The sequence below is a fragment of the Gordionus sp. m RMFG-2023 genome, chromosome 4 (genome assembly GCF_954871325.1).
Source record: "Gordionus sp. m RMFG-2023 chromosome 4, tfGorSpeb1-WG-v2, whole genome shotgun sequence".
Classification (NCBI taxonomy): domain Eukaryota; kingdom Metazoa; phylum Nematomorpha; class Gordioida; order Chordodea; family Parachordodidae; genus Gordionus; species Gordionus sp. m RMFG-2023.
In genome coordinates, this window is record NC_088778.1 from 20,921,844 (window position 1) to 20,993,932 (window position 72,089).

Sequence of the window (72,089 nt, forward strand, 5' to 3'; positions counted from 1 at the left end):
TTGACAAAATAATTCTAAACATATTTATAACTTTATTTGCCTCAAATTGCATTACATATAATACAATCAAAAATTTTTAATTAAATATATCATATATTATAATCATCCAAGGAATTTTAATAAATTATGACTTTTGTTTTCGTCTAGAGGAATAAAAGCTTGGAACTTTGTGTTCCAGAAATTCTCTTTGCTTTCAAAAATCTGCTTTCAAGAAGACTTTCTATGTTCATATATTCATTATTGCTCACAAATATATTATTTACCCCATAGATATTATTACTTGCATAGTTAAATAAATCTATTGTTGTCAATATGTGATGTTCATATGGACGTTGCAAGCTTGCTCGAGCTGCTAACCGTTTAGTAACCGCCCCCAAAATGTAGCATGGACTTTTACCTTGTGCGGTTTCAAAAAATGTCACTCAGCCTTTATCCCAAAATCATTTTCATGATTGTAGAGATTAATGAAATCTTTTATTTTTATATTGGTTACTGCTCCATCAGAAAAATAATAAATTTTAGCCACTCTATTAAATCTTTCCTTCAAATTTTTTTTCCGAGGATATTTTTTCCTATATTGTTAATTTTATAAAAATAATTTAATATTTTATAGGATTTAAAAAATAGGGAATTTTTTTCCGAGTATTTTCTATGGGAATTTTTTTCCGGGGAATTATTTTCCAAGGTAATTTTTTTCCGGGGATTTTTATTCCGGAGAATTATTTACCTGGGAATATTTTTCCTGAGTATTTTTTTTCCGGGGAGTAATCTTCCGGGGAATTTTTTTTAATGGGGATTTATTTTCCGGGGAATTATTTTCCTAGATTCCTATAACTTAACTATATTATAAGCCATTTAAATATACTATAATGATCAATTATTAAAAGTGTATAAAATTTTTTATTGATATCATATATAATAACATTAATCTATTTACTAGGGGTGTACCGATACCACTTTTTGGAGGCCGATCCGATCCGATATTTCAGATATTAAATTGATAGCAGCCGATAACCGATCCGATATCATATCTAATTTTGTATTCTGCAAAGATACCGGTTTTAATTTTTAATATACTTTTTATTAGTACAACATCTATAATTTTACTATACCATAACATATGTCATTTAAATATATTATAATGGTCAGTTATAGTTTATATTCAATTCAATTGCTATTATTTATATAATAAGTAATAACATTAATCTATTTACATATATAGTAATAAAAAAATATATTATGAAATATGAAATTAATATTTAAAATTAATATATCGAAGATTTCTTTTTATATCAGAGATATGTCGGCGGTGATGGGGACTGTTTATATCACTAGCATCACTAAAAACAGATACTGAAGAGATTAATGAACACTTTTTTAAACAGAATGCGAAAAAAATAACTATATTACAGAATGTTTATTAACTAATTATTTCTATTAAAAAAATTAAACATAAAAATGTATTTCGATTTTATTTATAAAAATAAATGGTTTTTTAGATATAATTTTTTTTAAATTTTGTTAAAAGCGCCATTTTATATCGGATCAGAAAATTTTATAATATTTGCCGATAACCGATATTTTAAAATGAGCGAAATATCGGCCCGATCCGATATAAAATATCGGTACATCCCTACTATTTACATAAGTAACAAATATTATGAAATTTAGAAAAAAAAATTTAAATAATTAAGTCGCCATTTTATAGAATTGGATTGGAAAATTTTATAATATTGGCCAATAACCTTTATTTTAAAAAAGACGTAATATCGGCTCAATCAATTCAATAAAAAATATCAGTATATCCCTAAATTTAAGCAATAACTTTGTTCGCAATATTGAGATTTATTATTAGAATAAATGGAAATATTTTTTTAAGTTAGCAACTGTTTAAAATCAGATAAATATTTAAAAAAAATTCATACTCAATATAATATTAGGCCCATGGGTTAAGAGTGGGCAGCCTCTCTGGTCCACTTTAGAGATAAACCTGAAAAATAATGTTTTTGGCCCAAGCCTGCCCATAGCTTGGTAGCAAAAAATAAACATTTATAGTCCAACATTTTATAAATACAATTAGGAAATAATTCAAACTTAAAATATTTATCCTAACCTTCATTATAATATTATGTATTTAGTGTTGTTAAACACGTGAGATTAAGCTGATTTTTACAAAGGCTAATTCAATATTTTATCCAGAAAAGTATTATGCAAGCTGAAGATCTTGGTCATAGTTCACAAAGGTTTGGACATCTATTAGCAAAATCTCTAGGTTTAGGCAATATTCTTCTGGTTAAAATATTGAGTTAGCCATTTTTACAAATGAGCTCAAATCAAGCCATTTAATAGTATATGCATTACATTTAAATGATCAATTAACTTGATAGTTTATAGTTAATCTTTACTTTCATATTACAAATTTATGAATATGAAAATAAAATATTTCTCAGCCCTAATTCTTTTATAAGCTTCTCTTATTGGGAAAAATGGGCTTTTATTATTCACATAATATACCCCTGCATATTAAATAAATATAACAATTTAAGTATAATTCTGTCATTAACAAATTCTTCATATTCACCGAAAGTTAAAAAATAATTGTACAATTAATTTAATCACATTATAAAAAAATATTTTTCTTAAATTAACATAATTTAAACATGAACATAAATAAATTACTTGAATCATATTTTCCTCTCTTTAATAAAATAGTTAATATCAATATTTGAAATAGCAATATTAAATTTATATGAGAAGACATAAGTGTCAATCCCAAGATTAATGGCAATAATTGAACTAGAATGAAAAATATATTAAATGATGAACTGTTTGAGAATATCCTAAAAGTCAGATTCATTATTAAACTGCTTAATGGATATATCAGTAGAAATTTAATATTTTCAAAAAAATTGGCCCCTGAATGTCCCTCATAGAACATTTCTTTAACAATTCTATCATTCATAAGATAAAAAAATGAAAATAACACATAAAAAGATAATACTAAACATATCATAAAATAACGGATGATATATTTGATTGATATCTAAAGATATGTTAAATCATTGCACATTGACTTTCTAACATTACCAAATTCGAATAATTTCTTAAAAATTAAACATTTTAGATTTTTTAAAATTATAATAGCATATTAATTTTTATATATAATAATAATAAATTTATTTTTATAATACTGTAATTTTAAATATTTTATATTATATAAATGATTTTTTTATACAAATAAAATTGAATCAAATATTTAAAAAAATTTTACAGGTATGAATTAAAAAATTACAGTAAAACTCTAATTGTGACTATCTCTACATTAGTTGCTATAATAAGCGTTTATCTAATTATAACAAGAGATGTTATTTTCCAAATATATTAAAGACACCTTATTTGAACCCTTAAATTTTTATTACTTATAATTTTATAACAACAAATATTCTTCCTTAAATAACGTTTTTTACCCTGTAATCAGTGCCGGGTCTCACTAATCTGGCGTTTAAATTTTCAAAAAATTTAATATCAATTTTAAATTTAATATTTTTAAATTGTATATTCAGTAGAAACTATGGATAAATAAGGTTTTAGTTATAGTAAGAGACAACAATTTTAGCTCATCGACGACTTATAAATAATTTTTGATCAGTTTTAATTTAGAAAACTCATCTTCTTTCATTTGGGCCATCAATGTTTGGGCATTAGTATTGTTAAAAAGCCCGATTCGGGCCGATTTATAAAACAGCCAATTAAGATTTTAGCGGTGGCGTCACTAGATAGGGGCGTGCAGGAGCTTGAGCCCCCTAAAAAATTTGAATAGCCCCCTGAAGCAAAATTTTTTTTAATGGCTCCTTAATATCCCCTTGAACTAAAAATAAATTGTTTTGATTGCCCCCTGAACGATTTCTTTTATAATTCTGTTAAATAATATTTCGATTAAATTTATCATTTAAAAATTAATAAGACATCTAAATCTTTATTAAACGAATATAATTTTAATTATTAGATTTGATTAATACATATAAATTATTTCACTATGTCAGCTTGCAATCAAATTCTGTGTTAAAAAATAGAATATCAATATCACTCACTAAATATTAATTTAGCATTATCTGTTGAAGCTTAATTGACTTTTATTATTTAAATTATATAAACCTCCTTAAATTAATACAATCATATATTAATTTAAAATTAACAAATTTAATATTGTAATTAGCCAAGTTCAAAATCACTAATCATTCATTTTTAAATTTAATTACTATGCCTCTTACTAGAAATATTGTTGGGTCCAAATAAGTATGGATCTTTATAAAAAAGTAGACATATAGTTTATAATACCCTATTATATATAATTGGTTATAGAATATTAGGTAAAATGCCACTTTTACAGACGTATTTGACAGTTATATAATATATTATAGTTAATAATTTAATAAATTTTACTAATAAATGCTTTTGATAATAAATATAATTAACAATCTGCATTTAATTCTTTAATGCCATCTATTGATTTAAAATATTATTAAAAATTAAACATCTTATTATTCATCCCACAATCAATGTAATAAATTAGATATCTTTTCTTCTCTTTTTTTATGTGTTTTTAGGAAAGCTATTTTTTTCTTATTTGAAAACTTCGAATTAAATTTTTAATACGAGTATATTTTTGATAATTACAAACTAATATTTAAGATATAATATACTAACTTGAGGTGGTGCGACAATAATATGTAAAATCTTAATTGCTTGATCATATTACTCTGGTTAAAATGTTTCATTTCTAAGGCATCCTTTCCATGTAAATAACTTAAGGTTTCAATATATTTATTTTTCTAAAGATTTTTAGCGTTTTTTATCAATTTATTTAATATAATAAATTCTGATATGAGTTAACATCGTGAGTGTCATGGCTATGACTGCAAATTAACCAGCATCTATTATTTGTGTGGCAATGTAAGTTAAGATTATTACTACAGATGCTGAGAGCATATGATTGCATATTTTAGCTAAACAATAATGGTAAACTGTGTTATATCTATATTATAATTTTCCGATGTCCTCACTACGTCATCGTGACGTCATGTCATCGCTACCTCATGTCATCGGTACGTACTTATTTTTATTTTTTTATTGATTTTATTTTATTTTTTTTATAGAAAATATTTTTATAGAACATTCTTTTATTTATCAAGTATAATATTTTTCAATATTATATTGGGATTTTTTAATGTTAAATGTTAGTCTTACGTTATTATTTTTATAAAGTAATATATTTTACCTGTAGAATAATTGGTAAATTAGAGATTTCCTCTTCATTAATTATAAATTTAATATCTCTGGGTTTGGTTTCAAAATTATTGGGGAAGGTGGGAGAAATTCTTTTTAAATATTAAGATCTTGGATGCTTTTTTCTTGAACCTTTATTGGGATTTTTTAATGTTAAATGTTAGTCTTGGATGCTTGGATATTTTTTCCATGTTAAATGTTAGTCTTATGTTATTCTTTTTATAAAGTAATATATTTTACCTGTTGACTAATTGGTAAATCAGATTTTCCTCTTCATTATTTATAAAATTAATATCTCTGGGCTTGATTTCAAAATTATTAGGGAAGGTGGGCTTGAGAAAATCTTTTTAAATATTAAGATCTTGGATGCTTGGATATTTTATATTATTAAATGTTCGTCTTGGATGCTTGGATATTTTTTCCAGATATTGTAGGCTTGAACCTATATTAGGATTTTTTAATGTTAAATGTTAGTCTTTATGTTATAAATTTAATATCTCTGGGCTTGATTTTAAAATTATTAGGGAAGGTGGGCTTGAGAAAATCTTTTTAAATATTAATATCTTGGATGCTTGGATATTTTATCCAGATATTGTAGGCTTGAACCTATATTGGGATTTTTTAATGTTAAAGGTTAGTCTTGGATGCTTGGATATTTTTTCCAGATATTGTAGGCTTGAACCTATATTGGGATTTTTTAATGTTAAATGTTAGTCTTATTTAATATCTCTGGGCTTGGTTTCAAAATTATTAGGGAAGGTGGGTTAGAGAAATTCTTTTTAAATATTAAGATCTTGGATGCTTTTTTCTTGAACCTATATTGGGATTTTTAATGTTAAATGTTAGTCTTGGATGCTTGGATATTTTTTCCATGTTAAATGTTAGTCTTATGCAGAGTTGTTAAAAGATCGAATCAAAAGATCGACGATCCTGGATTCGATCGCAAATTTGTCAATTTTACGAGATTTATGATTCTGACTTAAATTGAGGATCGAGATCGAAATCATTTTGTTTAAAATTCGATCCCGATCTTTTTAAAAATTAATTTTTTACTTAAAAAGCAATAAATAAAATAAAAATTTTGAAAATTAAATTAAAATATTATATTTAAAAAATATCTATCTTCAGATTTTATCAACTTCCATTATCAATCCATTCCACCATTTATTTTATAGATATATTTATTCATTTCCTAAATTTTACGAGATTTAGAGCTCTTACAAGTTATTTATATATAAATTTATAATAATATATTAATATTTATTTTAATAAGTAAATGTAAATGTCCATTATAGATTTAGAAGATTCTATTGCTTCTACTATTGATGTAACAGCAGATATAAGTGAGAATGAGAATCTTTTACCATTTTTGAAATTACGTAAGTATTTTACTTTATGTGAAATGGATGAAAGCAACTCTTATAATATGATCAGCACCAAATGCCGTCTCTGTAAGAAGATAATATCATCTTCCAAAATATCATCCTTTCTTTTAAATTTTTTTTATTTGATAAACTTAATGTCAACATGTTTAAATTTTTATTACATTCCTGAGTTGAGCAGGTACTTCAGAAATAGAATCTAGATACAGATTCTTTATAAAAAAAATGAATTATTAGATACAGTATAATTAATAAAATATTTGATGAAGAGTTAATCTTGGTTTTGTTATTTATATATAATAATTAGGCATTTATTTTTTAATATTACTATTATATTAGTTTAATTTTCAAAAGAAGAGTATTTATAATAAATGGAAGGTATTTTGACTTTCTTTAATATAATTAAAACATCCAGTTCAATGTTATTTGTATTGATAGCAATGTTTCACCAAAAGAAAATCAAATATCTATTCTATATTTCTTTATTATATGTTAAATCTAATCAATTAGTATTATAGTTTCAGTTTGAGCTTTATTATATAATCCTCTTGACAACATTTTTAGGGCTTTTTTTAATAATATATTTTGAATTGAAAGTATTTTTTATATCATTTGACTCAATCCATAAATTCTTAAATGCCAAAAAGCCTCATTATATTCATAATAGGAAAATACTTTATCAAAATCTTTGGCCCATATCATCATGGGCAACTTTTAATAATGATAGACAATATTGTAAACTTAAATTTTTAAGATAACCTACCCCCTTTTAACCACTAATAAAACATACTTTAATATGTTTAACAAAATTTGTTGAACCCTTAATCCATAGTTCTTAAATGCCAAAAAAGCTAATTATATTCATATATAGGAAAATATTTTATCAAAATCTTTAGCCCATATCATCTTGGGCACCTTTTAATAATGATAGACAAAGACAATATTGTAAATTTAAAATAATCTATATGAACCTTTTTCAACCATATATAAATTAAACAATATACTTTAATATGTTTAACAAAATTTGTGTTAAATCCTTTATCATTTTTTTGTTTATATAGGTTTTACATTCAGCCTGTACATTGTTTTTTTTAACTTTAAATTTCCATATAAAATTTTAAAAATGAAATTTGATTCAGGCGAAGTTATTTTCATCCAACTTTGATACATACTATTTTTTTCTTTTATAAAGAAAAAGCACAGTGAATTTAAAAATGAGATTACCAAACACCTCAACGAATTCTCTACACAAAAAAATATATCACTGCAAAACCAAAGTGGTTCTGGTTGCAAATCCAGACAATCTAAATTAAATTTTAACAATCTAAACATTCCAGCTGTATCGCAAAAAACAGCAGACAAGGTTATCATGGATTCTATAATTGACACCTTCCAACCACTGTCTGTGGTTGATGATCCTTCATTTGAAAAAATGATTAAAACTTTTTCTCCTGCGACAAAAATTATTTGTCGCTAAACACTGGGCAACAGGATATCTACTTCCTTTTCTTATATGACGACAAACCTTATAAGAGATTTGTCTGAAGTTTCTTATGTACGCACCACTGCTGATTGTTGGAGTGGTCATCCAAAGTATATTATATTTATATGAATTTTATAATGTTTATTTTATTAGGGCTTTTATTGGACTTACTGCACATTGGCTGGATCCGTTAACCCTCAAGAGAAGGTCAGCCGCTTTGGCACTGAGGAGGATAATTGGGAGGCAAACATATGATGTTTTGGCCAATGAAATCATGGGTATCCACAAGTTCTATAAAATTCATAATAAGGTGGTGAAGATGGTGACTCACAATGGAACCAACTTTGTCACGGCATTTAAGTAATATTTATATTTAGCAAAAAATATTTAAATAAATTTATTTTTTCTAGAGTTTTTGGAGAAAATGAAGAAGATAGTAGTGAGGATATGGAATTGATAAATTTGGATGACATATTATCCGTTGATGACCCAATTATTCCTACTATCAGCCTACCAAGACATCAACGTTGTTGTTGCTATAATCTTGACCTTATTGCAACAATAGATGCGGAGATGGCAGATAGTGATCTCAATTTTAAACGAATATCTAGATCCACTTTTGCAAAATGTTTTGCTTTAGTTAATAAACAAAATATGTCGTCAAAAATTGCGGATAAATTGGGAAGATATTTAATAGCTCCCAACAAGACAAGATGGAATTCTCATTACCAATCCATGAAATTAATAGATAAGATGCTTTCTGAAAAGTTTTCAGAAGTAGAACAAGTATGTGATCAAATTGAATTTGCAATGTTTAGGCAAGAGGAATGTTTTTTTGTTAAAGAGTATGCAACAGTAATACAATGATATTCTCTAAATAAATTATGGAACCTTTGGCGATCTCGTTAAAAATCTTGGAACGGGAGGATAATATGTAGCAGGGATATCTAACTCCCGTTCTATCGATATTGATAGATAAATTAACGAAATTTAGCTGCCTGCGGTATTGTCAGCCACTTGTAGATAGTGTTCTTAGAGGTATTGATAAAAGGTAAAATTTTTTTATGCAATTATTTTATATTATCATATATCTGCAAAATATATTAAAAAATTGCAAAGATCTGGCAAATTTAGTAAAATATTTTTAACAGGCCAGTTCTACTAAACCTCTGATATCTAGTAAAATATTAATGCGCCTTTGAAAACATTAAAAATTTATTAGATTATTTGAATTTTAAGCTACTATTTTGAATAATATTCTTTGTAAATAAATTACAATGTTAATTTCTTTGTATATTAAGTATTTAGTTTACATTAATCAATATTTATGATATGACCCAAATATAAATAAATACCATACAGATGATGTGCCAGACTTGACTGTAGAATTTAAAAGGGTTAAGTTTTGCAGATACTTGATTTGATTTATATGAATAAAATGAACACTTATTTAATAATAAATTAATTATCCTTTCATAATATAGATTTCCTTCCCTGTATGAAGACAGTAACATATTGGCAGCCATGATTCACCCTAAATTTAAACTTAATTGGCCTTATATTAATCTGCCACAAAATATGATGGTAAAAGAAATATTAGTTGCCCATTTGGAAAATATGCAGGAACAACCATATGCGGATACCTCAAATGAATGTATGGATGACATTGATGCTTTTTTGGGGAAAAATACTGTACAAAATGCTTGTTCCGTTAAAAAAATTTTTATTCAAATGATGATTCCATGAATATTTTTAATACTTATATTAATTTAAAAAAAATATTTATTGAATATAATACACCTTTGCCATCAAGCGCTCCTGTGAAGCGCTTGTTTAGTAAAGCTAAACATGTTCTAAATGAAAGACGCGGATGTTTAAATGATGATAATTTAGAAAAAAAATTATTATTAAAAGCTAATTTTAATTATAAATAAATATATTATAATTGTTATATTTATTATTCAATTACAATAAATTTCTACCATATTTAATTTATTTTTATATTAGTTAATTTTGCTTCGGTTATATTATATTATTATTCAATTACAATAAATTTATAACATATATTAGTTAATTTTGCATCGGTCAGAAATTTCCTTCAGAAATTTAAATAGAAAAAAGATGGTGATCGCGACGGTGATCTTTTTTTTTTTAAAAAGGTCGATCCTGGATTTCGATCCTCTGTTTTTGAAAAGTGATCGGGATTCGATCGTTTTAAAAAGATCGGTTAACAAGCCTGGTCTTATGTTATTCTTTTTATAAAGTAATATATTTTACCTGTTGACTAATTGGTAAATCAGATATTTCCTCTTCATTAATTATAAATTTAATATCTCTGGGCTTGATTTAAAAATTATTAGGGAAGGTGGGCTTGAGAAAATCTTTTTAAATATTAAGATCTTGGATGCTTGGATATTTTATCCAGTTTAACCTATATTGGGATTTTTATTATTAAATGTTCGTCTTGGATGCTTGGATATTTTTTCCAGATATTGTAGGGTAGAACCTATATTGGGATTTTTTAATGTTAAATGTTAGTCTTATGTTATTATTTTTATAAAGTAATATATTTTACCCGTAGACTAATTGGTAAATCAGATATTTCCTCTTCATTATTTATAAATTTAATATCTCTGGGCTTGGTTTCAAAATTATTAGGGATTGAGGTGGGCTTGAGCAAATCTTTTTAAATATTAAGATCTTGGATGCTTGGATGTTTTTTCCAGGTATTGTAGGCTTGAACCTATATTGAGATTTTTTATTATTAAATGTTAGTCTTATGTTAATATTTTTATAAAGATATATATTTTAACTCCAAGAATAGTTTTCAGTAACATACAAAATGTATACTGATTATGCTATGACAACATATGTATCCTTACTAAAAATATCATACATTCATTATTTTAACAACAGTCTTAAATATGGGAAATATCTAAATATAAAAAATACTAAAATTCTCTTTTCCTTTCTTTCCCTTTTAATTTCTTTTATTACTTTCCCCTTTCTCATCATTTCCCTTTCCTATCTTCATTTTTTAATTTTCTTTATCTTTACTTTTACATTCCTTTCCCTTTTAATTTCCCTATTTTCTTTCCCTTTAATTTTCTCTTATTTCCCTACCTAGGCTACACACTTTAGGCTATAGCTGCGCTTATCAAAAAATAATGTCATTCAATTCTTAATTCAAATCATATTCAAGCAAAAAAAATATACTGGGTCATATGACATGAAGCCCAATAAAATCTACCAAATGCAAAATAAAGTTATTCATCTATATATACCCAAATATTATGAGCTTGGACCTTGCTTGAAATTTTTTAATGTTAAATGTTAATCTTATGTAACCAGTATTATATTTACAAAGAATTTTGGTATTGAGTACAAGCTCATTTAAATATATTTTGACTCAAATAATAGTTTCCACTCTTAGTCCTAATGGGTTGGACTCAATGACATTGCTTGGACTTGAGATAAATGGGGAGGGGGGGGGTTTAAAAATTAAATAAATTGGATATGATTTTTAAATAAAAGTTAACATCTTTCTTAAAAAAACGAATAAAATTCTCATTCTCCGTCATTTTTGACGGGCTATCTACTAGTATTATTAAAAATGGAAGATAAAATTTTAGAAATTTAATATTTCACAATATTTTTCTCGATTACTAGTCTATATTATCATCTAAGAGGAAGCTCTAACCACCATATAGTATTATGATTTGGATTGGTCGTTTATAATATCTTCTTCAAGAATTGTTGATTTGGTTAGGCCTATAAATTTTTCCCTATTAGTCCATTCTATAAAACATTTTCTATGGTAACAGAGAGTTATATTAGTTTCATTATCTTTTGTCAATGTAAGATTCTAAGAATTATATTATATTGCGTGGTTTTTAAAAACCATTATCAATTGAGGCATATATATGATTTATTTAGCCTTTTTTATCACTGTAATTCATTAGAAGCAAAATTTTTTTATATCAGCAATCGAGAATATTTTATACTGTAATAAATAGATTTTGTATTAAAAATATTATTTTTAGAAATGTCTTGTATTGTTTTAAATATTTATATGCTAGTTTATTTTGTATGCATTATATGATAAATGACAAAATATGAAATTAAGAATAATTGTTCAGAGTTAGCAAATTTAAAAAAAGTAAAATATATAAATATAAACTTTGCCGAAGGCGGGGAAAAGCGGGCCGTAGACCCGTAAATTAGGGGGTATGGGAGCAACTCCCCATAAAGTTTTTTTAGTTGATCCCCTTGAGAAAGTAAAACCTAGCGACGCCCCTGGATTTTAGCCACAGTAATATTAAATAAGCCTGGAGCAATAAATTGACATTTTGGTAAATAACATCTGATAAAATAACTAATGCATTCACAAGATTATCTTAGATGCCATTCTGCCAATGCTATTATCTAAATTACTTCAAATTGTTGATATTTTTAAAATGTGTTTTTTGAGAATAATTTGCTATTTTGAATATTGTTGAAAAAGAAAAATGGCTACAAGTCAATTCGTAGTGTTGTTAAAAGGTTCGTTTGGAACTGATTCTTAAAACTGATAACACAATATTTCATCTAGAATAATATTACGCAAGCCTGAAGATTTTGTTTGTAGAAGGAACAAAAGTTTAGACATCTATCTCGAGGCTCAGGCTATATTTTTCAGACTAAAACATTGAGTTAGTCTTTTTTTTAAATGTGCTCATAATGAGTCTTTTAACAACACTAGTCCATTCGGCGCGCATCAATTCGACTTTATTTATCTCGGACAGTTCGATGTTAATTAAATTAAAATTTTCTTTAATAATTATTTCTCTTATTATCAATGGATTTTATATACATATATACATATATTAATAACAATATAATTTTATATTAATATCCTGAATTTTTGGTGGACCAAACTACATCCAAAAATTTTTTTTCTAAATGTACAGTCAAAACCGTTTAATTGCGAAAGCTTGGGACCAAAATATTTAAAAATTTCGCGATTATCCGATTTTTCGCATCAATTAAAAATCAATAATTTATTTATTAAAAATCAGTTTGTGTTTTTTATGCAAATATTTATCATCTATATAAATTTTAAGCATATAAACCATCAAAATTTGTAATAAATACATTTTTTAGTTAATGTACTAACTATATATTTAAATAAGTTATAAAACGAATAAAAAAATTTTTTAAATTTATCTAATATGTAACATATGTTTTAATTCCCCGCGTAATAATTTTTCTTGCAAACTTACGCTTATAAATGTGAAACACTTCTACAAGCAATTCAAATTCATAAAAATTAATTAGAAAAATATAACAAATTTATATAAATTTATTGTATATATATATCCAATATAATAAAGAAAGGTTTGTAATAAATTTTGAATTTTATCATATTGAAAAAAGCCAGCCTGCCCTAATTTTTTTAAACTCAACAATATCACATTTATTTCAATTCTAATTGTTCTGTCCCAAACTTAAAATGATATTTATTTTAGTAAAAAAAGAAGCAAAACATTTTTTTGCTGGTTTTCTTAATTTGCAATTTTTATTTAAAAAGTTTCAATATAACCAATAATGATATTTACAATTTTTATCATAAAGCAATCCAGAAAAATAAAAATCTTTAAGCTAAGTATTTTACAAATTTATAAACTGACGAGATGGTGCTTATTTTAATTTACATACCTTAATTTTAAATGGTAAGTAATTAAAAAATAAATATTAAAAAGCAGGTTAGGCTTAAAAATTTAAGATTATTAAAAGTGTCATTTTAATTCACATATTTGATTTGAAATCTCTGCATATTCAAAAAGGTATATCCATAAATAGTTGGTTTTTTAGATTAAATTATAAGATCTATTTACTTACCTACTATATTATCTAATCTTTTTAAAATGAACTTATGTCTAATATTATAAATGTAAATGTATAAACAGGCCATGCTGGATTGAAAGTTTATTAATGCTTTGTTAATTTAATATTTTATTTGAACTTATTTTATTATACATACATGCATCACAATTATAAAATAATGTAAGATTTAATAAAAATATTTTGTGATAAGAGTTTGGCTAGACTCTGGTGTAAATAATTCTTTTTCTATTATATTTTCTAGCTTTCTTAGTGAATCTTGGTCCCTTAGATGATGGTGAGCATATTTAAGAAAAGTACAGTAACAATTAAGAGCCTGATCGTTTGTAATTAAATGATTTGATTTCTCTTCGTCATTATCAGAGCTTTCATAACTTCTATAAAAAAATAAGATTAATTAGATCTTTTATTAAACCTTCCAATTCTAATCTTATCTGATTACAAATATCCTGATCATCCAATATTCCATGGCAGCTAGCATCATCATCGTGCAACGTATATTCTACAAATCTGGGATCAAATTCATCTTCTTCGTTGTTAGTAAATGCTATATCAACCTCTGATTCCCAACCAAATGGCATAGACTTGTTAAAAAAATTAGCTTCAATAAAGCATTTATGATCGTGGTACTTGTCACCTCATCCCATGCGAATTATATAAGATAGAGGCTATCATAAAGTGTGAATCTTTTATAAAAAGAGGTGGTATCATTTCCTTCCATTAATGTTATCATCTTTCTCATGATACCCTTTCTATAATGACATTTAAAAGATCTAATTGCACCCATGTCCAAAGGTTGAATTGGGATGTAGTATTGCTGATAAAAAAATTAATTTTATATTTTTAAATGTTAATTTTATTTTATGACAAGATGCATTGTCACAAAACAATAAAATTTTCTTATTTAATGAGGAATCACATTCTTTTAGAATATCTTCAAAAGTTGAGGTTGTCATCCTGCTGCTTTTATTGTAGTAGTATGGTAATTTTTTATTTTTAAAGCACCTAGGGTTTTTAAATTTCCCTACAACATATAACTTTTTATCAGATCCATCCCCATTTATGATAAATAGAACTGAGACCTTTTCCTTGTCTGGCTTGAAGCCCAGTGGTTGAGTTCCACTAAATTCCATTGTACCCTTTGGTAATGCTTAGTAGTATAGTCCTGTCTCATCACAATTGTAAATATTACACCTCTGATAATCTTTAATCAGAGATGGGAGTCTGCTCCATTCATTTGCATCAATAATATCTGCACTCCATTTTTCATTGCAAACATTATGAAAATTTATATTCTGACTTTTCCTAAATCTCTGCAACCAGCTGCTAGTAGGAATGCCTATAATTTATAATCATATTATATATATATATTTTATAATTACCTTCATTGAATGTTTGGCTAAAAGACAGCTTTTTCCAACATCACTGGCCCATTTAGACTGCTTTTACTTCGCATTTGAGGAAACCTAACTAATAAAGCTGCTTCTCTCTTTGGGTAACAACTCATTCGAACTCTTTTAGTTGCAGGCGGCTTATTCTTTAGAAATTGTGAGGATATAGTTAATTTATTAGCTTTCAATCTATAAATTGTCGAAATATGACATTTATAACTTAAAGCTAATTTGCTTTTGAGGTAGTGATTAATTTTTCAATGATTTTCCCCTTTTGCTTGTAGATTAATGCTTGGAATGATGTTTTAATCTAAAAATAATATAAAACATGATTATAATATATAATAAAATTACCATTTTTGTATTAAAAAAAGTTAAAGGTGCAGTTCATGTAAAAAAAAATCACGAATAATTTATTTCGATAAATTTTTTTATTTTTCCACTAATCCGATTAAATTAATAGTGTCATATAAATGGGACCTGAAAAATTTCTCAATTAACCTATATTTTGCAATTAACCGATTCACAATTATAAATGTATAACATTATGCCATAGTAATTTTTATCAAAATCGCGGGGTTTTTTCGTATTTAAAAGTGTTTGCACTTAAGATGCAATTAAACGGTTTTGACTGTACTGTGTCTCTCTCATTTTGGTTGTTATTTTCATTTCGGTAAAAACACCAACATGTTATATTTTTAGTTTAAAATGAGATTTATCATTTTATATAAATTAACAAATATACTGTGACCTGGCCAGGCCACTAATTATATAAAATCCCGTCTTTTTTATTGGGTGTCGGGCAAAACATAACATATTTAAGAACAGAGGATGCAATAGAAAGAGTGAATTGAATTTCTTGATTTTGAAATTTTTAATTTTATGTTTTTGCTAATAAAAAGTCTATTAAATGATTTTAAAAATACTATATATATTTATTTATTTGATCCATTTTATAAATATGAGTAAATAATAAATGTGTAATTCGCTTTTGATTATTTTATAATAGAAAAATTAGCTCAATGTAATTATTTATATTTTAAAATAATTAATATTTCACATCTTTTTAAATTTAATAAAACGTACCCATCTAATCTGGCTGTGCATAGCCAACTCCTGTTATATTTCCATCTAACCCTTTTTCACAAAAGTTATGAATCTTTTAAAATAATGTAAGTTGATATTTAGTAAATTCAAATAAATATTATTTTTACAATCGTTGGGCATACATTTTCCAATATTATTGCATCTATCGTGTTCATGGTAGCCAGCAGAGTTGTTAAAGTATCTATACAAAAATGTGGTATCTGTATCTAGATAGATTTTAAATTCAAATATCTGTTTCTAGTTATTATTTTAGACGTATCTGTATCTGTTTTTAGATACTTTTTAAGACACATTTATTTAACGCTTTTTTATATTATAAATAAAAATACTTGAATGCAAAATTTATTTTATTACATATGAGCATATAATTTAAATATATATATATTAAAAAATATTAAGACTATTATAATAAAAAATTTATGTATAAAAATATATATATTTATTAAATATTATGGGTGAGTTTATCAACAAATCGACAAATTTTGATATCACAATGCAACTCAAGGAATCTGCCATTTTTATTTTTGATGGAATTGATTAATTTTATTTTATTATACTAATTTTAAAAATTTATTTTATATTAATATTAATAGTGATGAAGAGGAAGAAGTAAAATCAATGAAGCATCAACAAGTTCAGACATTGTTTTATGGCCAATTTATAGAGAATATTTTAAAAATATCTCAAAATAAAGAAAACAGATCTCTGATAGTAAAATGTTTGCCATATCTGTTGTGAATGTTAGAATTAATTTGCATAAAGATTTCTTTTGGATTTTGTTGTACTTTATATGTAATTTGCATAAAGAATTCTTGTGGATTTATTGTAATAACGCATAATAAAAAGATTATATTTGAATAGTTATGATTAGTTATAAGAAGATTGAAAAGAGTATAAAAAGGCAAATTTTTACGATACAAAGAATCTTTGATTTTTTTAAAATCATTAATTTTTTTTAATTAATTTAGTTTGATTATATTTTTAACTTATTATTTAATAAAGATTTAGTATCATTTTAGTTCTAACTTTTCTGATTTGACGAATATTATAGAAAAATATATATAATCGAGGATATTAGTCTGATTTAGTATCATTTTAGTTCTAACGAGGATATTAGTCTGATTTAGTATCATTTTATTCTAACCTTTCTTATTTGACAACGATTATAATCTTCCAATTCTTATTCTAATTTTTCTAAATGTTACAATGGTGTTGGAGAGCGGAGGAGACCGGCCCTTTACAACTTTCATTCTAATGCAAATCACGCATTGTGACCGGTGGGACAACAAGGAGATGTGTCAAACTGTATTCTAATACAAAAAAAAAATTCCAGAAGAACGTATAAATAAAGATGAAAAGGAAAAATTATGTTGTTAAGATTATGTTTAGTAGGAATATAAAATCTAAAATTAAAGACAAAGGTAACATTCATAGTAGAAAGATATAATTGTGTTTAGTTATTTAAAGGTGATAATTAGGAATTTTATATTTAGAAGTTACTGTTAAACTAAAAACCATTGGAATTTCAAACTAATAAAGACTATGATATTTTAGATCAAGTGATCACTAGAAATAACTTTGACAAAGAAATAGAAACATAAATTGCGTAAGTTAATATTTAACTAATAGGTTGCTGAGATATAATAATTAAAAAATTCGGTGAATAAGATTAGAATATAACTTTATTGTTAGGAAATAGTTGATTAAATTCTTATTGAAGATTTACGTTTAACTTTTATTTTAAGGGCTGCGAGAGATAAAACAGCCTCAAGGATTAATGTGAATTAGTATATTAGGTTGTAGATTAACCAAAAAATCTTCATAGAGAGAATCGGCTTTTCGTCATTAGAAAATTTATGCCGCAATCGAGCTCAATTTGAGATCGGATTTTTATTTTGAATCATGAATAAGATTTAAGAAGAATCATACAATATTATTCTAATAATACAAAAGGAAAAACATGCTTTAGAAATATACATATCAGTTTTCAACAACGGTTGTGCGAAAAATTATAATGATTAGATTTCATAAGTTCTTCAAAGACGTGGGGTGAAAACCATAGTGATTAGAATTAAGAGGTTGTTAATAAACGTAAGTATGAAAACTTTTATGATTAGATGTCATTGAATTCTCAACAACGTATGTATGAAAAGAGATTTATATATTTCAGCAGTTTTTTTTAAAGACTTGAGTGTCAAAGAGTACATGAGGAAATAAATACACAATGATAATTGTTTTAGGTTTTGATATATATTTTAGAATAGGATTTTTAGATATAAATTTAGTATAGACATGGCTGAAAAGAAAATGAGGATCAATAGCTAAAGGATGAGTACAAGTAAATTTTTCAATGAAAATATGGGTCTAGGCTTCATTAAGGGGAGAGGGGTGATAGAATTTGATATATTTATATAATTTATTATATTTTGCTACGTATTATAAATTTAAGATTTAGTATAATTTACGCCATTTATTAAAGGCAGAATTAGTTTAGAGGAGATAAATGTAGACATTAGGATAAGGTTGGTATAATTATATATTTTATTAGTATATTTGTATTAGGTAGTTTATATTTGAGAATAAATATAAGAAAGTGATAAAATATTTCAGAAGTTATTTAAATAGATTATTTTAGGTAGAAGTAGATTAGATGTGATTACCCGATATCTCAGCAAGGGCAAACTGTCGTAGAAGACCCGGAAGTCTGAAAGATAGATACGATTACAAGAATTATAGGCAACAACCAATCAATTACAAGAGAAAGGGGGAAAACAAGCAAATTGATAGAAAAGAGGGTCAAGACGTTATGCTACAATCGTTAATCGCGGATCAATAATAGCCAATTATTATCGAGACTTGAGTCTAAGATACGGAAATCGACAATCATAGGAACAAGAATTCGTGAAAACCATCGTTTATCGCAGACCAATCGTTTATCGAGATAAAAAGCTAATCGTGGATTACAAGAGAATGATAGAAAACAAGCTACGATGAAACTGGATGGCATCGATAATCGTTCATCAAGCGTGGATCGTGGAAAACAAGCCTTTATCAAGTTCGTCAGTGTCCTACAGAGATAAAAAGCTGATCATTTCCCAGGGTGACAAGCGACAGATAGAATTCAAAAATTTCAAGCGACAAAGCCTTCGTTAGAACTTAGAAGACAGCAAAAATTAAGAAGAATAAGTCGAGATCGAAAGAAGATTGATCATTCGCAGAATGTTGGGTCTAATTTAAGTAGGGAGGTGTTGTGAATGTTAGAATTAATTTGCATAAAGATTTCTTTTGGATTTTGTTGTACTTTATATGTAATTTGCATAAAGAATTCTTGTGGATTTATTGTTATAACGCGTGATAAAAAGATTATATTTGAATAGTTATGATTGGTTATAAGAAGATTGAAAAGAGTATAAAAAGGCAAATTTTTACGATACAAAGAATCTTTGATTTTTTTTAAATCATTAATTTTTTTAATTATATTTTATTTTATGTTCTTTTTTTATGATTTTTACTATTATAATTTTGAATAAAGACTTAAAGTTGATTTTATGATTTCGTGATTCCTAATTATTATTAAATTCCTTTTTATATATATATTAATTTTCTATTTTATATTTAGGTTTTGATGCACAAGGACAAACTTGTCGTTGTGACAATATCTATATTTACAAAAGAATACAAAATTTTCAGTTATCATTACCTCAACTTGCAACATTGTAAAACATTTAAGGATATAGATACTAAATAAATGTTTACAATTGTAATTTAAATTTTAAGAGAAAAAATTAGACACTGTTAATAAAAAAAAACAATTAGTACAAAGAATAGTTAATGAATTATCAAGGTCTTCAACTGATTGCAAACAATTAACCTGTGAAAAAAACAAATAATTTAATATTTGATTTTTTTCAGTAGTTAATAATAATTTCAATTTTGATATTAAACAAATTTTAAATAATTTTTTCGAAAATGAATGTCGAGATTTTATTTTTAAAGAATATCCTGATATAAAATTGTTATTCATAAATATAACATCCCTTCAAGCACCCTGGTAGAAATACTTTTTAGTTTAGCTAAAAATGTCTTTACATATAAACGAGGATGCCTTAATGACCAAAATTTTGAAAATATTTTAATATTGAAATCTAATAATTATTTATAATCATTTAATCATATATTTTTATATATTATATTATTATATTAAAATCTAAAAATCATTATTTTACTTATATTTTGATAAATGTGCTATCTAGTCAGTCAATAAGTTTTAAGCTCATTTCATATATTTTCACAATGGAATCCTAATTTAGGTTTATGCAAAGCTTATATAAGAGTATTAAAAAATGTATCTGTAACTAGATACATTTTTAAAGGGATATCTGTATCAAGATAACTTTTTAGATGATGTATCTGTATCTAGATCCATTTAAAAAGTATCTTATAACAACAACTCTGCTAACCAGTATATATAAATGAGGTTTTGTTCTTATAGTGCTTAACATATTGATCTTTGTACCGAAAGCATCACAACTAATAAAGATAACTTCTAGTATGAGATACCAATTTATTTTTTGACCAACCTACCATAGGATATTATTATAAAGTTATATTGTTATTAAAATATATATTTTAGATCTATTGATAATATAAGAATACACAATTAGAATAAAATTTTAATTTTTTAATCGCCTATCCTCGCTAAATTTTTATTGCGCCGAATTGATCGCGCCTAAATGACGACTCAGAATTTTCCGCACCGAATTAGCGTGATATTGAAGTAATGATTTGAACGATGAATCTATGTTCAACTGAATTATATACAGCATCTATGAAATGAAATTGAATTTATGATCTGAATTTTGCTACAAATTTCCTTCTCCAGGTCAATTTCAACAATAAAATTAGTAGCCTCTTAATTTATTCAATAAATAATATTTATAATCCATTCAAAAATATTAGAAATATTTTATTTATATAATCAGCTATATTGTTATTGCACAATTTTTTAAATATTTTTTTAAAATTTATTACAGCTTCAGCATGATCTCGTAAACATGTTAGAGGGCAATTATATAAATCACGTATTACGTAAGTAATTAATTGGTTGTAATTTGATTAGACTTGTGGCAAAAAAAAATTTCTCTACGTTCTAGCAGAATCTTTATCAATCATAATTATTTTGAGTATGGTTATAGCAAGATATGGAATAAGCTCTCTTGATAATCTATATCCCTCTTATGTTGAATCTATTTTAGCCCTGACCTTGCGTGTTTTTTTATATCATGCTCGTATTACTTCTTTCAATAAGTAAATTTTTTTAAAAAATATCTGAATTTCCATTCAGGGAGCGTTAGCTTTTAACAAAATGGGGTGCTAAGGTGATCATTTATTAAAAAAGTTTCTATAATTCTCTTAACTTGTATTTTTATATAATTTATGGAGGCGTCGCCACCCATACCTCCATTTGGCAGACATTTGACCCGATTTATCCCGGTTTTGGTAGGCTTATGCTATTGTCATAGTCAGGCGCGTACGCAGGAATTTGGTCTGGGGGGGGATAATAAATTTTTTTGAGAAATATTATTGTTTTTTAAAAATATCAAGCATAAATTTATTAGGACTAATAACTATTCCTAATACACAATTTTAAATTAATGTGAATTATAAAAAAATTATATGTAAAGAATCACTTAAATGACCCAAAATAGAAATTTGAATTTTTTGAGCCTTTACACAAAAAGTTTCTTATGAATAATTGTATTTTGTATGTTATATATTTACAATGTAAAATCCAATCTTCGTTGGAATTGAGCTAATTTTTCAATTATCTCATCCTTGCTTGTCGTCAAATGCCTATGAATATTCAAAAAATCCAAACCTTTCAATCTACTTTCACATGTTGTACTTCTTGGTATGTTTTTCAGAGACCTGCAGGCCTCCTGGGCTGGTCAATATTTTAATTTTTATAATTATACCAAGGCCGGGTCCAAAATTTTTTTTAAAAAACACCCGGGCTGGACCTAAATTTTTTTAAAAAACACCCAAGCTGGGCTGTATTTTTTAAAACAGCCTATATTTGAAATCGTTATTATTAGCTATAAAAATCAAAAATAAATATAATTTATTTTTAAAAAATCCAGGCCGGGCCTGAAAATTTTATTTTAAAAAAAGCCGGGCCAAGCCTGTAAATTTTAAAAAAAAGCTGAGCGGTCTAAAAATTTTTTTAAAAATAGAGTAAAAAATCTTTAAAAAAAATCCGGGCCGTGCCCTACAAATGGTACTTCTGCAGGCCTCTGTTATTCTTCTTAAAAAAGAGAGTGTTCTCTCATTAGTTTACTAATGGGAAGAGTTTATAAACCCTTTTAATACATTGGGAATTTAATCTAAAATGTGTTTGAAATAATGCAGAGCATCCATAGCATTTTTTGGGACTATATCAACTATAGTTAATCTTATAAACATAGTTATTCAGCTAGTAATGCATCATAAGATACTTTAACATCTTCATAATAAAAATCTAACAAATATTATTTTTTTCTATCACCATCTGAAAAAGGTTGGGAAGGCTTTTGTGGAAGTAATATTTGCAGATGTAAGTGCTGCATGATATATTAAAAATTCATTTATTTGGTTTATAAATGTATCTGCATCTAAGATAAACTCTTCTACTGATCCTATATTAATATTTTAACGATGAGCTTGCCTTGCTGTCGAGGGAGACAAATATTAAACACGTATAGCTCTGCTTTTGACTCAACAATAAAATATAAAATATGAAATTCTTCATCAACATTAGCCCTAATTTCCTTGAGTTCTGATAAAATGCTCTCCGCTATTCTCATCTTCTTAATCAAATCATTGTCATGTTTTTGAAAAGTAATACTTAAAATAGTTGTATAATTAAATAATACATTCTAATGCGAAATAAAATTTGGAATAAGCATTGAATCCAATAATTTTCTTGCTTCTGAGGAAATATTTCTTTCAGGCCATTGTAATATTTCAGTAATAGCAAATAATTGGCTCTTCTAACTCCTTAATAGCTGTTAGTGCTTGATGGAAGAGGCTCTATCTCGTTGGACAAGGTTGCAATTTCTTTTTCCCTGTTGGACCAGAAGTTTCAGAAATAATTATTATTTGACTAGAAATTTGAAAATGGTAGATAAATATTACGCCACTAAAAATTTGAAAATAATAAGTAAATATTACGCCGGAAAACTTGAAATTAATTGATAAAATAACTTATGAATGTGATAATAAATGTAATATAATATATATTTAATATGAGATACGAATAAATATTAACAAATATAAATTAATATAAACAATAATATTTTTGAAAAATATATCCGGCATCTGCATTTTTTGGCTTTGGGGGGGGGATTTGTCCCCCCCCCCCCGCTGCGTACGCCAATGGTCATAGTTTATATCTTCTACTATGATTAATAAATATAAAATGTATATGCCAATTAAAAATTAAAATGTTAGATAATATTTCTACCAATTTCGTCCATTGAATTTGAATAATTTTTTCAGAATTAAAATAGCAGATTCAAAAATAAACATAGAATTAATTGGAAAATCAAAAATTTTGTATGTAAAATAATGTATTCTATGTTTAGGTTTTGTTTTATTTTTCATAAAATAATACAAAATTTCGATACTGCAAAATTTTGTAAGAAAGCTATTTAAATAAAATATTAATGTATTTGTATAATGCCTGCTAATTATTTTAAAATGGTGGGCTAGTTCTAAAAAATAGGGTGCTTATCCATTTTTCCTACTTGATGCTAATTTTGAAAAATAGGGCAGCTTATCAATCCATACATCTAGCTAATTTTGCCCCTGATTCCATTTCTACCTATAAAATAAAATACCATTAGTCGATATAATCTAGTGTACGTTTTAGAAGAATTCATAATATTAGGCGTTTTATGTCTCTAATATTTTTATCTAAATTACATTTCTAATTAATTTAATTAAATGTAAATATATTCCTGAATAAATTTTGTTCTTATCTCCGCTGCCAACATGTTGGAAAAGCATGATGAGCAGGGATTCCAAATATATCTTTTTATTAATCAAATTTTATATAACATTATATTACATTTTTTACAACTTAAATTTATGATTTATATACCTTCCAAAATAAGGAAATGTCAAAGTTTATAAGTTTTTTAAAAAATATATTAATATTAGGTTAAGTTTTATAAAATAACATACAATATGAATATTAAATAATCTTTTAAGATAAATAAACGAATATATTAAATCATACTTATCGGCAAATAGTATAAAAATGTTTCCTAAATCTAATTAAATACATTATGTTGTATTATTAAATAAATCAATGTTTCGAATATCCAATATTACAATAAAAAATGAGATAGTCAAGTCTTCAAATCATGGAATAGATGATACCATAATGATCTACAACCAGGCACGTAGCAGGGCTAGTTCATTCAATTGATTTTAAAATGTTGTACTTCTGAAATAAGATTTTATACTCTGTAAAGATTCTCTCATTTATGCTTGTATTAATTGGTATTTGACAAAGTATAAAGTAATCTTAATATAGTTGGAAAAAGCTTCAAAATAAATTTTTTGGTATGCAATGCTTCCATGAGTTTCTTGTAGGATATTCATGTTTCATACCAAGGTATATATCCTGAAATTAATTTGTCTATAGATTGCATCCTCTGAATAAATTTGTGATAAATACTTAATTTTTCAATATCATGATTTAATCCTAAAACGGATGTTTAGAATGGAGCCATTTGATAAATAATAAATTGTTGATTGATTTGAAAAATTCCAAAGTAGAATAATAACGGTTATTTTATAGTAATATTCAATTGAGTCATACTGGAACGATTTGTTTAACTAAGTGCAAGTCGAGGCTTGTGAATCTCAAAATTATATAATTTCATTCGCTGCAACAATCACTAAAATCTCATAAAATTCTTGGTCGGTTTTACAGTCCCTTAGCCAGCCAAAATTTATTATGATAATATTGGATAAAAAAAATATAATATAGACTTCAAATAATCAGATTATTAAATAACAATAATTAAAATTGGGGTAGGTGGGCTAGAGATCTGCAAATCCCGACCCTTATCTGGCCCGGATGAGCTTCGTGAAATAATTTCGCTTTGAGCTGGGTCGGGCCTAGACCTACCATATTCTAAAATTGAGTTCGCGGGATCTTCAATGAATAAATTGATAAATAAAATTAAAAATGCGGATAAGCGGGGCAAACACAATTACATCTTTATTTCAACATTTTTCTTATTTATAAAATCAAAATATAAAAAAATTAAATGGAATATTTTTCACAAGAATCTATTTATATAAAATAATTATATCTTTGGAAATAAATTTTGCGAATTCTTCAGAATTCATAAGAGTTTTGCTCTATCTTTAATTCAGCGTCTAATAAATCAAATGTGAAGAACGATTTTTTCGCCAACAATTATTCATTAAACTGAATATTATCTCCGAGGCCGCATTTGGAAGGGAAATCAAAAATACAATTAGAAATTTTAAACTTGATTAGGGGTAAAAAAACTTCATCCATTTTTTTGATGAGATAATCCTGATTTTTAAGCTACCTTTCTAGCTTCAATCTGTTCAATGTCAGAACATTTGTTAAACATAAATTTTACAATTGTCCCGTAAATCCTTGATGGTATTGAGCCTTTATTAAGCCAATCATACTCCATAATTGTTAATAAATCGATTATTACAACTTCATTGAATTCAAGTATTTTTATTATTTTATCTAAGTGACATGACCAAGCCTTAAATGCCTCTGCTAATTGGTCTTCAAAGAATGATTTAAAAATGTTTGGTGGATATTTTAAAGAGAGAATGTATTCTTATAAAGGCTGAAAGTATTTATAAATTCTTCCTACTGCAGAAACGAGTGAAATCCATCTTTAAGGGGCATTTTTATGAGATCTTCTCATTCAATATCATATACTTTTTAAGTTTTATAAATAATGAACATAAAATATACACTTCGTTTTCTCCGCTAGTTGAATAAGAGTTTGCATGATCTAAATGTATAATCTTAACATTTTTAAAGTTGTTAACTTCAAGATTTAGCAGCAAAATAAAGAAATTTGATAAAATATGAATGAAATTTACAGTTGTTAAATTAAATTTCGCGAATAAACTAGAGATTTTATGATATTGATGACTATTTCGCGGGATTCTTTAATTTTCTTAATTTTAAGGTACTTTCGCTGGACATTTAGTCGCGTTATTATTTTGCGGGACAGAAATTCATTTAACGGAACTGCGCAACCTAAAGCAGGACAAATGGTAAGTCTAGTCGGGCCTAATATTTTTTTAAGAAATTCCGGCCGGACTTAAATTTTCAAATATGATATCATTCAATTTTGAGAAATAAATTGATATAATATAAAATCCTTACCAAAGCAAGGCGCTAATATTTTTTTTTACAATTAAAAAAATAGTAAATTTTTTTATATTTAAATAAATTCGGGCCAAGCTGGGAGGATAAACTATTTTTATTTCGGGTTGGGCTTTAAATAAAGAAATTTGTTCAAGATCGGACCTGGCGGGACAAATTTTATGAAAAAAATTAGGCTGAGTTGGTTTGGAAAAATTAGGACCGATGCAAATCACTAAGGTAGGTTACTATCTTCTTTTACACCTCAATAAGCTGCACCATTAAGAGAGAGAATTGTATAGCTAAACAAAATTATTTTTAATTTTTTTAAAATAGTTTAAATATTATATCGCTCATTTTTATAATTATTCTTATATGTCAACTAACTTTCCCTCTTAAGGAAATGAGGTTATCTAAAATAATTTTGACACATATTCAAATAAAAATTTTGAACTTTGACTCGAATATTATTTTTTAATAATAAAATTCTGGCAAAATAATATATCAATAATTTTTTTTCTCAGCGGTCACAAAGCAATGACAAAAATGTAACATAAAATTTTTTCATGAAAACACAAAGAGAAATCAAATGTTTTTAAAAATTTATTTTATAAAATATTTCCTTTTAAAATTCCCGAAATACCTATTATAGATTTGAAAAAGCACTGAACAATATCTGACTTCAGGTATAATTTCCAAAATAGTAGAATTTATTATATTTATAAAGTTTTGTTTAAAATAACTTGAGAACGGCTATACATAAATAATATGGGCATAAAGTCATCATTCCGTTTACATATTATGGGTGTGAGAAAAGCTATATTCGCATTCATATATCTGGACATTTTATCAATTTATAAATTAAGTAAGAATGTATAATATATATGACAAATTTAGCAATGTTTACAGGTATCTCTCAATCTATTGAAACTAATTGGACGTGTAATCGAATTAATAAATTATACTATTACAGCAGTTTACATAACAGATGTCTACCTTTAATGTACAAAGGTTGCAAAGAAAATAAAAAGTTTTTTCATTCCTTGAAAGAGTGCGAACGAAAAAATGTTAAAGGTATATTTTAAAATAATAGAAAAAACATTATTATCTATGTTATTTTGGGAAGAGTCCATTACATTGATTTATTTTTTCAATTATATTTATCCTTGTAACACAGTGGGGGTATTTAACAGAGAATGGGGGCTTGTACCACCCCCGCCACAATTTTTTGAAATTAATCTTTAATATAAAATTTTTAATTTTTTTCCCTTTTTTAAATAGGGAGAGATATGTGGAAAGTTATTTTATTTTAAAACAATTTATATTTTTTCTATAAGCTATGGCAACTTATATTTGGCCACGTCCTTAAGAATAATTTTTTGATACGATACGGAATACTTTTCTCTTTCCCTTTATATACTTTACATTAAATAATCAACTATTCATGATATAAGATATTTGCTCCTTACCGCAAATTAAAGGCACGTGTACTGGAAATCTTCAAAGATATTTTTTTGATAGAAAATCAAAATCCTGTAAACCATTTGCCTATGGTGGATGTGGTGGAAACCAGAATAAATTTGTTTCAAAAATGGAATGCATTCGCTCGTGTGTCCGAAGTAAATTATTTGACTTTATGTAATTTTAATATTTTTAATTAAATATTTATATTAGAAAATTTGAGTTTTACTCGAAAAATGTATAATTATTATAAGAGGGCTATTTTTCTAATTCCTTTCACTAGAAAAAAATCATGCAGTTTTTTCTAATTTTTTCTTAGCAATCAAAAGATTTAGAGAGGATTATAGAAGTATACTTTTAAATTAAACACTATAACACCGATATACAAGTAGAATATCGTTTTAGCCAACTTTTTTGGATTTAATTTTTTTGTTCACTCTTATGAATATTCAATATATCGGAGCTTTAAACAATATAAATGGTGTGGGACCTTGAAATTTTCCACATCATTAGAAAAATATTGTGTATTAATGGTTGTTAGCTAAAGAGAAATAGAAACCTATATATTATTAATCAAAACTAAAACTTAAAAACTTGTTTCGAGCTAATAATTATTCTGCGGTACAATAACTATCATCGAATGTAATTATTTTGGCAAAACAAATAATTTGATATTTTAATTACGAGAATTTTTTTTAAAATTATTAAATATAATAAATATTCTTTAATCCTAATTATTGCCTTTTTAAATCTAGTGTCCTTCAAAAATGAAGGTAACATAATAATTCATAAAATTATGGAAACTTTAAGGCAGGGATGTGAACCCTTCGACAAAATAAGGGTCCGGGTTCGGGTACATGAATAAAAATTGAAAGGACCCGGGTCCAGGGTTCGGGTTCAGGGAACAAAATAATGACTCGAAATAAGATTTTTTTTATTTATTTATTATTATACTTCAATATATACATATACATAATTTACAAATGAAATATTTTAAAATGAAATAATTTATATTTTAAATGTTTTACTCTCGCACAATCATAATATCCTCAAATATCATCCTTGAGATTTCCACGTAAAGTTGACAATATATAATTCAAAGATGAAAATTCACGTTCTACCCATGCCTAAAATAGATGGTTATCTTTATAAAATTATTGTACTTGTGTCGCCGGTACAGTCATGAAGATTCTAGTTAAGATATATATAATGCTGGATATATTGAAGAATTTTCTTCCCAAAATTTTAAAATATTTATATTCCTATTTATTCTCTTAACTTCTGAGAACTTTACTATTAAAGATGCAATAGGCATTTTTTGATCCTCATTTCTATCTGATGATAATTTGACTTTTTTTTCTCTATCTTAAAGTAAAATTTCAAGATCATCAATGTTTCTATCATTATTATTATCACTACAACCAATAGGTATTGTCGTAGCCTCCAATATATTGTAAATAATGGATTTGCTTATGCCATAAATCCTTAAGATGGTGTTTAGCGTTTTTGCTTAATACTCAATTAAACTTGATATCGAGGGTCTAAATATATAGAAGCATACAACACTATTTTGCAAATATTGTTGCTCTCAAATTTTCATGTTTTCTAATATTTCATATAAAAAGGACTGTAAATTTTTCTAAATCTAATCGGCATCTAATCCATAGCCTTAAAATCAAATAAACATAATTGTTCTGATTGTAGTCTTAATATTGTCATTTTTAAAGGAAATGTCATGTTTTTGAAAAGTAAAACTTAAAATAGTTGTATAATTATATAATACATTCTAATGAGAAATAAAATTTGGAATAAACATTGAATCCAATAATTTTCTTGCTTCTGAGGAAATATTTCTTTCAGGCCATTGTGATATTTTAGTAATATCAAATAATTGGCTCTTCTAACTCCTTAAAAGCTGTCACTGCTTGATGGCAGAGACTCTATCTCGTTGGACAAGGTTGCTATTTCTTTTTCCCTGTAGGACAAGAAGTTTCAGAAATAATAATTATTTGATAGAAATTTGAAAATGGTAGATAAATATTACGCCACTAAAAATTTGAAAATAATAAGTAAATATTACGCCGGAAAACTTGAAATCGAAATTAATTGATAAAATAACTTAGTAGATAAATGTGATAATAAATGTAATTAAATATATATTTAATATGAGATACGAATAAATATTAACAAATATAAATTAATATAAACAATAATATTTTTGAAAAATATATCCGGCATCTGTATTTTTTGGCTTGGGGGGGGGGGGGGGGGGGGGGGATTTGCCTCTCTGCCCCCCCCCCGCTGCGTACGCCAATGGTAGAGAGTACAAACTAAATGATAAAGTTTATTTACTTTTAAAATAATAAAATACATGTCCTTTCCTGCAGTGTTGTTAAACGCTACTTTTAAAAGTAGCGCGCTATCGCTACCGCTATCGTTTTCAAATGAGTAGCGCGCTATTAGCTACTTTTTACGCTACTTTGATTTTTTTTTTAAATATTTTTTTTTACGTAACTTTATTTCCATAAATAAAATATTGATATAAAAACATGACAATAATTTGTTACATATATATATATATTTTATTTATTATTGCACTTTAATAATAATAACATTTCGGTACTGTCATCCCCAAGTCTAGAGCGACGATCAGAAAGTATAAGCTTTACCATACTAAATAATCGTTCAGCACTAGCACTTGAGGGCAACGCAGTATTAAATTTAATAAACAAAATTTATATGAAAAAAATCATCAAAAATATTTAAATTAGTATTTTTAGATTTAAAAAAAGCATCTATAGGTTCAATATTATTATTATTATTTATTTCAAAAAAATCGTCTTTGGAAGGCTGCGGTTTCGATCTTGCTATAGTATCGTGGTTAGGCATGCCATTTTTTAACGTTACCATCAGCCTATCAAGTTGCCATTTAGATTCAGTCAAATAATGTATGGCCAATTTAACTTGAAACTAGGATGAACGATAGCAGCTATTACATTATCATCATCATACAGATCTGGAAATCTAATTTATATAAAGTGACTGTATTTATTATAAAAAAAAGAAGAATACCATTTTAATTTTTAAAATTTAAATTTATCTGAGATTTAGATTCATTTATAAATAAAATATTAAAATAGCAATAAATTATGGTAAATAAAAATTTTAAAAATATAATTATTATACACAAGGTAATTAATAATATATTAATTTTGAATTTTATATTAATTAATAATACTATATATTAATATTATAGATTGTGTTTTAAATTAAGCCAATTTAAATTATGGCTAATCAAGCAATAAATCATTCATTTTATATAATTGAATAATAGTAAATAAAAATAAAGTTTTGACCTTTTCTCAATGCCTTTTAGCACAGACTCTACCAGTGGTTGACAAAATTTTAGATTATTGATTCTTTTGATTGGTAATTAATATACTCAGTGTGGGCACATAATATCCCATGCTCATATTATCTTGCCCTTCTAAGATTTTAAGTGAAGCAGCAACATATTGCATAACCTAAAAAATTAAAATGGTTAAATATAATATAATTTATCATTATCCGTTATCATCTTACAAACCTTGTTTTGAATTTTGTAAGACCTATGGATTTCTGCAATAATATTGGCTAGAATGTCATAAGTCTGACAGCCAATTATTCTCTTTAGAGCTAACGCTACAGATTTTTGTTTTAGATTTTTAGGATCAATCTAATGTGCAGTTACTCCTAAATAAGCTCTAAAAATATGACATATTATAAATAAGAAAATAAACATTTTTACCTTCTATTGTGAGTCCAGCAATCTGCCGTTGTACAGACGTAGGAGACATCTGATAGATTTAATATCAAATATTCTTTCATTTCCTTAAAGCTCTCCAAAATTCTTGCCATCAATGTCTGCCGGCAAAATATCTTGGTCAGTGGAGAAAAAGTGTTTATCATCTTTATAAAAGAATCATTATCCACCAAGGATAATGGTTGAACTGTATTTATTATAAAGTTCATAATGACTTTGTCAGCCAATTTTTGGGATACACCAGGTGTTGATGAATCCAAATTGGTTAATTTTGTTTGTATTAAATTTGATTTGGAAGTGGGTTTATCTTCTTCCATTACCCCAAAACTTTTGAGATATTTTTCAATCTCTTTATAATTTGAAGTGTGCACAGTCTAAAATTATAAAATACTTGGAATAAAAATTATGTAGGAGATAAGTACATAAAAATGATTGAAATAACTATTTTAAAATGTTTTAAATAATTTAGATAAAATTTATGAATATATAAAAAAAAATGATTGGTTTTTGATTTTAATTTATTTTAAAAATTAAAGATTAGCCTAAACATTGATATTAAATTTGTTTAATATATTACCTTTAAATGTTCGTATGATTTGAAGAGATAATTTTGCGGCACATCTTGCACCGAAACCGATATCCAGTATTAATTTTTTCTTCAAGGTTAAAGTATTTCTTGAATTTTGGGAAAGGATCATCTATATTTTGCTCATTTTCCAAAGAAATTACAATATCTTCAACAATCTCACACATAACAAGATTTATAATGCTTAATATAAAATGTAAAATGAAATATAAAATAAGATAAAAGCAAGGACATACCAATAACGGAATTTCAAAAATATATAATTTTGAATACGCGAAATATAAATTAAATACAGATTGCTATTTAACAACTGTTTATATCTAATATATAACAATAATGTATGATGGGATCTCTCAAATCCCATTTAGGAGAGGCCAACTTTTGGTATGGGACTATTCCTGTATTGACCCCTTGGCCCCATCCAACCACGCCATCAACATCCTTGACCAGAAGGAACAACTTAAAATTTCTAAATACACAGAAATAATAAACGATCATTGCTTCATCCCAATCATATCAACCACTCTTGGCACCTTCGGCAAACTCGCCTTAGCATTTTTCAAAAAATTAGGATCACAAATCAGCAAACTCTCAGAAGAACCCCGAGAGGGTTTTTTTCTTCGTCAACGATTATCCATAGCGATTCACAAAGCAAATTATATCAGTTTCTATGGTAGCCTTCTAGCCAAAGAGCTATCATAGACAACGCTTACGTCCCTTTTTCATTTTTGTTTCCATTTAATTTTTATACTTTTGTTATTATATTAAATAATAATATATCAAAATAATTTATAAAAATATAATTAATTAAAACAATTAAAATTTTACAATATTTTTAAATATAAATTTAAATTTCAAAATTAAATTAAATAAAAGGATTATAATTTTAGATTTTATAAAAAATATTTTTTAATAATATTTAGATGTATTTATTATGTAAAATTGAAAGTAGCGAAGTAGCGCGCTACTTCGCTACTTCCTAAATTAGTAGCGCGCTATAGCTACCGGTACTGAAAAAAGTAGCGCGCTATAGCTACCGCTACTGAAAAAAGTAGCGCGCTATAGCTACCACTACTGAAAAAAGTAGCGCGCTATTTTAACAACACTGCTTTCCTGCCTTAATAATATTTCTAATAAAATAACAACTTCTCAAAAAATAAACCGCAGCTTTCAAACCACATCCCGAATTTAGAAGTTTGATCTCTAAATCCAATCTATCCCCTCTTCTCTAGGCGTTTTTCAAGATACACCTTCTTGTAATAAAATATTATACATATGTTAAATATCATAACTTAAACATGATTAAAAGAGTACAATATTGCATAAATAATTTTTATTTTGGTTAAAACAAATGCAAATCGTATTCATTAAATATTTATCAATCTAAAATATTAATTTTTAATATAACTTTAAATTATGTTTTAATTAAATTTTTTTTCTCAAAAATTTCTATAATTTCTTAAAATCTCTAAATTGAATTTAATATACTTATAAATAAATATACTTTAAAGCCAGTATTATAATAATGTCAAAAAAAATTAATTTTATATTTAGACTTCTATTTTATGTCTGGACCAACTATTACATATAGGTATTACAACGTACCCAGAGTATGGTATGGTTGGGTTAAAAAAGGTTTTTTAGATATAATTTTCCAAAAAAGTAGTTTTTATAAAATATATATTTTCTATTTCAAATAGCCTATACTTTTAGGATTTAGAAGATGTTTATTTATTCAGATTAGTCGAATATTATTAAATTTATTCAGGTTTGAACGAAAAGTTTCCCAACCATTCATACCCCCCCCCCCCCCCTAATAACTGTTTAAAATTTTAATTTAATGATATACATCATTTAAATATATTGTAAAATAAAAGTCGTATAATTATGTGCCCTAATTTCACACAATAAATAAATAATCATCAGGAAAAAATAATAAGAATCTTTTAATAAATGTTTATTTTCATGTAAGGGGAATGTTATCTTCCAAAACTAAAGGGCCCTTGCAAAGCTTTCTTTCCCCGATATCATTACGACCCAGAACAAGAACGATGCCGATTTTTTACTTATGGAGGTTGTAAAGGAAATGGGAACAATTTTGAAAGTATGGGAGATTGTGAAAGAGCCTGTATCCCAAATGAAACAGTTACGGCTACCACATTGACAATTTTTTCTTTGCCTTCTAATTATACAACCATTTTATCGAAAAGTAAATCAATTTATTTAAAGAATTAAATAATTTCTACTGATAATAGCACAATTCTTTATAAATTATCATTTTTTCTTGTTTACATTAGTGAATATATGCAATTTACCTTATGATATTGGACAATGTACAGGTAACATCACCAAATACTATTATACAGACCAAGAGGATATATGTAAACCCTTTATATTTACTGGATGTGGTGGTAACAAAAATAATTTTGACGATGAAGAAAATTGTAATCATCTTTGTAAAAAAAAGTAAGTGTTGTTTAGGTCATTTCTAAGTAGAACGTTCTTTCATAGCTGTTTTTGAGACATGTTTACAACAATTTTTTATTTACTTATTTCTTAAACAAAATGATTTGTTGAATCCATTTTTTTGTAACATAATATATAAAAAAAGAGTTGACGGTGTTTCGGTTTCAGGCCATTTAATCCTTTATAAAAAACAAAATTTGTTTGGAAATAATAAAAAAAATTGCTAAAATCATTCCTCAGAAACAGGTTTGAAGAAACGTTCTATCTGGAAATGGCTTTAGCATATTGAAATATTAACTCAATTGATAAAAAAAATTATTTGGAAAAAATTGAATCGAACATATCATAGCTTTTATAAATTATACAGTGTACAATTTTTCTGTGTTTATCGTTTTGATTTTGCGTCCTAGAAATCTTTAAGTTAACCAATTATTTTTTGTCCTTTGAAAGGCAATATAAATGAGTTAAACATTATATTAATAGGATAATCATATCCATGGTATATTTAATTTCTTTTAAAAAAGATTTAATACCGCAAAACAGTTTTCATCGTTAATTTTTTAAAGTTTTTAAAAAATATTTTCCATTACTAGTCTTTATGCAAATAAATTAAACACCATCTATTATAAATAACAAATTCCAACAAAAAAATAATAAATCTAAAATTGACATGCATCTTCTCAGTAAGAGTATGATAAAGAGAAGAATGAAACAGCGAAAAATTGTGAATCTCGCTTATATCTCTTAGAAAATTGGGGATAAAGATGAAATTTCGTCCATTTTTTAAATTTTTTATTTAAATAGAGCTGTTTATTTCCCTAGCATCTATTAATATCAATTTCAAATTTTCTAGGTGATGTAAATGATTCTAATAATTTTTTACTCGTTCTTCGCAAAAGTGTACCATATTTCCAGACCAATTGTGTAAGATTGACGATTCCTTTAAATTTTTGTACACATAATAATTAACTGTAGATACTATTTTGTGGTCTGCACGATTAAATGATATTATTTGTCTTACAATACCGTTTAAAGAATTTAAATTCTTAAAAAATTTAATTATGAAAAAATAGAATTGAATTTTTTGAAACAAAAAGATATATAATAGCCAACCTGCAGACCCAGTGGCGTCTAGAGCTAATTTTTATGTATTTACACTTTAAATATTTTGATTAATAAATATTCAATCTAGACTATTAATATCATTAGCTCAGAGTGGTGACTTTTACACTACCCCTCCCCAAGCCACTGACAATTTTATCCTCCTGAAAAATATACCTACCTAAAAAATTTTACCCTAACCTCGAGTTCTTATCCCCTACCTATTCGCAAGTTAATTTTACCCCCAACTAAATGAATTACACAGTACCACTGAAAGTGAAATCCCAAATGATTATTACTTCTATAAGAATAGTGTTGTAAACGGCTCATTTTGAGCCGATTTTTAAAAACAGCTAATTCAATATTTTATTAGGAAAAATATTATGCAAGCCTTAAGATTTCGCTCATAAGTGGCATAACGGTTTGAACATCTATTAAAGAAAATTTGGAAGAGGCAATATTATTTTGGGTAAAGTATTGGGCTAACCATTTTTAAAAATCGGCTCAAATCGAGCCGTTTAATGACACTATATAAGATAGATAGTATATGCATAATATACACTTTAAGAAAATTTTAAATTATATTTATAATTGCAAATAAAATTTCAAAAATAAAGTAATAGAATGGTATTTGTATCATGCAAATAAGACTATGTAGAAGATTAGCTAAATATCAAAGAAAAAATTTTCTTTCTAAATATTCAATTAAAAACGTATTGCAAAAAAAGTTGAATACTACATATTACAAAAACTATATTGTAACATATAATTGAGTAACCAAGTAGATTAATTGCAAATGTAGTAATATCCATATTTTAATGTGATCTTTTAATATCTTATCTCACTGGATTTTACCCATTCCAACCATTTTATGAATAAAGTTATATATCCTCTTTTGCTCAGGGTCTAAGTATAAGCAATCAAAATTGACTATTTACCATAAATATAATTTTCATGGTTCCTCCTCTGAAATCTAGTTAGCATTATATTCCCACTTTAATGATAAATTTATCTTGCATTTTTTAAAGTTATTTTGACCATAAATATTATGGTCATAAATCACAAATAACTCATATAATGTAAATAATATATAATTTATTAGCGTGGTATCTCTAAATTAGGTGGGTTCAGGTGTTATTCAACTTTTAGAATCATTTTCCTGACCAGAATATATTCGAAATCATAGACAACTCGAAATACAGCAAAGTATGTAGCATTTGAACAGATGTTTCAAATGTATGTTAATTATTTTTTTTTAAACTGCGGACTGGATCGATTTAATTTAAATTTTCCTATTGGCCTGGCCGAGATGACCACATAATTTAAGTTATGCAAGATAAAATTTCTAATGGATAAAAAATATTTAACAAATTAATGAACTTTTTAAAAGCAAGCTTAGTCTATTTTAGCAACAAATATATACCAGGATTTTGTTATATTATTCATAAAAAATATTCTATTTTCTTTATATTTGAAAATTATCTACTAAAAAATGTAAATGTTGGGCGGTAATTCTGGTTCAGAGGGTATAATTTTCATGCTAATTTCAAGTAATAAAATATCATTTTTATTTTTACTTTTATCTTATTTAGTATATAAATATTTAACCGAACATCGGATCTAGGAGTTAATAAATCAAACTGCTATTTGAAATAAAGGGTTGTGTGAAATAAACAGAACCTTATTTAAAGCTTTTGAAATATAAAATTTATAAAGAATTCCTATTCGGAACTTTATTAAATTTAGAAAATAAAATGTAAATCCAGCTTAAAAATTTTAAGATAAATTTTCTAAATTATATGGTATAGTTTGGTTAATTCAAACCCGCCCTCGGTTAAAAATATGACAAGTTTTCAAGCCAAACTGTAGTTGCTTAAAAAGTTGGACTAACAACTATGATTTAGTTTATAATTAATGGCTGTTAACCTTAAAAGTAGTAAATTATTGACGGTAGGTGCAGGCCGGACCATTAAAATATTATCTATAATTTGTTTGCAATGCCCCTAAATTATTTTTCTTCGAATAATAATTTTACAAGTTGCCTGGACCTTAATAATATAATTCTTGAAAGAAAACGACATAACTAATTCATCTTTAAAAATCTAAAACTTTGGTCTGGCCTGTTAATATATTTTGTACTATTTGTTTGGCCCATCTAACGGTCCCTAAATATTACATTATATTAAATAAAATTGATTTTTATGAAATATTTCAAGATTATTAAAAGATTCCGATACATCTACTACAATCATAGATGAAGCTGGGCACATTTCGAATGATTCTATTATATATTCTGATGTAAATATGTTGATTTAGGCTATTATATTCAGATGGAAGATATTTTTTTAATATATAAAAGGGATTAAAAATTTATTTGTACAATAAAATATTATTTACTTATACATTTATATATATGTGTACTGATATTATATTCTTCAGTATTCAACCTATAAATTATCTTCAAAATTATTAATATAAATGAAAGTTATTTTTATTATATCTCAGTTCATCCAACAAAACATTAATTTTTTCATTATATTTCTAGTAGGCCTATTCAAAAACGAATATGAATAATCGATCAAAATATAAAATTTAATTCATTACACCTATATAAATTGGAACTAAAAGAATTTTTTAAAGTATATAAAATCTATCGTCTTCTCGGCGGATGTAAAAGCTATTTAAAGAGGTTGAAGTCAGAAAGGGCATCTGATTGTAAAAAAACCGCTACAAAGCCTCTCATGTTAAACTTAAATATGAGCGGGTTAAAGCCGTAAAGCTCACCCACCTATGATGATAAAAAGAAGGACGAGGAACGGTGGAACCACAATTCGTGAAAAAGAGGCAGCTATATACTAGCTGGCAGTATATAAAGAAACCTGTCTAAGTGGGGGAAGAGTTGCGACGTGGAATCCCATGACGGAGGGAATGGTGCAAGAGCGGCAATTGGCAAGACAAATTAAAAGTATAAATTTTTCTAGCAAAGAAGCAACGATGTGGGTGAACTAATAGAGATGAAAAAGTTGGATAATGATTATCGTGATCTTTGTTAGAAGACTATCTCTGCATATGCTCCCCAAGTTGGCAGAAGTATCGAAGAGAAAGATACATCTTAGGATAGTCTATTGGAAGTAGCATCAAGACTAGTGAAAAGGGAATTACTTGAACGGACATGTGGGAGTTAGTAGTAGGAGCATGAAGGAGCTCACGGGTGATTTAGTTTCAGAATGAAAAATACAGAAGGAGAGAGGATATTATATTTTGGTGATGCTATGGAAATGGTTGTTTATAATAACCTGTTTGAGAAAGAAGCAGAAAAGCTTTGATTTAAAAATCGGGTCGGGTGGTGCTAAAAACGGATTGAATTATTTGTTGGAGGAGATGTGATGATAGGTGTATAGTGAAAAATATAAAAATGATACCGGAGGATAGGATGAATTGAACAGCACCTTTTTGTTGTAAGGGATCGTATTTTTAAAGGCGTGAGGATCACTAAAGTATACTGAGCGTAAGGTTTGGAAATTGAAGGAGTGTTAGATAAAAATTTAATAGAACACTGGCAATAAGAATAGGAAGTTACATAAGTATCAGAGAAAAAATAGACTAATTTATTTAAAAAGGATGACCCAAAAATAAATTATATACCCAATAATTAGATAAAATTAAAAATATTATCACAATACAAATATATCATACATAGGCATTGGGGAGTTGGTATGTTACAAAAAAATCTAATATTTTCACATAATATTTGAATTAGCCATTAAAAAGTGTTAAAAAAACATTTTTAATGAATATGCAATTAAAAATAAAATTTTAAAGAAAGTGAGAAGATAAAAAGGAAAAATATTCCATAATATAAAAATATTTAATTTAGCGCGATATACAAACAAAATGATGGATCTTATGATGATTATTATCTTAAATAATGAAAGAAATTTAATTTTATGGCGCATAGTATTTAATTTCAGTTGTCTTAACTGTTCGAATAGTATAAATAGTAAGACTTAAAACAATTTTTTCGATTTTTGATCATTGTGAGATCTAAAAAAACAAAACAATTATAATTAAAATCTTGATATATGTTTGAAAATTGATTACTTTCACGATATAAATAGCAAAAAAATTTTATCGTTCTATTTCTTTATTTAAGTAAATAAAATAGGAAATTTTAAGCTAACTATAATAGCAAAACTTAGCAACTCATTGATATGCAGATTTTCCTTATTAACTTAAAATTTATAAAGTACCACTTATATAAAGTGGCTATAAATTAAGCGTATTTGTAGCTAAGCCTTTAAAAAGGTTTTACTATATTGTATATTATTGAAAATATTCAAAAAATTTTTTAGTAGAAACTTGTAAATGATGTATCCTGTCAAAATACAAATTTGTAATACCGCAAAAATAACGAAATGAATTGGTGTCAAGCAATTAACAGGTTTAGAATAGTCTCTCTAAATAAAATAAAACAAGTATAATTACCATTTACTAAAATATATATGGCGATAACTAATATGATACTTATCTCTAAATTTAATTTCAATATCTAATTATATCGATTTAAATGATCAGATATGAAGATTTTGCAAGATTAATAAATTCAGAAAAGTAAACTATAATTAAATAAATAAACCGTTTTTTTGACCAAACGGTACAAAGCCTCTTTCATGTGGTTAATTTCTTCCTTGATTTCTTTATCGGAGTATGAAGATGGTGGTGCATTTTTTATGTTTATCATTTGTTTGTTTAAAGCATCGAAAGAAAATCTAATTTTGAAAATAATGTCATAAATTAAGGAAAGATCTCCCAGACCAGTATAAAACATAAAGTGATAAATAGCAATTAAATCGTGTCAATATACCATTTCGATTTACCCCAACCTCTCATATTTTTATTTTTTCCATTAACGTATCAAGAGATCAAATTTTTAAAATTTAAGTTTTCATTTACATAGCCTCAGTTTAAAATTTTGTGAAGGTGTGCACGTCTACTACGGGGAAGGGGGGGGGGTTTAAGAAGCAATATGGTAGAAATAGGGAAGGGGATAGGAGTGTTTAACATTTTTTTTAATTAATTAAAACTATAAATGATAATTATTTAAAAAATATAATAAAATATACAAAAAAGTAAAAAATTTAAAACAAAACAAATATAGAAAACTGTATAAAGAGCACAAATGGTATAAAGAGAGAAAAAAATAAGAGGTATAAAGTACTGCTTGCAATGGTCCGATCTTAGTCGGTCTCATCAGACTTTTGGGTCCCACGGGACGGTCCGGTCCGACAACACGGTCCGGTGGTCCAGTCCGACTGAAGATCGATTAAAGAAGATAAAAGTTTACTATACTATAAATTGCTTTTTAGTTAATGTGCATGTACAAATGGTAAAATAACAAAAAAACGAAATAGAATGATCCAAAGATGGTTCAATCTATAATGACACTTGAATCATGGATAAAAAATCGAATAATTTTTGATTTTTTAGAAGATAATAAAAATATTTATTTATATATAATTTATTTTATAACCAAATATCTATCGCATTATATATACACAAAAAAAAACTAAATAAATATGTAAATAAAATTGATTTAATTATATTCAATAAATTTGTATTTTAATATTCTTTTGAAATATTAGATATTTGTATTGTATAATATAATAAAAATAATTTGATGATATATTTAAAATATTGGTAATTTAACACTTTATTTTTAATAAATTTAATGAAGAATAAAAATTTTGTAGCTTAATAAAAAAATTTTTTAGATGGGACCGGACGTGACTGGACCGATGGTCTCACTTAGCTTAACGATCCGGTCTCATTTCTGAAAAAAGGAACCGGGCCGGACGGGACCGTTGCAAACACTAGTATAAAGAGTCTAGGATTGCTATTTGGAAAGTAGACTATCATTAAATCTAATGAATGGATAATGTCAAAAAGTAATGAAATGTAAAATAGGAAAAAATTATTCTAAAAATAAATTTTTCAATTGACTTAACCTTTTTTTTAAAAAAAATTAACCATTTTGTTAAAAAAAATTAACCATTTTGTTAAATTCAAATAGTATTTCACAAATATAAAAAATTTCTTATATTTTCAACTTTCATACTTATGTTTATGTAAATGATTTTAACTTTAAATCGCTGATTTGTTTCGAATATTCTTGTAAATGTGGTAAATAATTTGCCTGGCCTTCGATTTTATGTCCTGCTGTATTTGACAAGTGCTAAAATTATTTAAATTTTATAAAATAAAAATAATTCATGTTTTTTTTAAAATGATTTAGCTATAAAATGATTTACAACCTTAAAACTCTAGGTTGGTAATTGCCAGCTTAGCTCCAGCTAAAAAACGGTCTAAACATAGTTTTCAGCCGTAACTACCCCGGGTTTTTTTTGAAAATCAGCTTTGAGGAAAGTTTAAATAAATAAACTCGCATCACAATGCTTAGCTAATTTTCTTAGGTAAACGCCTATAGATTGAGCTGAATCATTCGATTTCTAGCCATTACTTAAATATACTTATAACCATATACATTTTAAACAAATATTAACAATTTTATTTATGTATATTTCATTAAATAATAATAAATGATACTGTCAATGGTAAATCAGACTTTAATATACTTTTTACATAATCGAATAAAAGCTATTTACATCAATATTGGAGGTCAACGAATTTAAAAGATGTTCTATTCTATTTTGTCCTTCCAATATGAGTCTCAATTCTTTGCCTTCTAAGGTATCCATCTAAATATAAATTTTTTTAAAGTGAAGGTTAATTATAATACATCGAATATAAATTTCTCTAGTTTTAGTCGACTTGATGGCTTTGTTAAGTATAACGATACAATGATCGATGACTACAAATATGGGTTTCACATATATATATATAAATATTTAATGCATAAGGGTAATTCCATACCAAATCGATAACTTTTCGGCCCGACCTTTTTAATTTCGATAAAATTTTGCATACTGAGAGAATATCATTAGAAAGCATCGAATCCAAAATTTTAGCCTCCTAGTACTCATAGTTCCTGAGATATCAATGGTCAAAAGTGCCAAAAATGACCTTTTTCGGAAAATACGATTTTTTAAAATGGAGATAAGTTAAAATATAATGATTTTAAAAATTTTATGTCATTTTGTAACTCTATTAAAGGCCTTTTATTAAATATTAAGGATTTTTTTGAAATAATATTGTTACGGTTTTTATTTACGTTATAAATTTTAAACACAAAAACTCCAGATGTTTCGCTTTTCAAATTTTTTTGAATTTAATATTTTCTTATTCTCTAATCTTATATCTATTCATAAAAAAAATTTAAACTTGGGACAGGATTGGGATTTAAAAAATTATAAAATAAATATTTTTCAAAAATAGATGGCGTTTATAAAATAACGCGTTTTGTTAAAATTTTAAACTTTTTTCTATTTTTAAACATATAGCAAGATTTTATATCATTAATATCATGAAATGAGATTATTTAGCTGCGGTTATAATCATTTTTTTCTTATAAAAAATTTTAATTTTCGAAAATTTTATAAATTTTGTAGATATAATAGATAAATTAAAATTCATGAAAGATATTACCTATTATCGGTTTTTCATTAAATTTAGTTTTTTTGACGCCATGATAACTTCGTGTTGCGATAAATTGTATGTACGCCCAGTAGCCGTTGATAGGCTAACTATTGTTAAAATATTATTTTTTGGTATGAAAAGGATATCTCGTGCAGCTGGATAAACAAAAGAATTTGCTGGTCCTTTAGGGTAAAGAAAATTAATTTTTACTTCATCTCTAATTACATTCACTTCTTGTACAAATCCTAACCACCAATCGTGTTCATAAGCACATGTTACATATCCTCTAATCTCATCGATTAACAGATCCTCCCTCAATCAAAGGATCCTCACGTGGATATACTATATTCTTCACAATAAATGTCTGCGAATTAGAATATAGTTTAGTGTTGAGTTTAGTTAAACAATTACTCGCCTTAAAATGATTATATAATTCTTTCAAATTATTAAGAACTAACCTTTTTTGAGCGTTCACTCGTTCCCCCTTTTCATTGCTAGATTATGCAATCTTTTTTTCCTGGTAATATCCTACTAACTTCATCACTGCAAAAATTTTTTTAACAATATCAACTGTTTTTTGATTGAGATATTTTTGCAGGCCTTCAATTTGGAGTTGAAAGAATCCCCTTTTCTTCTAAAACGATTTTGGGAGAGTCGTTTTTATTTTATTTGCGCTCCAATTAGGAGGCAGAAGGTCAGCAATTAATATTTTTTTATTTTTAGATAAATTAGGATATTGTAATTTCATATTATTGAGTAATATCATTATTATCTTTTGTACCCGATTCTGGATTGTTAATTATTATATCTGAAATAAGCTTTTTATATTTTCGCTATCCTTTTTTTTGGATAATTATTTTCAGTTAGTATTTTTTTCTTAATATGAGATATTCCAATTTCGTTTAAAGTTATATTGATTATATCTATTGATGTTGATGCTGTGTTGATATTATTTACATATTAGCTATCAGAATAGTTACATTTTCAATATTTTTTTTGTGATAACCGTTTACGACATTTATCACAAATATAGTGTTCCGCCTCAATGTTTGGATATTGTGTCATCCACGTCATGACTTTACGCGGGTTCTTTTTATAATTAACGTGTTTAGATTCTTTAAAAGGATTTAACGCATTTATATTTATATATTATAAATAATTTTAAAAAGAAAAATAATTAATATCAAAATATTTGTAAAATAAAAATTAATTAATATTAGGGCAGGTGGATGAAAACTTGCTTTTATCTTTCAACAATTAATTATTATATTTTCTTGTAGGAGATATCGGAATCTTAACTATCTTTTTAGGAAATTTAATCATTTATTATAAAAACAACTAATTTTTACAAGTAATCAATATAATAATAAGTAAGCCTATCAAACGATCTATATAATATTTTTTCATGATAGTAATGCTGGAAAATCTTATTATTTATGTTTAAAAATGAAAAAAAGTTTAAAAAAATAATAATCTTAACAAAACACGTTATTGTATAAAGAAGCGCCATCTATTTTTGAAAAAAATACTTATTTTTTTATTTTTTAAATAGTAATAACTAAAAAACCCATGGCTGTCTCAAGTTTAAATTTTTTTATGAATAGATGTAAGGTTAGAGAATAAAAAAATATTAAATTCATAAAAATTTGGAAAGCGAAACACCTGGAGTTTTCATGTTTAAAATTTATAACGTAAATAAAAACAGCAACAATATTATTTCAAAAAAATCCTTAATATTTAATAAAAGGCCTTTAATAGAGTTACAAAATGACATATAACTTATATTTTTAAAATCATTATTTTTTTTAACTTATCTCCATTTTAAAAAATCGTATTTTTCGAAAAAGGTCATTTTTGGCACTTTTGACCATTGATATCTCAGGAACTATGAGTACTAGGAGGCTAAAATTTTGGATTCGATGCTTTCTAATGATATTCTATCAGCATACAAAATTTTATCGAAATTAAAAAGGTTGAGCCGAAAAGTTATCGATTTGGTTTGGAATTACCCTAAAGGTTCTTATTGTAATTAATAAAATTTATAGATGTATTTGATTTAGATATTGTTAATGTGCTTTCCGTTTAAAAAATAGTATCACATGATTAATAATACAAAAAAAATATTCAAAGATATAGTATTTTTAAATTTTGCAGTGTATTAATTATTATAGTGTAGAACATATTTGATCTTAAATAAATCAAATTTGTGGAAAGATATAGCACTTAATTTCTAATGGGGAAATATTTTAAATCAACAATAAAGATATGGTACCCAGTCTTCTTCAGACTCCCAAGGTTGTCTCTCCCTATCGGGATGTTCTTTGATGTATTCTTCCTTCTGCTTGTTCAACTTTTCGTAAAATTCTTTGAACTCGTCATCTATTTTATCGGGTGGGGCTGTAGAAATCTGAGAGTGCTCATGCTCGGACTTTATTAAAAATTTAGGAAAATTCTATTATATATAATTTATAGGCAATTCATTATGGTAATTGTAAATAGCCATATGTATCTAGAGGTGGCCACTAACGCAAAGAATTGTGTAATACTTTAAATAAAATAGGCAAATAAAGGATTATATTGCATTTATAAAGTTATACTGTCAAACCCTTATAAAATTAAAAACAAATGTAGTAGTTAGTGCTGTTAATAAACTATTTTTGCAAAAAATATAACTAGTTACATCTATAAATTTTGTTTAACCTGCCCACCAGCCTAATGTTTAAAAATTATTTTAAGGCTTGTTTGGCTCTTTATTTATTTTAATGCATTTTTAATTAAACATATGTAATATGCAAAATTTATAAATAAAATTATTATTTTTAATAAATTGAAGTTTGTTCAGCTCATTTTGCCTAAAAAATATTAAAAATTCACCCGCCCATTACTTTAAAAATATTTTTGACCCGCCCGTTACCCGCCCAGTGTTGAAAATATTTTAGAAAACCCGAACAAGCCCTCCCGAAGTATGGACGGGCGGGCGGAAACCTGCCTTTAGCAGACCCCTAGTTCAAAATATAATAAAATATGATTCACAAACCGAAAAAGAAGAAATAAGCTTTATTTTAATATAAAAGATGTTCAAAATATAATTATAAAAATTTTTTTTTAATTTACATAAGATTTAATTATTTTAAAACTTTTGAAAGTTTTAAAGCTTTTTATATCTTTCAAAAAGATTTTGGACATAGCCTAATAAAAAAAATATAATAAATATGATAGTTATAAAGTAATTTATAAAGTAACTGGCAATACAACTAGTTACTTTTTTAATCATAATATTTTAAGGAGGTAACTTGTAACTAGTTATTTTTCAAAAAGTAACTTTTAACAACATTAAAATGTAATATATGATTAAACAAACTTGGAGTGTCAAAGAATATACGGAAAACATGTAAACATCATGGTCATCTAAAATAAAATAAATGTTATTTATAATGATATAAAAAATTTTTTAATGATATGAACATTAATAAATTTTTCAAAATAAAACTCGAAATAGCAATTTAATACTGTCTGATGGGGAAATGTTTTGAAGATAAGTAAAATTATTTTAATTTGTATTATTTGCAATATTGAGATAAAAATATAGCAAATAATTTATGTAATTTTAATTATTTCGTTACCCTTATCAAAAATAGATATAATTTGTATTAAACTCTCTCAACTATTTAATATAACTCAAGTAAATTTAAAAAACAGATTATATATTTTGTTTATCTTATATTATATTTAATACTTTTTTAAATTTATATTAATGCCTTTATTTTTTTAAAAATGAATATTTATAAATTAAAAATACTAAAAAATATGTTTTTGTACCCTAGAAATAACTAAATATATTTACTCATAAAATATTCAATATAAAAAAATATTTTCTAAAAATATATATGCGAGCTCTGCTTATTTTACCCAAAAAATATTTGAAATATACACTCACCCATTGCTTAAAAAATTTTAACACGCCTTGTAAATATTTACTCTTATCAAACTACAAATATTAAGTTCGCTGCATCGATGATTCTCAAAGTGGAGAAAAAATATATAGCATAATAAATTAAGAGGAAAAGAATGGCAATAAAAAGATTTACCTGCTAACCCCCCTGTAGCTGCGGAAAGACCAAAATAACCTGGTGAAGGCAATTCAATATCGTCACCTCTGAAGCATTCCATAAACAAAACGCTCTTTAAATTGGCTCCTATTCCGTGTGATACTACAAGCGTTTTTTGATAATACGAAATGTTTAAAAAAGTTGGCAAAGGTTGATTTCTAAAATGTGCCACACATCCACCATTTAGTTGGTGTTTTCCATCTTGAGATTGGTCAAAAATTTGTGTACCATTGTTTACCATTACTCCAATGTAAGGATTATCACCCTAGATGATATAGTTTTCAAGTTATAAGGTATATATAATTTTTAAAAATAGTGCAATCTATTTTCATCAATAAATGAGGTAAAAATATAGAAAGTAGGAACATAAATATTATAATTGGCTCAAAATTAATACTAACCTAGATTGATCATTCATCCATTAAAATGCATCAAAAAATATATACACATTAAAGTCCACCATTGAAAAGCACGATGCTGCATTTCAAGTGTCTACTACAGCCAATGCCATTTACTACAGCTGACTTCAATGTATGGACACTTCTAATTAGTGTTGTTAAACGGCTAGTTTTGAGCTAATTTTTAAAAATGGTTAATTTGCTGTTTTAGCAAGAAAAATATTGCCTAAGCCTCAAGATTTCGATAATATATGTCTAGACCTTTGTTCCTTCTATGAGCAAAATTTTCAGGCTAGAGTAATATTTTTCTGGATGAAGTATTGAGTTAGTCGTTTTTAAAAATCGGCTCAAACGAGCCATTTAACAACACTACTTCTAATAAATGAATCAACAATCTAGATTAGCAATGTCATTAATTTCCAATCATTTTTTTTAAAATTCGTAATAGTTTTTTCTAAAGAGAACCTAAGCAGGGGAGAACTGGCTATATATAATAATAGTGGGCTGAGTTTGAAATTCTTCAAAATAACAAATATTCAGGGATTTTTTTTAGAAAGAAGACTTTTTTAAAAGAGGATCTTTTTAAGTTTGATCAAATTTTACTTAAAATTCCAAACTTTTTTGTATTCAAACATTTATAGAAACAATTGTTTTTTTTTTGAATTTTTGATAAGATTATGTTACTAGTGTAATAAAGAAAAATATAATCCTCGATAATATTTTTGAATTTATCATATCTTGATAATTGAGAAAACGGACGTATTGTTTATTTTCGTATCAGGTCAATTCAGCGAAACTTTTATCGCGAATGTCGTTTATCGCGAAAAGTTTTTATAGCGAAGGTAAAATCGCGAAACATTTATAGCCAAGACAATTTCGCGAAGCCATTGTCGCAAATTTATTTCCGCGAAACCTTAACCGCGAATTTATTAAAGCGAATACATTTTAGCAACATTTTACGCGAAAACTTTACAGCGAATTTTTTATGGCGAATATGTTTGCGCGAAGTCATTATCGCGAGCGCATTACCGCGAAACAATAAATATATTGCGAATGCATTTATTAAAAAGAAAACAACATATTATTTATTATTTGATGTTTTTTAATAAAAAAAGATATACTACTATTGTAATATTATTTTTGTTACAATTTATTAGTGATTTTCACGCCCGAGATTTTAAGTAAAAAATATTTCTTGAAGTTTAAAAAAATTTTTGAACATATTATGATAAAAATTTTAAATCTTCTTTGTAAATATATCTTTTTTAAGGAATTCTTTTGTGAAATTTATTACAAATATACAATTTTTAGGTGAAATCTTTTATAGTTTTTTTTATCATTTTTGTAAAAATATCTATTTTATTAAAAGAGGTAGCTAAATAATTTTTTTTTAAATATTTATATTTAACTTATTTATGTTATATTTTATGATCTTTTTAAGGATAATATTTTAATGTGACAATTGTCATATTCGTTATTTTTAAGATTTTTGAAAGTTTTTGACTCAAAAGGGTAAAAATATCATTTAGATTGTAAACATGCTAAATTAAAATTTCATGAAGATCTACCATTGAAAAGTGACAATTGTCATAATCGTTATTTTTAAAGTTTTTTGAATTTTTTTGACCAAAATGCGTTAAAATAAGTATTGCTAGCATGTTTAAATAAAACTTCAGTGAAGATGTACCCTAGATAAGTGACAATTATCATAATCATTATTTTTAAACTTTTTTAACGTAAATGGGTAAAAATATAGATTGTAAACATGTTAATCATGAAGATGTACCATAGAAAAGTGACAATTGTCATAATCGTTATTTTATAACTTTTTTGAATTTTTTTAACGTAAATGAGCTAAAATAAGTATTGTAACATGTTTAAATAAAATTTTAGTGAAGATGTACCATAGATAAGTTACAATTGTCATAACCGTTGTTTATTTTGAATTCTTTCGTTATAAATGGGTAAAAGTATAGATTGTAAACATGCTAAATTAAAATTTCATGAAGATGTACCATTGAAAAGTGACAATTGTCATAATAGTTATTTTTAAAGTTTTTTGAATTTTTTTGATCAAAATGGGTTAGAATAAATATTACTAGCATGTTTAAATAAAACTTCAGTGAAGATGTACCGTAGATAAGTGGCAATTATCATAATTATTATTTATAAACTTTTTCTGACGTAAATGGTCAAAAATAAGTATTGATAACATATTTAAATAAAACGTCAGTGAAGATGTACCCTAGATAAGTGACAATTGTCAAAATCGTTATTTTTAAAGTTTTTTGTATTTTTTTAAAGCAAATGGGTAAAAATATAGAATGTAAACATGTTAAATTAAAATTTCATGAAGATGTACCATAGAAAAGTGACAATTGTCATAATCGTTATTTTATAACTTTTTAAATTTTTTTGGTGTAAATGGGCTAAAATAAGTATTGCTAACATGTTAAAATAAAATTTCAGTGAAAATGTACCTTAGATAAGTGACAATTGTCAAAATCGTTCTTTTTGTATTTTTTTAACGCAAATGGGTAAAAATATAGATTGTAAACATGTTAAATTATAATTTCATGAAGATATACCATAAAAAAGTGACAATTGTCATAATCGTTATTTTATAACTTTTTTTGACATAAATGGGCTAAAATAAGTATTGCAAACATGTTAAAATAAAATTTCAGTGAAGATGTACCCTAGAGAAGTGACAATTGTCATAATCGTTATTTTTAAACCTTTTTGAATTTTTTTGACGTAAATGGGTAAAAATATAGAATGTAAACATGTTAAATTAAAATTTCATGAAGATGTACCATAGAAAAGTGACAATTGTCATAAGTGACAATTGTCATAATCGTTATTTTTAAACCTTTTTGAATTTTTTTGACGCAAATGGGTAAAAATATAGAATGTAAACATGTTAAATTAAAATTTCATGAAGATGTACCATAGAAAAGTGACAATTGTCATAATCGTTATTTTATAACTTTTTGAATTTTTTTGATGTAAATGGGCTAAAATAAGTATTGCAAACATGTTTAAATAAAATTTCAGTGAAGATGTACCCTAGACAATTGTCATAATCGTTATTTTTAAACCTTTTTGAATTTTTTTGATGCAAATGGGTAAAAATATAGATTGTAAACATGTTAAATTAAAATTTCATGAGGATGCACCATAGAAAGATGACAATTGTCATAATCGTTATTTTTAAAATTATTTGAATTTTTTAGACGCAAATGAGCAAAAATATAAATTACTTACATGTTAAAATAAAATTTCAGTGAAGATGTACCATAGATAAGTTACAATTGTCATAATTGTTGTTAATAAGGTTTTTTTGAATATTTTTGTTGTAAATGGTTTAAAATATAGATTGTAAACATGCTAAATTAAAATTTCATGAATATATACCATTGAAAAGTGACAATTTTATAATTGTTATTTTTAAAGTTTTTTGATGTAAATGGGTTAAAATATAGATTGTAATCTATTTTAACCATAATAAAATCTTAACATTAAATTTATAGGATGTTAATTGTATCATATTACTAAATAATATTCATATGGTTTTTAAGTTCTTTCTATAAAAATCGTACCCTGAATTCAGACTCAGCACTATTTTGCCACGAGTATACAAAAATTGCTAACTGTGAATGCAAGGTTATACATTTTTATAATGTAAAATTAAAATTTATTAATTAAAGGACTAAGATTGTGAATCCATATCTTAAAAGTTTAGAATTTAACATAGGTTACAGCTATCTTTAATAATCACTTTGCATATTTTTATCAAATTTTAAGCAGGATAAAAGGAACAACGATTATGAGAATGAAAATATCGATTTGTTTTTCTGTTTGGACTGAAATTTTATTTTAACATGTTAACAATTTATATTTTTGTCCAATTGCGTCAAACAATTCAAAAACTTTAAAAATAACGATTATGACTATTGTCACTTATCTAGGGTACATCTTCACTGAAATATTATTTTAACATGTTAGCAATTTATATTTTAGCCCATTTGCTTCAAAAAAATTTAAAAACTTTTAAAAATAACGATTATGACAATTGTCATATGGTACATCTTTATGAAATTTTAATTTGACATTCTTACAATCTAAATTTTTACCCTTTTGTATCAAAAAATTTCAAAAAACTTCAAAAACAACGATTATGACAATTGTCACTTATCTATGGTACATCTTCATTGATATTTTATTTTAACATGTTAGCATTTTCTATTTTAGCGCATTTACTTTAAAAAAATTTAAAAAACTTTAAAAATAACGACTATGACAATTGTCACTTATCTAGGGTACATCTTCACTGAAGTTTTTAAACATGTTAGCAATTTTTTTTTCCCATTTGCGTCAAAAAAATTCAAAAAACTTTAAAAATGATTATGACAATTGTCACTTATCTTGGGTACATCTTCACTGAAGTTTTATTTAAACATGTTATCAATACTTATTTTGGCCTATATACGTCAAAAAAGTTTAAAAATAACGATTATTACAATTGTCACTTTTCTGTGGTACATCTTCATGAAATTTTAATTTAACAAGTTTACAAACTATATTTTTACCCATTTGCATCAAAAAAATTCAAAAAACTTTAAAAATAAGGATTAAACAATTGTCACTTATCTAGGGTACATCTTCACTGAAATTTTATTAATACATATTAACAATACTTATTTTAACCGATTTACGTCAAAAAAATTTAAAAAACTTTAAAAATAACGATTATGATAATTGTCATTTTTATATGGTGCATCTTAATTAAAATTTTAATTTAACATGTTAAAAATACATATTTTATCGTAAAAAAAACCTAATATGTTTAAAAATACCGATTATGATAATTGTCATAGATAATTACAAAAATGATAAAAAAAAACTATAAAAGATTTCACCTAAAAGATTGTTTATTTATTATAAAATTCACAAAAGAATTCCTCAAAGAAGATTTAAAATTTTTATCAAAATATGTTTAAAAATCTTTTTGAATTTCAAAAAATATTTTTTACTTAAAATTTTGGGCGTGAAAATCACTAATTAATTGTAACAAAAATAATATTACAATAGTAGCATATCATTTTTTTTATTAAAAAAATATCAAATAAAATAAATCCATTTTTCATTTCATAATATAATAATATAAATAAAAAATATATAACATATAATATGTTTATTTGTTGATAAATAAAATTTAAATTTAAATATAAATAAAATAAATTCTTTTAATAAAAATAAAAAAATAATAATAGGCCGCGTTATATTTCGCGAAATAGTTTTCGCTAAATTATCTTCGCGATTTATGTTTCGCGATATTGATTTCGCTATAAAATTTTCGCGATATTGACTTCGCTATAAAATTTTCGCGATATTGACTTCGCTATAAAATTTTCGCGATTATTGATTCGCGATAAAAATTTCGTTCTAAAGGTTTTGCGATAAGAGTTTCGCTATAAAAAATTTGCGATATTTGTTTCACTTTCGCGGAAAAATATTCGCTAATGTGGATTCGCGATAAAAGTTTCGCTATAAAATTCATTTGCGATAAACGACATTCGCGAAAAAGTGTTTCGCGATTGGAACCGTTTATTTTTACATTATTTTAAGGTCCCATGAAGTGGCAGACTGGCCAAAAGACCAAGTGGACATTCTACATATGACCATAATATATTAAAAATTCTTTTTGTAAATTTCCTAATTTTAAAATTTAGTTATAATAATTCATATTGATGTATAATTTTAAAAAAGTTGTAAGAGATTTTAGGTTTTTATAAGATTTAAATCATTCATAAGCGCGTTTTTAACATTTTTAATGAGTTGATTATACCAGAATCGTATTTCAGCATAAATAAGGTATCTACCCTAAGGAGATCAGACAATTTTGTCATGTGAACTACCTTTATATTTATAGATTTTTTCATTCTTGGCAAAATTGTTCACAGGGTGCAGGCCAGCAAAATTATATTTTTCAAAATTAATGCACACTATAAATTATTTTAAGTAGGGATGTACCGATATTTTATATCGGATCGGATCGGGCCGATATTTCGCTCATTTTAAAATATCGGTTATCGGCAAATATTATAAATTTTCCGATCCGATATAAAATGGCGCTTTTAACAAAATTTAAAAAAAATTATATCTAAAAAACCATTTATTTTTATAAATAAAATCGAAATACATTTTTATGTTTAATTTTTTTAATAGAAATAATTAGTTAATAAACATTCTGCAATATAGTTATTTTTTTTCGCATTCTGTTTAAAAAAGTGTTCATTAATCTCTTCAGTATCTGTTTTTAGTGATGCTAGTGATATTAACAGTCCCCATCACCGCCGACATATCTCTGATATAAAAAGAAATCTTCGATATATTAATTTTAAATATTAATTTCAAATTTCATAATATATTTTTTTATTACTAATTATGTAAATAGATTAATGTTATTACTTATTATATAAATAATAGCAATTGAATTGAATATAAACTATAACTGACCATTATAATATATTTAAATGACATATGTTATGGTATAGTAAAATTATAGATGTTGTACTAATAAAAAGTATATTAAAAATTAAAACCGGTATCTTTGCAGAATACAAAATTAGATATGATATCGGATCGGTTATCGGCCGATATCAATTTAATATCTGAAATATCGGATCAGATCGGCCTCCAAAAAGTGGTATCGGTACACCCCTAATTTTAAGTTTATAAAATTTGCTAAAACCCTCTATGAAACATATCCCTGTATTTGCTATACTTCTATGAGACATATCAATATATTCATCGAGGATTATCACTTAGATATTATAAGTTTTTTCAAAAAAAATCCATTTCCATTTGAATGAAAGTTCATTTATGCCTATTTTTAAATTCATTATAGAACTGATAAAATTTTTATATTTATTATTGTAAATCTTGTTCACACAATTGAATAAAACTGTAGGTAAAATAATTATAATGAATAATTAATTTAATCATTTTGGTATGAGTTGTTTATGCTAATTTAAAATGCTAAAGGAATTTTTTTAAATAATGGGGATATTCTCAAAAATTTTAGGCTAACATCCATTATTATTAAATCTACACAAATAGTTACAAATTTAAATAAATAATTCAGATTTAAGGTTCTGGCATATAGCATTTGGTACAAAATAAAATGTCAAAAAATAGCGTGAGTCAAACATGGATATATATAGTAATTAATGCAAATTGTTCATAGAATCCAATCAGCCTCTATAAAGTTGATGTAATTAATTCATAAAATTATAAAAGTCCAACTGAATGGGTTTTAGTGAATAAAGATTATAACAAGTTGCAATTTTGAATCCAAGGCATGCTGAAATTTATATAAAAGAATTTCTGAAAAGAACTTGTAAAAAGTTTTGCAATTAGAGAATGTGTCAAAATACAAATTAAATTATCAATATTTTCTAAAATTTACAAAAATTAAATAGTGGGTTAAATGTACACATTGTATGTATTAATGAGGATAAAAGAGTCTAATAATAAAAATAAAATATCTCAAATGCTATAACAAGTGTAATCATTGCTAAATATATGTCAATGAACTTTTAAAAAAGTAAAGTAATTAAAATAACTATAAAGGTAACAAAATATAATGAGGTTTTTAAGCACTATTGACCTGTTTAGATGGTCATATAAATCTTGATATAAAAAATAAAATATTTCAAAAACTGGTATCATTATACTTCTGTATATTAAAAAAAATTTTTTAAGCTGAATTGGTCTTGGGCCTATAATAAATATTATCGCTTAAGTGGCCTAAAAATTTTGATTTTGAAAGGGATCAGGCCTAAAAATAAAAAAAATATATCCAGGATGAGGTCAAACCAATAAAGATATTATGCAGGGCTAAAAAATATATTTATATTAAGAGAACAAAAATAGATGATTACAGATTATGTTATTTTATGTTTAAATAATTGTCAACAAAATCTTATAATTACCAAATGATCATTATCATATGAATCCAAAAATATTCCTAGTCCATTCCACAAATCTAAACTACCAAATGTTGATCCCTCACCTCCTTGATTAGTTGCATTAAACCATATAGCCTTAAATTTTAAAATATTATATCTTCATAAATAAAAATACCAATCCATCAGCTCCTAATTTGCCATGTCCAGCTATTTTAACGCTAGCTATTACTTCAAAATCTTGATGATTCCATGGCAATTTATTCCATGCCCATCCTTCAAATTTTATATGAACTATACATGAGATATTAATTAACCTTTTTGGCTATTTAAAGAAGGTGCTAATCGTAAACCATCCTGGGAAATAATTGCATCTATGGGGTGAATTACAAGACAATAAGTATGATGTATTTACTTCCTCCTATATTCCATAAAAACATTTTATTATCTGGGCCTATTAATATAGGTCTTGAGAAACTATGTTTATATTCAAATTTTTTATTTAACATCGAATTCATCCCAAACAGCCATTCAATAATAAGAAACAAATTAAATATTATATGATTTGAAATTATATTTATCTGCATGCGTATTTGTAAATTAGCAGTTTTTGTTAGAATTAAATGATTGACATACTTCTCATATTAAAATATACACGATAAATCTAAAATATATTTTATAAGACTAATCTTCTAAGACATTTCATTTATTCATAGCATTTTGAGTATTTAATATCTACTAAAAAAATCTATCATTTTACAATGAGCAACTTTACATATATTTTACAATTCAATCAATAGTCTGCATAGCGAAATAAAGATTAATATTGAAAATTATATTTTAAACCGTAGATTTTTTATTTACTCAATAAAAAATTGGGATAATGACAATTTTGATTATAATTGTCATATATTTAAAATATTTACTTTAAAACGTGGGCATTTTAAAATGGGATAAATGTATCTTCCAACATATGTTTTTGTATGATATATTCACAGAGTTATACAAAAGATCTTCTTTGAAGATTTTTGAGCGAGATCTAGCTCAAAAATTTGAGCAAGATCTTTGAAGATCGTAAAATTTGAAGATTTTTTATTTTTTAAAAATTTTGTCGATCAACGATCTTTAAAAATCTTCATGATATTTATTTTTTTACCCCTTTATTAAAAGCCCAGATGTTTTTCAATTTTCATCAAGGCAGGAGGAGAGGTATAAAACATAAAAGAAATATTATATTAATAAAATTGAAAAACATCTGGGCTTTTAATAAAGGGGTAAAAAAATAAATATCATGAAGATCTTTGAAGATCGTAGATCTTTGAAGATCGTTACACAAAATTTTTAAAAAATTAAAGATCTTCAAATTTTACGATCTTCAAAGATCATTTTGAGCAAATGTACAACTCTGATATTCATTGTAATTATTTACAGAGTACTTCGTTGTTTTTAAACAGAATCTCAAATTATGAGAGCATAAAACATGAAATAACATATTTTGTTTTAATTAGATTCTAATGTCATTGTATTCTAAGTTCTCTTACCTACTCTCAGATAAATAATTAATATATACTCATCAAGCGTCACTAAGAGAGGGCGCGCAGGGGCCCAAATCCCCTTAAAAATTTGAATAGCCTCCTGAAGTAGAAATTTTTTTTAATGGCTCTTTAATATCTTCTTGAAATCAAAATAAATTTTTTTGTTGCCCCCTGAGCGATGGTTCCACGTCAATTCGGCGCCGCGACAATTTGGTGCGGCAACAATTCGGCGCAACGTTAATTCAGCGCAACGTCAATTCAGCGCAACGTCAATTCAGCGCAACGTCAATTCAGCACAACGTCAATTCGGCGCGTATCTAATACAGTTGCAATTTATTATAAATTTATTAGTATAAAAAAAAGGATGATTAAATAGAAATGATTTTGAATGTTGGTCATATTAATTATTTCTTCGTATTTTTTTTTACAAAAATCTCAATTTTATTTACTAAATGTGTAATATCAATAAAAAAAAATTAACAACCAATATTTATACCGATTTCCTTGCTAGACCAATTTACCACATTATAAGGTAGGGGAGACTGGGGTTAGTTGGACCGATTTTTACAAAATTTAGCTCCTGATTTTTTTAGATAATATAAAAAATAATATATGATTAGATACCTCCTAAAACTATACTCTATAAAGGTACCTTATAAAAATTTTAAGAATATAATCTTTTTTTTTTGAATTGCGCAATGTCAATTCGGCGACGCGACAACTCAGCGCAACGTCAATTCGGCGCGGCGACAATTCGGCGCAACGTCAATTCAGCGCAACGTCAATTCGGCGCAACGTCAATTCAGCGCAACGTTAATTCGGCGCGGCGTCAATTCGGCGCGTATCTAATACAGTTGCAATTTATTATAAATTTATTAGTATAAAAAAAGGATGATTAAATAGAAATGATTTTGAATGTTGGTCATATTAATTATTTCTTCGTATTTTTTTTACAAAAATCTCAATTTTATTTACTAAATGTGTAATATCAATAAAAAAAAATTAACAATCAATATTTATACCGATTTCCTTGCTGGACAAATTTACCACATTATAAGGTAGGGGAGACTGGGGTTAGTCGGACCGATTTTTATAAAATTGGCTATAGCTCCTGGTTTTTTAGTAAATATAAAAAAAATATATGATTAGATACTTAAAACTATACTCTATAAAGGTTCCTTATAAAAAATTTTAAGAATATAATCATTTTTTTTTTAATTTTACTTTTTGTAAAAGAACAATTTTGTCCAACAAGCCCCAATAGCGGGTAAATTAAGGCAAGTTATATATAAAAATTGAAACTTAATTTTGGTTAATTTAATAAACATTTTGTATTTTTTTCATTATTAACTGCCATAATTGACGTGTATGGTTTAGCAAGCCCTGCTAACTTTAAATTTCTGGATATAATAAATACTCATAAAACTTTCCCAAATTATAAAAACTTCATCAATATTTTATTTCTTAAATAAAATTTTTAATAATTATTTTAAAAGATTTTTTGTCTATAGACGTAAACTAGTCAAAATTATATTATGATAAAATTTTAACCTTCTCGTGTATTTAATTTTAAGATGAGATTAAGTGGTTTGCCAAGCCCCGGTACCTAACCCCAGTCTCCCCTATTTTGATTAGTAGCCAATATTATGTAAGCGAGATTTTGCGCTAAATGTAAGAAAAGTTTGGACTTCTATCTCTAATCTTACATGTTATTATGGCTAAAATCTTAATCGACCCAAATCGGACGTTTAACAACACTAATGTTGATCCAATAAAATTCAAATTAAGACTGATTCATTTTTTAGATTTAATAAAAATCCTTAAAATAATTCTATTAATCATTTTAAATATATATTATGTTTAACTAATTTTTTCTATTATAAAATAATCAAAAATGAATTAACGCACAAAGGCAATTTTATGGCTGTTTATGATTGGTATTTAGGATTTATGCTAAGAAATCATAATATCTCCTTTATGTCCAAAATGTTTATTAAATTAACCTAAATTAAGTTTCAATTTTTATATATAATTTGCTTCAATTTATAAGTATTATGATATTTTTAACAATAAAACAATACAATTATTCTATACGTATCATTATCATTGGCGTACGCAGCGGGGAGGGGGGCAGGGGGACAAATCCCCCCCCCCAAAGCCAAAAAATGCAGATGCCGGATAAATTTTTCAAAAATATTATTGTTTTGTATTTTATAATATTTAATCCATTCTCTTTCGTTTTAAATATATTTAATTACATTTATTTATCACATTCATTTACTAAGTTATTTTATCAATTAATTTCGATTTCAAGTTTTTCTTGGCGTAATATTTGTCTATTTTCTAGTCAAATAATAATTATGGACATAAGAAATTTTTTAAACATACTGATGATGATGAAAATCCTAGTCATCTTACAAAAAAGCAAAAAAGTACAAATAATTTTATAACATTTCATAATTAGCCTAGAAGTAAAACATAAGCTTCTTAAAAAGGTAATAAAGATACCTAAGATTAATATTTTATTTAATAATAGATTTATATTCTACCCCTCAAATTTCACACAAACTTTATGTGCTAATTGAAAGTTAAAATTTCAAAACAGCTATTTTACTAGATGGTTGTGGCTAGAATTCTCTACCGAGACAATGGAGCTTATTGCAAGTTATGAGTCCTGTTAGTTAAGTCAACAAGTACAAAGATGCTGGATAAATCTTTGACAATAAAACAAATTTATCACAAACGCGGTGAAACCATTATTTCTTCAAATTAATTGTGGGGATATGATTCCCATTTTATCACATATTGACAAAAATAGGATTAAAATAGCAAAAGAAAATAGAGATCAAGCTAACTATTGAGGCTATACTATATTATGGATTGCAGGGCCCGTAATTACATGGTCATTGGATTCAGGAAGCTTGAATTTCAATAATAATTATAATGAAGGTAATTTTCGTGGTCTTGTAAAATTTCAAGCATTAGGAGATTCTGTAAACAGAATTATTTCTGAAACTCCTTGTCCAACAAGGAGAAAGACATTGCAAAAAGCTTGTCCAACGAGATGGAGTCTTTGCCATCAAAACAGCTTCTATAGAGTTAGAAGAGTTGATTATTATGCTCTTACTGAAAAATCACACCTGAAGGAGATATATCCTCAGAAGCAAGCATATCATTGGTTTCAATACTTACTTTTTTTTCTCATTAGAATATATATTATGTATTTTTAAAAACATAACATAGACTTGATTGAAATGATGAGAATAGCGGAGAGCATATTATTAGAACTCAGGGAAATTAGGGCTAATGTTATTGAAGAATTTCATATTTTATATGTTATTTTTGAGTCAAAAGCAGAGCTATATGAGATTAACATTTGCTCCCTCGGCTTGCATCGAGGCAAGCTTATCGTCCTAACATTAATATAGGGTCAGTAGAAGAGTATTATAAAATAAATGTCTTTATCCCTCTCTTAGATACATTTATAACCCAAATAGAACGGGTTTTAATTCATCAGGCAGCACTTAGCAGTCTGCAGATATTACTTCCACAAAAGCCTTACCAACCTTTTTCAGATAGTATTAGAAAAAAAATAAAATATTTATCAGATTTTTTCATGAAGATGTTAAAGTATCTTATGATGCCTTATTAGCTGAATGCCAACTATAGTATATAAAAGATTAACTATGGTTGATATAGTCCCAAAAAATGCTATGGATGCTTTGCATCATTTCAAACATCTTTAAGATTATTTTCCCAATGTATAATAAATTATATATATTAGCAACACTTTACATTAGTACTGCAACTAATGAGAGAACATTCCCTTCTTTAAGAAGAATAAAAACATACCTAAAGGAGTACAACATCTGACAATATATTGAATGGTTTGGCCCTTTTGAATATTCGTAGGCATTTGAGGCCAAGCACAGATGAGATAATTGAACAATAAACCTAATCTCAATGAAGATTGGATTTTACATATAAATTTATAATATGCTTCTTAATTATTTTATGTGCGAATTAATATTTTAACTATATTTTTTCATGAATACTTTTTAAGTTATTACATACAAAATACAATTATTCCTAAGAAACTTGTGTAATAATTTATATTTCCAACATTTAAATTTATACTTTATATATAAATTTTAAAGGCTTAAATTTAAATTTCTATTTTGGGTCATTTATTTTATAGTGATTTCTGATTTATATGCTGGTTATATTTATTTATTTATAATTCACATTTATATTATAGTTTTTCATATGCCGCCGGTTATATCCGTTTAATATTTTTTTAATTCACATTTATTTTATAGTTTTCCATATGCCGGTTTATATATTTATTTTTTATAATATCACATTAATTTAAAATTCTGTATTAGAAATTGTTATTAGTCCTAAAAAAATTTATGCTTTATATTTTTATATAACAATGATTTTATTTAAAAAAATTTTAATCCCCCCACACCAAATTCCTGCGTACGCGCATGATCATTATTAATAAATAGAAATGCATTTCAATTTATTATGGCTAAAAAAACCAATGATTTAGGAAGCCCCTTGAATTTGCTTCACCCCGCTATTGGGGCTTTTTGGATATTATTTTTACTTTTTCAAAAAGTAAAATTTAAAAAAAATGATTATATTCTTAAAATTTTTATAAGGTACCTTTATAGAGTATAGTTTTAGGAGGTATCTAATCATATATTATTTTTTATATTATCTAAAAAAATCAGGAGCTAAATTTTGTAAAAATCGGTTCAACTAACCCCAGTCTCCCCTACCTTATAATGTGGTAAATTCGTCTAGCAAGGAAATCGGTATAAATATTGGTTGTTAATTTTTTTTATTGATATTACACATTTAGTAAATAAAATTGAGATTTTTGTAAAAAAAAATACGAAGAAATAATTAATATGACCAACATTCAAAATCATTTCTATTTAATCATCCTTTTTTTTATACTAATAAATTTATAATAAATTGCAACTGTATTAGATACTCGCCGAATTGACGCCGCGCCGAATTGACGTTGCGCCGAATTGACGTTGCGCTGAATTGACGTTGCGCTGAATTGACGTTGCGCCGAATTGACGTTGCGCCGAATTGACGTTGCGCCGAATTGACGCCGCGCCGAGTTTTCTGCGCCGAATTTTCCGCGCCGAATTGACGTGATACCCTGAGCGATTCTTTTATAATTCTATTAAATAATGTATAGATTTAATTTTATTTTAAAAATTAACAAGACTATCTAAATTTTTATTAAATGAATACTATTTTAATTATTATATTAGATTAATACATATAAATTATATTTTCACTATGTTAGCTTTTCAATCAAATTCAGTATTAAAAATAGAATATCAATATCACAAACTAAATATAATTTTAGAATTAACAATTGAAGCTTAATTGACTTTTTAAATTATTATATAATCCTAATTTAATAAATATCCTAATTAAATAAATATAATCATTTATTAATTGAAAATTAACAAATTTAATATTGTAATTAACTGAGTTCGAAATCGCTAGTCAATTATATTATTCATTTTTAAATTTAATTACCATACCTCTTCCTAAAAATATTTTCAAGGTCCAAATAAGTATAAAAGGGATCGGTTCTAAATCGCTAAACGAAAAATCGCTAAAAAATGGGATGTTCCCAATTTTGTTACCAGTGAAAATCCCAAAGATGTCTACTAGTGTTTTATTTAAAAAATGAAGATTCAAACCGTAGCAGAAAACATAAATAATTTACTTAAGCTTAGGAAATTAGATATTAAAGTATGTATAATTTATAGATATGAAAATTTTATTTACATTTAAATTTTTTTACTTGTAAACCAATTCAAAGTAAAACTTAATTGTAATTATATATTATTATATTTTAGATGTTTCACCTTTAAATATTTGAGATACATCTATTTAATTTATAGTTATTTAATATGATTTATAATTTTTAACTTGGATTTGAGAGGGTCAAGGATTCTCCATGAGATTAAGAAGATATTTGAGATACATCTATTTAATTTATAGTTAATTCATATGATTTATAATTTTTAACTTGGATATGAGAGGGTCAAGGATTCTCCATGAGATTGAGAAGATATTTGAGATACATCTATTTAATTTATAATTAATTAATATGATTTATAATTTTTAACTTGGATTTGAGAGGGTCAAGGATTCTCCATGAGATTGAGAAAATATTTGAGATACATCTATTTAATTTATAATTAATTAATATGATTTATAATTTTTAACTTGGATTTGAGAGGGTCAAGGATTCTCCATGAGATTGAGAAGATATTTGAGATACATCTATTTAATTTATAGTTAATTAATATTATTTATAATTTTTAACTTGGATTTGAGAGGATCAAGGATTATCCATGAGATTGAGAAGATATTTGAGATACATCTATTTAATTTATAGTTAATTAATATTATTTATATTTTTTAACTTGGATTTGAGAGGGTCAAGGATTCTCCATGAGATTGAGAAGATATTTGAGATACATCTATTTAATTTATAGTTAATTAATATTATATATAATTTTTAACTTGGATTTGAGAGGGCCAAGTATTCTCCATGAGATTGAGAAGATATTTGAGATACATCTATTTAATTTATAGTTAATTAATATTATATATAATTTTTAACTTGGATTTTGAGAGGGTCAAGGATTATCCATGAGATTGAGAAGATATTTGAGATACATCTATTTAATTTATAGTTAATTAATATTATTTATATTTTTTAACTTGGATTTGAGAGGGTCAAGGATTCTCCATGAGATTGAGAAGATATTTGAGATACATCTATTTAATTTTTAGTTAATTAATATTATTTATATTTTTTAACTTGGATTTGAGAGGGTCAAGGATTCTCCATGAGATTGAGAAGATATTTGAGATACATCTATTTAATTTATAGTTAATTAATATTATATATAATTTTTAACTTGGATTTGAGAGGGCCAAGTATTCTCCATGAGATTGAGAAGATGTTTGATTACATCTATATGATTTTGAGTTTATTAGACACTTGTAAACCAATTCAAAGTAAAACTTAATTGTAATTATATATCATTATATTTTAGATGTTTCACCTTTATCATCAAACATTATCTTAGAACAACTGAGATCAAATTTTCAAGGTAAAAATATTTTATTACATAATTATAAAACAATAAACTCAAAATCATTTAGATGTATCTCAAATATCTTCTCAATCTCATGGAGAATCCTTGACCCTCTCAAATCCAAGTTAAAAATTATAAATCATATTAATTAACTATAAATTAAATAGATGTATCTCAAATATCTTCTCAATCTCATGGAGAATCCTTGACCCTCTCAAATCCAAGTTAAAAATTATAAATCTTAAATAAATATTATAATTTTAGGTACTATAACCATTATCTAAACACAAATTTTAAAATAGGTTATACTCAAAGTCATTCAGCTTACACATCCCCTCTTTGCTCATATATCTCCCCATATATTCCTGATTTTCAAAGTAACATTTTTATAACAAATCAATTTAATCTATAAAATATAGATGCTCCCAACATATCAAATGATTTCTATACATCTCCTCTTAATTCAGAAATAGAAAGTAATAATTCTTAATGAAAATATATATCACTATATATATAGGCAATTATTTTTTAGAAAATATGGATAATTATGGATTTGCAGAATCTCTAATAGATTTTAATGAAAATATACATATTTTTGGTAAATTTCTATATAAACATCTAAAAAATTTCTTATATTTTAGAGGAACCAACATTTATCGATAGCCAAAAGGGCAAATCATTGCTCTTTTTTTTAAATTTTCTTTACCGTTATAACGGTACATACAGGAATACAATTAACTACCGTTGTCTAAAAGCTGATTGTAAAGTGACGTGTATATATATTCAAGGATACACAATATCCAAAATGCATGAACATCAAAATCATGCTATACTTTTTCACAAATTAAAAACTTTGCAAACAGTAAAAGCAACGGTACAACAAAATCCTTTAGATACAAGGATGAATATCTATCTAAAGGCATTAAACCAACAATGCTCTGAAGATCCAGATATAATCAATTATCCAGGAGCCTTACCACCTTTTATTTCCGTTAAAAATACGATTAACCGTATTTTAAAACAAACCAGGCCAAATATTCCCATTAGCAATGACACAATTGTATTGACCACTGAATTGATAACAACATTCAGTGGTGATAGCTTCTTAATAAAAAACAATAATAACAAACTTATTGTATTTGGGTCTGTCATGTTAGTCAGTTTATCTTCCTATACAAAATTCATTTATATGGATGGGACTTTTTACACATGTCCACGTTTTTTAGCCAATTATATACTATACATATCATGTATAATCAAACGATGATCCCTACCATATATGCACTTCTTCCAGATAAAAGGAAGGAGTCATATATTGAGCTATTTCAAATAATCGTGGAATATGGGACATTGAATGGTATCCAGTTTTCACCAGACATGGCACAAACCGACTATGAAGCAGGAGCGATATCTGCTCTACAATTTGTATTTCCCAATATTTTAGTAAAGGGTAAAGTTTAAATTATATACAGTTGTATAATTTATTTTTAGGCTGCTTCTTCCACTTTACGCAGGCCATTTGGCGTAAAGTTCAGCATTTAGGTGTAGTCAAGCAGTATAAAGAAGAGACTGCTGTATACACTATTGTTCGAAGGATGAGTGTATTACCTTTATGCAAGAGAGAGGACATTCAAGTGGTCCGTGATTCTTGTGTAGATCTAGCAGCCAATGACCCGTTAATATTAAGTTTCTTAATATATATGGATACTACCTGGATAAATTCTGATGCAATCTTTCCTCATCAAATTTGGACCAGGTAATTATTTCATTTTTATTAATTCCTCACAATTCATATAAAAGTTTATAATATTTTTAACATTTAATACATTGTTTGGTGTTAGGTATAAGATTCAAGGTCCTCGCAATAATAATCATCTCGAAGGATATCACCATTCCCTCAAGCGAATGGCAAAAAATGCTCATCCGGACATATATTCATTAATTCGCGTTTTAAAAGATAACCAACGCCTGACAGAACTTAAAGTTATACAAATCAATAACGGGGAAATAGTTACGGAGAAAAATAAAAAATATGTGATATTTAATAAAAAAATTGTAAACTTAACAGCATTATATGATATTACTTCTAATTTATTTTTTTTTATTGATAAAGTGTCTGATTTAATAAAATCATATTAAATATATATTATTAAATTTAAAATAGTTGTAGATATATTGTTAATAAAAAATTTAATATAAAATTGATAAAAAAGACCGGTTAATGATGCTTGGTACCTTAAGGTACCATCTATCAAATTTGAATTTTGTTCATTTTTCATTTGGATAGGCACTACCAAATATATTTATAATATATATTTGAAAAATCGTGATTTTTGGAAAACCTCTATGGCCTAGTAGGCAAGAGCTTGGCTTACTTATCCTATGCTCCCGGGTTCGAATCCCAGGAATGGTCATGTTTTTTTTCTTATTCTAACTTGGTGGTTCCATCCTTGGGGGGATGATATATAGAAGGCCGGACTCGACCACGTGATTCCGTATTAATATATTAAATAATAAGGGTCTTATTACATTTTAATAAATTTTGGTCGGTATTTAGCAAATTAGATTGGTATTTAAAATATTTCCATACATTCACTTGGTAGTAAGCATCATTAACCAAAAAGACCAATATACGGTTAATGATGCTTGGTACCTTAAGGTACCATCTATCAAATTTGAATTTTGTTCATTTTTCATTTGGATAGGCACTACCAAATATATTTATAATATATATTTGAAAAATCGTGATTTTTGGAAAGCCTCTATGGTATAGTAGTCAAGAGCTTGGCTTACTTATCCTATGCTCCCGGGTTCGAATCCCAGGAATGATCATGTTTTTTTTCTTATTCTAACTTGGTAGTTCCATCCTTGGGGGGATGATATATAGAAGGCCGGACTCGACCACGTTATTCCGTATTAATATATTAAATAATAAGGGTCTTATTACATTTTAAAAAATTTTGGTCGGTATTTAGCAAATTAGATTGGTATTTAAAATATTTCCATACAATCACTTGGTAGTAAGCATCATTAACCTGAAATTCACACATATAAAATTTTGAAAATAGTTAAATCCAATTAATATTTTAAGGATAAAATTTATACAAAAAATAAGTAAAAGAACTTTGAAATCTTAATTCAATTAAAGATGAAAAGATTAAATTTAAAATTCTTAGAAATTAACATTACCTTACTTTTATTATTTTATTACATTATATTAACTTAATAAGTTTTTTTATTACTTTGGTTTTAAATTATTATTATTAATTAACCTATTAAACATATTGTTAAATTGAACTTTATAAAGTATATATAGATACAAAAATAGTGTGATAAACAGTTAAAAAACAATATTTAATAATAAAATATATAATTTATTTTCTCTATACCCTGCCTACTTTAATTTTATTTTAATATATTAGTAAAATTTTTAATAAAAAATTAGTTTCTATTAATTCACAAATTTAAGATATATTTTCAATATATTTATTGTCTTTAGATACAATAATAAATTAAAAATATTACTTTTCGGAAGTAAAATGTTATTGTCTTTTTTTGCAACTGGATAAAAGTCCATTTGTTATATTATATGGAATATCACAATTTAAGGATTCCCAATTATTATTATCTCTTTAGATGGCTATCTTTGTAAATTTCTTATCAGCTGGCTTTACATGAGGATGTTTATAATGTTCATGTATTTTGTCACTTCTTATTTTAGAAGTTTTACAATTAATATAATCACATTTCACTTTAAATAAGGTTCTGTTACTTGGCATCTAGAATGAAATAATTAATTATTTTTTACATATTATGTTTTTTATTATTCTTTGCTTGTTGGTGTATGTTTTTAAGCATGTCTAAAAAAATTAACTCCAAAATTTATCCTGCTAAAAAAATCTATAAATTTATTATAAAACATAATATAAATATATTAACCTCTAAGAAAAGTACCAAATAGGAAATGTGTAAATATTAACTTGATAAAATGGTAAATGAAAATGATTCACAAAGAAAGTTTATATTATTTATTAATTGAAAAATATCTTTACTTTAATTGACATTTGTCATAAAATCAACGATAACAATCATAATCGTATCAATTAATGGATTTAAAAAGATTATAATTCAAATCAAAAATTACCCTCCAAAAATCATACCTACCCCCAAAAAATTAATGCCTACATCCAAAAAATCAATATCAATACCAAAAAATCAATACCTACCCCCAAAATTGCCAAAATATTTTGGAAACATTTGTCTCCTACCCTCTCCGGCCTTGTAGACGCTGGATGAAGATATAACAACATTGAATAAAAGAAGAAAAAAATATAAAGAAAAAATAGGTTAATGATGCTTGGTACCTTAAGGTACCATCTATCAAATTTGAATTTTGTTCATTTTTCATTTGGATAGGCACTACCAAATATATTTATAATATATATTTGAAAAATCGTGATTTTTGGAAAGCCTCTATGGTATAGTAGTCAAGAGCTTGGCTTACTTATCCTATGCTCTCGGGTTCGAATCCCAGGAATGATCATGTTTTTTTTCTTATTCTAACTTGGTAGTTCCATCCTTGGGGGGATGATATATAGAAGGCCGGACTCGACCACGTTATTCCGTATTAATATATTAAATAATAAGGGTCTTATTACATTTTAAAAAATTTTGGTCGGTATTTAGCAAATTAGATTGGTATTTAAAATATTTCCATACAATCACTTGGTAGTAAGCATCATTAACCGAATTTCATCCCCTTTATTTACATTATGTGTTATATTAGGTATGTTTATATTATTACATTGTTTATTTAGCTATTAGAATTTCTTTAGATAATATACTTTTTCATCATGAATTTCACAATTTTATAGTAATTTTTATTTATAAGATTACAATTGTTTTTACAGTCATTATAATATCTCAGCTCCGTGAAGTTGGCCGAACGATTGGAAGCACTAACGATGAATCATATGCCATTTTTTAGTGCTTCGTTAGTGCTTGTTAGTGCTTCAATCCGTATAGTAGCCGAATTTAAGGAAAAAAAGTTATAGGCAAAAATAAAAATTTGTGACAACTTCACGCTTAAAAGTCGATTGGAAGCACTAACGATGAAACTTATATCATTCTTTAGTGCTTAGTTAGTAGAGGTTAGTGCTTCAATCCATTTTGTAGCCGAATTTATGAATAAAAAGTTATTCACGAAAAAAACAAAAATAAACAAATATTGGCGACGTGCCAAAACAAAAACTAGAGTAGTACTTAACATCCGGTTTTCGCAATTATTTAGTGCTTAATTAGTGTATTTAAATTCCGTTATTAATTTACTTAACCGCCTTATAAAAAAAAAGTTATAAGCTAAATAAAAACTATGACGTCACGATTTAGGCGTGAAGTTGGCCGAACTTTTGGAAGCACTAACAATGAAACTTATATCATTCTTTAGTGCTTCGTTAGTAGAGGTTAGTGCTTCAATCAGTTCCGTAGCCGAATTTAAGAATAAAAAGTTGTTCACGAAAAAAACAAAAATAAACAAATAATGGCGACGTGCCAAAACAAAAACTATAGGAGTACTAAACATCCGGGTTTCGCTATTATTTAGTGCTTAATTAGTGTATTTAAATTCCGTAATTTATTTTGTTAACCGTCATATGAAAAAATTGTAACACGCTAAAGAAATTTTTAGAGGTCAAATTTCGGCTGGAAATTATGAAAGCACTAACGATGAAACTTATATCATTCTTTAGTGCTTCGTTAGTAGAGGTTAGTGCTTCAATCAGTTCAGTAGCCGAATTTAAGAATAAAAAGTTATTAGCAAAATAAAAACTATGACGTCACGATTTAGGCGTGAAGTTGGCCGAACTTTTGGAAGCACTAACGATGAAACTTATATCATTCTTTAGTTCTTCGTTAGTAGAGGTTAGTGCTTCTATCAGTTCCGTAGCCGAATTTAAGAATAAAAAGTTATTCACGAAAAAAACAAAAATAAACAAATAATGGCGACGTGCCAAAACAAAAACTATAGGAGTACTAAACATCCGGTTTTCGCCATTATTTAGTGCTTAATTAGTGTATTTAAATTCCGTTATTAATTTACTTAACCGCCTTATAAAAAAAGTTATAAGCTAAATAAAAACTATGACGTCACGATTTAGGCGTGAAGTTGGCCGAACTTTTGGAAGCACTAACGATGAAACTTATATCATTCTTTAGTGCTTCGTTAGTAGATGTTAGTGCTTTAATCAGTTCCATAGCCGAATTTAAGAATAAAAAGTTATTCACGAAAAAAACAAAAATAAACAAATAATGGCGACGTGCCAAAACAAAAACTATAGGAGTACTAAACATCCGGTTTTCGCCATTATTTAGTGCTTAATTAGTATATTTAAATTCCGTAATTTATTTTGTTAACCGTCATATGAAAAAATTGTAACACGCTAAACAAATTTTTAGAGGTCAAATTTCGGCTGGAAAATTATGAAAGCACTAACGATGAAACTTATATCATTCTTTAGTGCTTGGTTAGTAGAGATTAGTGCTTTAATCAGTTTTGTAGCCGAATTTAAAAATCAAAAGTTATTTGCGAAAAAAAGAAATAATGGCGACGTGCCAAAACAAAAACTATAATAGTACTAAACATCCCGTTTTCGCCATTATTTAGTGCTTAATTAGTATTTTTAAATTCTGTAATTTATTTTGTTAACCGTCATATGAAAATATTGTAACACGCTAAAGAAATTTTTAGAGGTCAAATTTCGGCTAGAAAATTATGAAAGCACTAACGATGAAATATATATCATTTTTTAGTGCTTCGTTAGTAGAGGTTAGTGCTTCAATCAGTTTTGTAGCCGAATTTAAAAATCAAAAGTTATTTGCGAAAAAAAGAAATAATGGCGACGTGCCAAAACAAAAACTATAGGAGTTCTAAACATCTGGTTTTCGCCATTATTTAGTGCTTAATTTAA

The 72,089-nt window shown here is 26.1% G+C and overlaps 3 protein-coding genes and 1 long non-coding RNA gene across 4 annotated transcripts in view; 1 reads left to right on the forward strand and 3 right to left on the reverse strand.

The window, feature by feature from the left end:
- LOC135928200 (uncharacterized) overlaps nt 1-3,003 on the reverse strand; it is an 8,991-nt gene extending 5,988 nt beyond the window's left edge. Inside the window, exon 1 of the mRNA XM_065464585.1 lies at nt 2,680-3,003. Coding sequence (XP_065320657.1) covers nt 2,680-2,962 — 283 coding nt within the window. The 5' untranslated portion in view covers nt 2,963-3,003. The remainder of the gene's footprint in view (nt 1-2,679) is intronic.
- Nucleotides 3,004-33,134: 30,131 nt separating this feature from the next.
- On the forward strand, nt 33,135-38,681 carry LOC135928707 (actinia tenebrosa protease inhibitors-like). Its single transcript, XM_065465164.1, has 4 exons — nt 33,135-33,408; nt 34,771-35,007; nt 35,138-35,264; nt 38,582-38,681. Exons 1-4 carry the CDS (start codon nt 33,135-33,137, stop codon nt 38,679-38,681), a joined length of 738 nt encoding a protein of 245 aa, XP_065321236.1.
- A 1,325-nt stretch (nt 38,682-40,006) lies between these two features.
- LOC135928029 (protein ERGIC-53-like) lies at nt 40,007-57,017 on the reverse strand. The gene is made up of 12 exons (XM_065464350.1): nt 56,854-57,017; nt 56,756-56,812; nt 56,617-56,714; nt 56,466-56,576; nt 48,047-48,332; nt 47,320-47,366; nt 46,231-46,386; nt 43,028-43,120; nt 42,506-42,597; nt 41,002-41,134; nt 40,725-40,822; nt 40,007-40,409 (listed from the first exon to the last, which is right to left on the reverse strand). Exons 1-12 carry the CDS (start codon nt 56,954-56,956, stop codon nt 40,373-40,375), a joined length of 1,311 nt encoding a protein of 436 aa, XP_065320422.1. The 5' UTR covers nt 56,957-57,017; the 3' UTR covers nt 40,007-40,372.
- Nucleotides 57,018-64,243: 7,226 nt separating this feature from the next.
- On the reverse strand, nt 64,244-64,542 carry LOC135927899 (uncharacterized). Its single transcript, XR_010572203.1, has 3 exons — nt 64,444-64,542; nt 64,344-64,400; nt 64,244-64,300 (listed from the first exon to the last, which is right to left on the reverse strand). It is a non-coding gene; the product is annotated as an uncharacterized LOC135927899 (long non-coding RNA).
- Nucleotides 64,543-72,089: the final 7,547 nt, after the last annotated feature.

Coding starts and splice junctions, on each gene's coding strand:
- LOC135928707 (XM_065465164.1), top strand. CDS start 33,135: ATGTATGATGGGATCTCTCAAATCCCATTTAGGAGAGGCCAACTTTTG. Junction 35,008..35,137: donor TACAACCATTTTATCGAAAA/GTAAATCAATTT, acceptor GACAATGTACAG/GTAACATCACCAAATACTAT. Junction 35,265..38,581: donor AATCATCTTTGTAAAAAAAA/GTAAGTGTTGTT, acceptor AAATATTTCAAG/ATTATTAAAAGATTCCGATA.
- LOC135928029 (XM_065464350.1), bottom strand. CDS start 56,956: ATGAATTCGATGTTAAATAAAAAATTTGAATATAAACATAGTTTCTCA. Junction 46,387..47,319: donor TATATTCTTTGACACTCCAA/GTTTGTTTAATC, acceptor TTTTTAATAAAG/TCCGAGCATGAGCACTCTCA. Junction 43,121..46,230: donor GGGAGTCTGAAGAAGACTGG/GTACCATATCTT, acceptor ATTTATATTTAG/ATGGATACCTTAGAAGGCAA.